This window comes from Eulemur rufifrons, chromosome 13 (genome assembly GCF_041146395.1).
Source record: "Eulemur rufifrons isolate Redbay chromosome 13, OSU_ERuf_1, whole genome shotgun sequence".
In the NCBI taxonomy this organism is placed as follows: domain Eukaryota; kingdom Metazoa; phylum Chordata; class Mammalia; order Primates; family Lemuridae; genus Eulemur; species Eulemur rufifrons.
Genome location: NC_090995.1, coordinates 10,433,646 through 10,505,734, shown reverse-complemented (window position 1 = coordinate 10,505,734; position 72,089 = coordinate 10,433,646). Strand labels below are relative to the sequence as shown.

The 72,089-nt window shown below is 41.0% G+C and overlaps 2 protein-coding genes across 2 annotated transcripts; both read left to right on the top strand.

Annotated features, from left to right (window-relative positions):
- The first annotated feature begins 19,125 nt into the window (after positions 1–19,125).
- SPP1 (secreted phosphoprotein 1) lies at positions 19,126–26,818 on the top strand. Its single transcript, XM_069485519.1, has 7 exons — positions 19,126–19,198; positions 20,558–20,625; positions 20,738–20,776; positions 23,542–23,622; positions 23,887–23,928; positions 24,968–25,291; positions 26,000–26,818. Exons 2-7 carry the CDS (start codon positions 20,572–20,574, stop codon positions 26,381–26,383), a joined length of 924 nt encoding a protein of 307 aa, XP_069341620.1. The 5' UTR covers positions 19,126–19,198; positions 20,558–20,571; the 3' UTR covers positions 26,384–26,818.
- A 9,000-nt stretch (positions 26,819–35,818) lies between these two features.
- Positions 35,819–70,883, top strand: PKD2 (polycystin 2, transient receptor potential cation channel). Its single transcript, XM_069485362.1, has 15 exons — positions 35,819–36,404; positions 42,751–42,864; positions 46,473–46,606; positions 47,904–48,154; positions 49,805–50,029; positions 53,123–53,351; positions 55,269–55,436; positions 57,776–57,957; positions 59,447–59,567; positions 62,980–63,078; positions 65,520–65,641; positions 65,897–66,014; positions 67,226–67,389; positions 67,994–68,141; positions 68,676–70,883. The coding sequence occupies exons 1-15, from the start codon at positions 35,825–35,827 to the stop codon at positions 68,910–68,912; spliced, it is 2,892 nt and encodes a 963-aa protein (XP_069341463.1). The 5' UTR covers positions 35,819–35,824; the 3' UTR covers positions 68,913–70,883.
- Positions 70,884–72,089: the final 1,206 nt, after the last annotated feature.

Below are 72,089 nucleotides of genomic sequence, written 5' to 3'. Positions count from 1 at the left end.
TACTGACTTGTTTCCTCTTTTTATCACAGACTGGACAGAACTTTGTCCAAAATGAACACTGGTCCACAGACTGTAGTTTGGGAACCACTGATCTAGGTTTATCCCTTAATCTTCAGCTGAAGAAATTAAAACTCAACGTCACGTGGCCACGATCACAGAGCGAATTGCTTTTGGGGAGAGCCAGGCTTTAAAAACTCAAGTCTCTCCTACAGCTCTTAGCAGTGGATCACTTGGATCGTGAGTCATTGAAGAACTCAGCTAGCTGCAAGAATTATTTTTTAAAAATATGTTAAAAAAAAAACTCAAGTCTCCTGACATTGTGTAGTGTTTTCTATCCTACCCCTCCCAACAGCCTACCCCCAAATAAGCTAATGCTACCATTTTTATGTACCATTCATGATAATTTGGAAGATTGAATAAAACTATAATGTATTTTAAGTCTGAGACACTACCAAATATATAAAAAGATTATAAAAATTAAGACTTTATACTAGATTTATCATGATTATAAAATGAGAATTACAGTTCCATAATTTTATAAGTTCTCATATTTAAAAACAAAGTAACAATGTCAGGCAATGGAGTAATTTTATTCAAATTTCAGATGATGAAAAATCAATGCTTTAAAATTATTTTATTATGAAGTTAATTAAAAAGTATTATATAAAACTATGTGGACATAATCATCTCAAAAACAAAAATGTATATTAAAATATAACACTAATTAAAACATTTAAAGATAACATTCCAACATAACAGTGGTTATGTCTGATGGTAGTATTATGAATACTTTTTTCTCTTTGAATATCCCTATCATTTTCACTCTTTTCTAGTACTGTTCATATTTCTTTTTGTAATCACAAGAATCAACTACATTTTCATGACCAAAGAATAAAAATAAGTCCAATATCATGTTTGTATCAGTATGTTAATGCCAACATGTTATTTTTTGTGTGTTAACACAGATGTTCACTCAAATAAGTTGACATTTTCATCTTGGTTGATTGGTTTGATGAAAATCCAAATCACATACCAGTGAGTAAACCCACCCACATAACTCTGCTCTGAAAAAATAAAGTGTATAACTGTGTTTCACAAACTTGGAGAAGCAACAAATTTTGAGGTGAAAAGAGGTTGTTAGAAACATACCTTGACCAACATTTGTGTAAAATGCATGTGCCAGATATTATACTGACAAAAAAAGGAAACTGATGTCAAACATTTCAGTAAATTACAATCTGTACTCTAGAAACACTTCCACTGGGAGAAAAACATCAATCTGGGTGAATGTGTACTTTCTGTGTTTACAGTGCAATGTAGGCAGATTATTATAAAGGTGTATGCAACTGTGTGACTTTTAATGCTTAAATATGAAAAGTCAGTGTCTCGCTTATTTATAAGTTAATGAAACTTTAGAAATCAGATAGAAAAATCATACATTTTATTTCCACTCCCACAATTAAATGTGTTAATTAAAAAAAAAAAAGCTAAAACAACTGAAAAATTTTTAGGGAAAAAATGAAATTAATGGTGTCAAATTCTCTCTTGGCTTCATCTGATGTTAAAGAGTAAACAGATGCCTGACCCTGTTCATAGAATTTTGGATCACAAAAATATGTAGCCTCCAAGAGAATTAAATGGGTTTTTAAAAACGTATTATTCATTTTAACTTTATCTCAAAATCATAAAAAGACAGATACGGAGCATAAGAATAGAGAAGAAGAGTTCTATATTGCAACCGTTGAGATTACATATGGTTCCCAATTTTACTTCCAACTTTTTGACTTTTCTATGATTCCAAAGCAATAAGCCCTCGGTATGCTTCTCGACTTACAATGGAGTTATTTCTGGATAAACCCATATTTATGTGAGAGCACAGTCACAGATAATATTTATATGAGCACCAAATTCTGGGATAACCCACAAGGAGGTATGTCATCTCATCAGCACGGTCCCCCTGATCCTCAACCAAGCAGAATTTGCTAGATCCTCATTTGCTTCTACTGCATCATTATTTTATCTCCTAAGACGTTGCATTGTCATCAGTTCAAATTCTTACCATGCCACTTGCTCATTTTGCAACTATAGGAAAGGTACGTACATTTCTGTGCCTCCATGTTCTCATCCGTACAATGGGAATAATGATAAAGTTATCTCACAGTGTTGTTAGGAGGACTTAAGCAATCAATAAAAATTAACTCCTGATGATGTTTGTGTCTCTCTTCCCCACCATGATAACTTAGGAAAAAAGGAATTTAGGAGAACCAAGAAATACCCACGGAGCAGTTGACTTAGGTACCCCTATCTCAAACATTTCTTGTTAAAGAAAGATAAATCCAGAAATGTCAGGCCTGGTGACATTTTAACTAGGCCTTAATGGCATTCGCTAAGACACACATAAAGAACAGTCTAGGCACAATCAAGGATTTTTGTTCCCGAACCACTTTTCAAGCCGCCTGTGTTTATTTCCTTTGGCCCTCAGCCATCTTGTTTCCTTCTTGATTCACCTTTTGAACTATCTCTTGGTTTGTCAACGTTGCATTTCTTTTCCAGAACTTTCACCAGCTTGCTGCTTCCTGGAACAGTGTCTCAATAACGTACTCTCCTTTGGCTCAGAGCCAGGACTCCTGCCCCTCGATGCTTCCCACAGGCTGCTGTCCACCTCCTTCTGCGTGTGTGACCCTGACTGGCATGACTCACCTGTCTCCCTGCCTAAACCAGAAAGGGCTGGCCAAGGAGCTGGCCAAGATGTAAACCGATGTCAACCAGCCTGGGAAAGTAAAACGAAAACTTAATGAGTCATTTTATGGGATCCTGAGATTAGGGATAATTACACACACACACACACACACACACACACACACTTTAATTTTAGACAGAATAGAGGAGACAGAAACATATGGATAGATCTTACAGTATCCAAATCTTTGAAGATGTGACCAAGATTTTTGAGAATTCCAAACCCTTTGTAAGAGTTTGAAAAGCGGAATTATCCCATATCTGCAATTCTTGTAGAGGGGAAAGGGCAGGGGCGTAAGAATCTGGCAGACACGGGTCAAATTCAGGTTCTATCACGAAGTAGCATGTGATAACCTCAAAATGTGACTATATTTTGAGATGGGGCCTTTAAAGAGGTCCTTAAGGTTCAACGAGGTCACTTAAATGAGGGTGGTCCCCATCCAATCTGACTGCGTCCTTCTAAGAAGAGGATATTAGGACACACAGAGAAAAGGCCATGTGAGGACCCAGTGAGAAGGTGGCCATTTGCAAGCCAAGGAGCAAGGCCACAAGAGTAACAGACCTTGCCGACACCTTGATCTTGGACTTCTAGCGCCAGAACCGTGAGAAAATAAATTTCTGTTGTTTAACCCACTCAGTATGTGTCCCTTGTTACAGCAGCCCGAACAGACTAATACAGGAGGTCACAGGGGATGGGCGGGGCAGGGGTGGGCAAGGCAGTAACCAGAAGCAGAGAGACAGCATGCCTGAGGACAGCCAGCCGGGGAGGAATGGCGGGTGGATGGCCAGTGGAGACCATGGTTAGGACAACGATGACTATTCCTAAATTTTCAAGTTTTGGTTGGTAGTCCGTAAGCTGTAATTCCACTGCACAGCTCCAAATCTTCAGTATTAGTCTGCTACATACAAATGCCTGGTGGTTTTTTTATTTTGCTCAACGAAGGATTCAAGGCATTGCCCAGAGTGGAGCAAAGTGACTTAGGAAAAAAGATGGCAGTTGAGGAAACAAGGCGGAGGTAAAAACTCAAACTGCAGCAGATGCAGATGTCAGAGGAAGAGGAGACTATGGAGACTTGGGGATATCCCAGCAGCTGCTCCTGGGATCGCCAGTGTGACCGGACAGGACTGAATGAATGTCCTGTGCGATGCTTGGTTTCTGCCTTGAAGGGCCTAGAGGATTCTGGAATGCCTGGGAAGCGAATCTTAGGTAGATATGAAGAAAGGAAAATGTTTAATACATAGTTGTCATTTGGTGTGCTACTTTACACTGAATCTCACACTAAAGCAAGACAATTAGATGGACGGATTGTGACTGAGCTCAGATTCCTTCTGAAAAGTTCAGCGAGGTAGACGGTCAATGTTGTTCTGATTTACCATTGGCAGAAAATAGGAGCTTAGACGCTGTGTGTTGAATCTGCGCTCCTAAATTTAATAGGAGGTAACCCTGATTAGACTTAGTGTATCAATACTCATCTTTGTCTCGATAGATTGCCATGTGATCAGTAATAAATACCCCGACAAATAATCAATAACACATATCTTGGTACATTATCATGAAAGGTACTAGAAAGAATGAAAAGAGACTGAAAAGATTCTTTCTTCAACATTCTAAATACTGTAATACCTCTAAAGTACGTAGAACTGTCTTATTAACATGCAAAACAAACTACTATGGAACAGGGCTACTTATTTTGACATTTTACTTTAGTTTTTTCAGGCAGCTAAAGAAGGATTTGTTATAAGAAGAATATAATTTTCTGTCTAGTGACCAGATTTTGAAAAGTGAATTTTTTAATTATTGCATTTTTAGTATTTACAATGACAAACAACTGACTTTGGGGAGCTCAAATACTGATCTTTTATAATTGTAGTCTTGGCCAATTTCATTGAAATTTGCCAGCATCATTCTCGATTTCTAAGATTGAAACTTGGATTATGCAATTTTTATCAAGTCAGCAAAATGTACACATGTGCTGTGGTAAGGTTTCATCTTCCTGAGGCTATGCTTATGGGCAGAAGAAAAACAAAGATCTCCAATGAATAAGCTGTCATTATAGCTTGGTCATAGTGGACCTTCCTAGAATTCTTTTTTACTACTTACACAGGAAGCTAAAGAGACGAGAGCTTTCTTCACAAACCTAACTTCACATATTGGGAAAAAAACTCCATAAACCAGAGCCAAAAATAACTGTCCGATATCTTCTTCTTTAGCTCCAAGTTACTTACCAAATTATACCTTACAACAGAAAGCAAACTATTATATGTTGATTGTATTTTATACAGGCATATGCTTTCCATGGTTTTCCAAAACAGGCAAAAATAAAATTTTATAACAACCTAATCTGAATATAAGTATTTTAATATTTCCCATTATGAACACAATCTTCTATCTTAATACATTTATCGGCTGGGCGCGGAGGCTCACGCCTGTAATCCTAGCACTCTGGGAGGCCGAGGCGGGTGGATCGCTCAAGGTCAGGAGTTCGAGACCAGCCTGAGCAAGAGCGAGACCCCGTCTCTACTAAAAAAATAGAAAGAAATTATCTGGACAACTAAAAATACATACAAAAAATTAGCCGGGCATGGTGGTGCATGCCTATAGTCCCAGCTACTCGGGAGGCTGAGGCAGGAGGATCACTTGAGCCCAGGAGTTTGAAGTTGCTGGGAACTGGGCTGACGCCACGGCACTCTAGCCCGGGCCACAGAGTGAGATTCTGTCTCAAAAAAAAAAAAAAAAAAAAAATTCAAATAAAAAAAAATTGATGTCTCAACAATGATAATGACAGAATGGATGTCCCCTCAATAATGCAGCTGGCAGCCTTTAGTGCTGTGTTGATATTTGTTAATATAAAGAATGGAGCCACCATGCATTGCAAGGAAGTACCAGAAAGAGAGAGAGACAGACAGAGAAACAAAGAAACCAAGTTTCCATCAATTGTTTTCTATCTAAACTATTTTTAAAATTGCTTTTGCGCTTCTCATGGAAAAGGCGATGCAGTTCAATTAGGACATGTGCTTATTTCCCTAAACAGTTCATAATTTTCCATTTGCAAAAAAAAATTGTCATTTGACTTCAGTAAGCTAAAAACTCTCAGAAAACGAAGGGAACATAAGCTGAATGTTAACCACAGTTTCAGGCCTAATATTTCCCAACATCTTGTCAATCTAAACGCAGTGACTTTATTTTGCTGCAGATCCCCGACACCCAGCTATTCTGCTTTCTTTGCTGTTGTAACACACAGTCACATTTCTCTTCATCCTGCATGGGCAGGATGTGCCTGATGAAGGGAATTTCATTTTTAAATGTTTTTCTATTGCTGACTATTTGTCAAATGTCCCAAATGTAACTGTTTTTTTTTTTCATCTCCTTTGCTTGTAAGATAGAACATGTCATAAACCAATATGATTTCCTACATTTAATGTGGTACATAACCTTATGCATTTATCTAAAATGTGTTTCCTGGCTGGGCGCCGTGGCTCACGCCTGTAATCCTAGCAGTCTGGGAGGCCGAGGCGGGAGGATTGTTTGAGCTCAGGAGTTTGAGACCAGCCTGAGCAAGAGCAAAACCCTGTCTCTACTAAAAATAGAAAGAAATTATATGGACAGCTAAAAATATATATAGAAAAAATTAGCCAGGCATGGTGGCGCATGCCTGTAGTCCCAGCTACTTGGGAGGCTGAGACAGGAGGATCGCTTGAGCTCAGGAGTTTGAGGTTGCTGTGAGCTAGGCTGACACCACAGCACTCTAGCCCGGGCAACAAAGTGAGACTCTGTCTCAAAAATAAAATAAAATGTGTTTCCCATTACTTTAATTTAATTTAATTTTTTTTTTTTTTGAGACACAATCTCGCTCTGTTGCCCAGGTTAGAGTGCCATGGCGTCAGCCTCGCTCACAGCAACCTCAAACTCCTGGGCTCAAGCGATCCTCCTGCCTCAGCCTCCCGAGTAGAGACTACAGGCATGCGCCACCATGCCCGGCTAATTTTTTCTATTTTTAGTAGAGATGGGGGGGTCTCCCTCTTGCTGAGGCTGGTCTTGAACTCCTGAACTCAAGTAGTCCTCCCGCCTCGGCCTAACAGAGTGTTGGGATTACAGGCGTGAGCCACCTCACCCGGCCCTCTGCTTTGAATTTAACACAAGCTCTAGAATCACGGGTATCATTTCTGAGAGAGAACATTTAACCATTATTGAGGCCTTACTAAGTTCCAGGTACTGGGAACTAAATAAGTTCTGCATGTACGAGCTCATTTAATCTTCGCAACAACATTCTGAAGGAGGCGCTATTTCTGTCCCTATTTTGCAGAGAGGCCCAGAGAGATTAAACAGCTTGTCCAAGGTGCCTCAGTGTGGAAGTGACCAACGCAGCATTAGACCACAAAGCCCTTGCTCCTTATAGTCATGCTGGATTGTACAGCAGCAAATAAATCTGCGATTTATGCAAATCTGAATTCAACGTTTGACAAAACAGGTCAGATAACAACGTCCTCAGCTCACAAAGTGTAAGTACATGTCTTGGAGTATGGCATTTTACACCTACATAACCCAAGGCCATGCAATTGCTTCCTCACCTCCATCAGATTCGTGCCATGGCTGCCCGTTTGTCAAGCTCACTGCTGTCACTGTGAAGTACTTTCCTCTCCTTTATTGACAAAGAATTCACTGAGAGACCGTGATTACTAATATTTTCAACATATATTGCAAACATCATTTGCTATTTGTACTAGTGGCTTTTGATTTCATGCAAATCTCTGAGCTACGTTAATGAACCTCAGGGTTATGAGCAATATTTCTGAGAAAACACATTTTTTTAATCCTCTTTTAATCAATGCTATTGACTTTCTCAAAGAGTAGAGGTATAGTAGCTGATTCTACAACATCTTTTCTGTTTTCTTTCCCTTATTAACTCCTTTTTTTTTTTTTCTATTCCATTTGGCCTTTCTATATTCTCTTTTTTCTTATATGTTCATTTTGTGAATTAATTGATCTACATCTCTTCACATTGTGTAGGTAAAATAAAATTTAAAAAAAGAATTGTTAATCTAGAAATAATAGCACCTCTTCTGCATTAAAAAAAATAATAAATAGTGTTCACTGAGAAAATGAAGAAAAACGTGGTTTGAGGCAAAGCACAGAGTCATGCTCTACTGGCCAAACATTCTTAGGATTCTTAGACCCTTCTCAGTCTCTGATCCCTGAAACAGAGAAAGTGCTAGTGAACAAGGAACGCTTGTTGATTTGTTTATTTAGAATTCCCTGAAGAAGATCTCAAGGAGAGAGAAAGATGCATCCTTGAGTTCTTGATCCTAAAAATTCCCGTACACCTTATATCCATCAAGTCTGACCAGAAAACTAGAAACCATTCCAAGTACATGCAACAGAAACAATTTAACACAGGGAATTGATACTATGGAAGATGAAAGATCTGAGCAGCTAAATAGTCTAGGTGAGACAAGAACAGCAGGTGGCCACTGCCACCCCCAAACCAGGGAAAGAAAGGGAATGGTGGAGCCCAGAGCTCGTGGTCACCAAGTGAAAGCTGAAGCCATGAGGGAGACACAGGCCTGGTCAGAGATGCTGATGGATGCAGCACAGGGAAGGCTTCGGGCTTCTCTCTTCTTCCTGCTCACCTACCTTCTGAAACCAGCCAAAGGCAAGAAGACACAGAGGCTTGGGAGATGCAGCCTGCCAGGCCATTCCCTCTGATCCAGAGCCGAGCAACGAGGATGGGAGGACTGGGTCTGAGAGCAGTCAAGCCCTGATGGGTTGCTATGGTTGGAACATTTGTCCCTTCCAAAACTCATTTGAAACTTAGCCCCCAATGTGGCAGTATTGAGAGGTGGGGTTTTTAAGCAACAATTGGGTCATGAAGGTTCTGCTCTCATGAATGGATTCATCCATTCATCCATTCATGGATTATTGGGTAATGGGTTAATGGCTTAATGGCTTATCATGGGAATGGGACTGGTGGCTTTATAAGAAGAAGAGAGACTTGAGTTAGCACCCTCAGCCCCCTCACCATGTGATGCCCTGTGCCACTCTCTGCAGTGAGTCCCCACCAGCAAGAAGCCCTCACCAGAAACAGCCCCTCGATCTTGGACTTCTCAGCTTCCAGAACTGGAGGAAATAAATTCTTCTTCTTTAGAGATGACCTAGTTTCAAGTATTCTGTTATAAGCAACAGAAAACAGACTAAGACATCAGTACATTCCCATTCTCTATTCCACTTTTCTGTGGCTACATATAGTCATCTTTTCCCCATCAGAGAGCTATTACTCAATCAAAAATTAGGAATTTTAGAACTCATGCAGTAACTGGTCAGTCATCCAATGATATTACAACATGGGAATAAATTTTGAGGAATGGTGTGTTTAAAAAACTGCAAAAGAAAATAAATCGACGTGCAAAGGACCTTGACACAAATGCTCCGTGCTCTGGGACATTTATTGAAATTTAGTTGCAGACTGTTTCCTTATTGAGTTTTGCATTTCTTCTTTCCTGGAATATAATCATAAAGCCAAATTTGACAAATTTATACTGGTAAATCACATTCTGCCAAATTATATTATTTGTTTATATTTCCACAGAGATATTTCAATGACTATTTCATAAGAATAGAAAAGATGAGGACTCAAAGAAAATAATGCAATGTTCCAACTCTTACAAAGCATTTTTAATAATGTCTCGATTTCAAAAATATTCTTCAGCATTCATTATGTCTTTTTGTTTTTTTGGAAAAAAAAAACCCAAGATGTGTTAAAACTACGCAAAAAACACTACAGTTTGTAACCTAACAGACATTCACAAAAACTTAAATCTGTTTTTACCAAATTTAGCCCTTTTTACCTTTATTCATCCCCTCAAAAACTCCTATAACAAGTGCAATGGAAAAATATGGTGCTTTTTGAGGGTGAGGTTGGAGCCTTGCTTGATTTTGTATCTCCAGAACCTGGCACACTTCCTCACACCAAGTAGGCATTCATGTTTGTTGGATGGATTAGTTCTAGGACCAGAAAGATATGAGAAGAATGAGGCTCTTGGAGTATCAGAAAAGGTAAAGAAATAGGGACGAGTTCTTTCAAAAGTTCATTTTATTGTGTAATCTTTCTGCTCAAGGACCTACATTTCTTTTTTCATCACCCACAGGATAGAGTTGTGAGATAGCATAAGGACACCTAGTTAAAAGTGGGTTTCAAATAAACAATGTTGTCGTATAAGTATGTCCCAAATATCGTATATAGAAAAATGTTTGCATCTTTGGGACAAACTTACATTAAAACATTGCTCATTGTGTGTCTGACATTCAAATTTAACTGGGTAAATTATATTTGTATTTGCTAAATCTAGCAACTCTACTGTGTTAGTCTATGTATGCTGCCACAACAAAATCCCCGAGACTGAGTAATTTATAACGAAGAGGCATTTATTTATCACAGTTCTGGAAGCTGGGAAGTCCAAGATCAAGGCATTGGAAGGTTTGGTTGGCCTATGAGGACTGCTCTCTGCTTCGAAGAGAGTGCCTTGCTGCTGTCCCTCCTCCAGCGGGGAGGGAGGCTGTGTCCTAACATGGCAGAAGGCAGAAGGGTAAGAAAGGGGGAAGTTCCTTCTGACAAGTCCTTTTATAAGGGCACCTAGTTTCATTGACATGACTCAATCACCTCCTAAAGGCTATGGCTCCCAATGCTGTTAGATTAGGTTTTAAATTTTAACATGGATTTTGGAGGGGAACAAACAAGATCTCACCATGTTGCCCAGGCTGCTCTCGAACTCCTGGCTTCAAGTGATCCTCCTGCCTCAGCCTCCCAAAGTGCTGGGATTCCAGGCATGAGCCAGCACACCCAGCTAGGCTGTGTAGAGCAGGAAGGAAAACAGGAGTGACTCCATGACAGACTGGACCTCCTAGGATAGGCCTAAGTTTCGGTTTCCCCACGCAGGCCCTCCCCCTCCCCAAAATGCCGCTAGAAACAACTGAAAGCCCTGGCTTGGAAACCGGCCAATCAGGAGCCGAACCCCCGGCTTGGAAACCGGCCAATCAGGAGCCAAGGCCCGGCTTGGAAACTGGCCAATCAGGAGCCAAGGCCCCGGCTTGGAAACCGGCCAATCAGGAGCCAAGGCCCAGGCTTGGAAACTGGCCAATCAGGAGCCAACACTATCAGCCACTTTTAAAAGAGCAAATGAACTAAAAGGGGGGTGGGGGGATGGTGTGCCCCTTACATGTAACCTACTGATGAATATAAAAGCTTAGTTCCCACCCTGGGGCGGGGTCCTGGCTCGTGGAGAGGCCACTGCATTGGCGCTCTGGGCCTTGGACCCTAGCTTGAGCTAGAAAATAAACTCCTTTGTCTGTTACAGCCTTGGTGACTCTGCCTATCTGTTCCTGGGGCTGGGGGAAACCGGTTCTAACAGCTGGATCCACTTTCTAAACGCAGGAAAAGGCCACTTTACTGACTCCCACCTTCACTTCCTCCCCAACCCAGACAAGTGGGCACGCTAGCTCTGTTCCTATGCCACACGTACCTCCTCTGCTTCACCAAGAACTCTGGCTAACCCCTGGCCAAGCCATGATCCACAGACCATAAGACCACCAAGGGTTCGGGAACATCAATGAACTATACAGGAAAGGATCAAAACTCCAGGTCCTAACCATAAAGTTTCTAATGTAAACCTTACTGTTTCCCCTAATTATGGTCATCCCTATATTAGGATGGTACAGTGTTTTAAAACTCTTCAGGTTTCCTAGAATTTACCACCCACGCAGTATTTGATATGGTGAGAAGCTGCTAAAACTAGAATTAATTTGTAAACACATCCCTACCAGTGAATAAGCAGAAGTCATCCAAAACCTGCAGAAAATATAACTTGAAGTTCTCAAACATAATTACAGTGATTGATTGTAACTTCATCTCTACCTGCCCCTGTCTGCTCCTTGGGGAACAATTCAAAAAGGAAAAGGTGTCCAAAATCCAGGTAGCCTAATTAAGTAAAATGATACTATGTGTACAATTCAGAAGTTGCAAGATGAATTTATTAGTTAGTGGAAGGTAGCTATAACCTCTCTTATCTCAGAGGCAAACTAACAACAATATTTAGTGGAGTTTGTGGTATAGGCAAGTTGAAATTCAGATTCCCTGGTTTCCAACACTGGACACTAACCACTAAAACCTGTCACAAAGCTGATTCTCTTCTGGTAAAAGGAAAAAACAAAAACAGAGAATCCAGAGAAATCTGCTACCCTAATCATGTACAATATCTACTGATACTGCATACCATCTGCTTGTGAAATTAAATGAGTCACATACTTATTGTATAAAATAATCAACTCCAACTCCAATTTTATTAATAACATGATAGAAACCTTACCTGAACTTATTCTGAGTTTTAGAAATGAGGAAGCAAAAATTAACAGAAAATATATACGTACAAAGTTATGGCACCATAATTTAAATTCAATTTCACGAGTCTAGTGATCTGGAATGCAGATGCCAACATTCAAAAACTATAGATCGGGCAATATTATGTGTACAGTACTACATTAATTAAGGTAATATCTGCTATTGTAACAGAGTGCAGGTACTTAAGGCAATGGAAGCATATTTCTCATTCACATAATATTCAACGCCAGGGTTCCTGGTCCTCAAACAGCTCAAGCTATGTCTTCGCTGGGGCTCTGACCTCCAAAACTACTTCAGAATTCTCCCCACCTGGCCAAAAAGGGAGAGGAAGAAGACTATGAAGGAGGCATACTTAGTTCCCAAGCACCTCAGCCTGAAAGTGAAGCACATCACTTTGGTTTACATTCCCTTGGCATGAACTAGTCTCATGGCCACACCCAAGTGCCAGGGAGGCTGGGAAATGTAGTTTAAGCTGGGCAGCTGCTTCCCAGCAATTACGCTGAAGAAGATGAATCTTTGGTATGCAGCCAGCAATACCTGCCACAACTATTATGGTAGGTACTATCAGGAATTAAAATGTAACAAGACATAAGGCTAACTGAAATGATGAAATGTATCTTTCTCTAGATATATGGTACCTGTTAAAATAGGAGAAGCAAATCACTCGAAGTTGAAAGAAGACAACTAATATTTAAGGTCTTTATACGTATTAAGTATGAAGCTAATGCTATGAGCCCACAATCAGTAGGTGTGTGCTTTGCATTGGTGATTCACAGCATTCTGAGATTAGCTGGGTTGTACTGACATCCTTTCATACTGTGTAGCTCGTGACGACAGCATGGCATTATCCAGGTGGCATAGGTGGACAAATAAAGCTTTACATTTTTTTATATTTCAACTTGCTAGAGGCAAGATTACGCACACTTTTTTTTTCCCCAATAGATTTAGAGGTATAATTGGTTTTGGTTACATGGATGAATTGGATAGTGGTGATGTTTAGGCTTTTAGTGTACCCATCACCCAAATAGGGTACATTGTACCCAATAGGTAATTTTTCTTCCCCCTCCTCTCTCCCATCCTTCCCCCTTTGAGTCTTTGCTGTTCATTGTACCACTCTGTATACCTGTGCAAACCCACATCTTAGCTCCCAAGCTATTATTCTCACTTATAAGTAAGAATATGTGGGGTTTGATGTTCTGTTCCTGAGTTATTTTACTTGGCATAATGGACTCCAGTTCCATCCAAGTTGCTGCAAAAGACATTATTTCATTCTTTTTTATGGCTGAGCAGTATTTCATGGTATGTGTACACCACATTTTCTTCATCCACTCATCTGTTGATGGGCACTTAGGTTGATTCCGTATCTTTGCAATTGTGACTGTCCAATTTTCTCAGCACCATTTATTGAATAGGGCTTCCTTTCCCAAGTATATGTTGCTGTCTATTTTGTTGAAGATCAGTTGGTTGTAGGTATTTGGCTTTATTTCTAGGTTCTCTATTCTGTTCCATTGATCTATGTGTCTACTTTTGTACCAGCACCATGCTATTTTGGGTACTGCAGCCTTGGAGTATTATTCACTCCCTTTGCAATGTTTCTGTACCCAATCCCATAATAATGTATAGTTTTTATTGTATGCTTTTTTTTTTTAATTCAGTCAAGTTTGGTCAAAGTTGGGTGCTTAAAATTTCAACTCACATCTTAGAAGTTAGTCTCTAAAAACCAGTTGCCCCACTAAGTGCATCTCAACATCCTCTTGAAAGCTTTTCCTAACCCTGGCAGGTGGAACTAACCACTTCCTCCTCCGGGGCCCTACTAATCCTGTAAATACACACTTGAACATTTTTGCAAGGAGTAAATGAAATCAGGTAAACAGACATGAATGCCACAGTAAATGGCTTCTATTAGAATTATCTGAGAAAATTGAGGTCATAATACTGAACTCATGTAGTTGTTAGGAATATTGGACATAATATATATTTTTAAATCTAGTACATCATAGGTGTCCCATACAAATATGTACAATTACCAGTCTTCTTCTTATTATTATTAATATCTCTCCTTCTAACAAGCAACAGCAGAAGTTTGGGGCTTGCTCTTTGTTACTGCAAAAAAGGTAAAGGCTGAGGGCATAATAGTTACAAGGAAATATTTCTTAGGGAAAAAACAAGCAGTAGAAATTGTGTTAAGTATGAAATGGGTGAGAAAAGGACAGAATTTGGTCACAGACTTTGATCCTGGATAACTCTTGAACAATTTCATCAGCTACAAAAGAAATGAATAGGTCGTCTAGACCAGCGGCATTCACAAATGCTTGGAAGTGAAGAGGTTGTAAATGCGGGAAAGAAAAATCTAAAAACATCTCCAGATTATGGAGTAGCCTGATACGCCTGATCTATTTGGCAATAAAACTGCCCCCTAAAACCACAAGAGGCATTTTCCAGGAAATAAACAAACCAATCTCTTCAGTCAGTTTCTCCTCCATCTCCCACTCCTGGTGTAACTGAATCCGAAAGAAATTCATGTGACCCATCCTGAGAAAATGCCTCTAGAAAACCCAGCTTGTGGGTGGTAAGAATAAAAAAAATTCTCAGAACATGAAAGATTAACTTAGTAGAGTCTTACTGGAGGGACTAATTTCCCTTCTTTTTTAAAAAAAAAAAGTTTTATTTTTACTAGTATTATATTAATGCTCATCTAATTTTTTTTATCTATGATTGAAAATATAGCGAAACATACAGGATATTTTGCTTAAAAACATCTTAACTCTTCAACTGTCACCTGGCTACTGGTCTATTAGAGATTCTTTGTGTCAAAACCTTCCCTTTCTGGTTTGTAATTTGAACTTCTCTTACACTCTCGATGCCATCTCTATTTCTACAAATTGTTCACTCTTCCTGTTGTAAGGTCCATATTTTATTTCTCATCGGCTTAAAAAAGAAACATAAAATCGCAGAATTTTAGAGCTGAAATTGATCTTACAAATAATCCAGATTAACTCTATCAAGTAACCTGAGATCCAGACAGGTGAAAGAAATTGCCAGAACTCCATAGAAAAGGGGTTGAGAAGAGAGGGAAGAAAACCCAGGCTCTTCAAATTCATTTTTTAATATATACATAAATTGTTTTAAGAACCCAGCAGTAGCTCCAGCTCCCCGGATTTGATATTAATGCAAATGTTAGTGATAGCTCTTCTAGGACAAAGCATTATTAAAATGCTACTCCTCCATTCTCTTGTTCCCCCAAACATTTACTGAGTGCCTGGTACGAAACTGAGGATACAGACATGAATAAACCCCAGTCCCTCCCTGCATAGAATTTACTTTTTAGTGTGAGGAGATAAACATATAAGGCAATAAAGACTCACAGGTGGCCGGGCGTGGTGGCTCACGCCTGTAATCCTAGCACTCTGAGAGGCTGAGGCGGGCAGATCATTTGAGCTCAGGAGTTTGAGACCAGCCTGAGCAAGAGTGATACCCCATCTCTACTAAAAATAGAAAGAAATTATCTGGACAACTAAAAATATATATGGAAAAAACTAGCTGGGCATGGTGGCGCATGCTTGTAGTCCCAGCTACTCGGGAGGCTGAGGCAGGAGGATCGCTTGAGCCAAGGAGTTTGAGGTTGCTGTGAGCTAAGCTGATGCCACGGCACTCTAGCCAGGGCGACAGAGCGAGACTCTGTCTCAAAAAATAAATAAATAAATAAATAAATAAATAAAAGATGAGCCTGGAACATCATATTGACAGTAAAATAAAGAAATGATTGAAGAAGAAATAAAGAAATAATTTCATGTCTGAAGTTGAAAATAGCACCTTTATCTTCCACCTTGCTTTCTACCCTCTGATAAATAATTCCCTTTTTCCCTAGACTACAATTGATGAATATTGTGCTGGGCTTCTGATTAGCTTTAATTCCCAACTTCTTTATGACAGATTAGTGATGTTGCCAAGATATCAGACTCATATCTGAACCTTGCCTCAAGGGAAAAAAATGTATTTGTAGAGCTGAAAAAGTTGAAATAGTTGGTTACACTTTACTAAGTAGAATATAATTAGAAATGTCCAAATAAACTAGAAGTCAGTATAACAAAGTTGTCCACAAAAATAGGGTCATTCAGACACAAATTTTCCTATTGTATGAGAACTTTCATGTAATTCAGAAAAAAAGCATAATGTTCTTTACATGTTTCCATATGTCCTCTTATGGTGTCTGGAGTTTAAGATCATAAATCGCTCTTTGCATTCCAGTTTAACAACTAAACGTTTTCCTTTCCATTTACAAGATTTACAGAGAATTCAGACATTTGATCATTTGATTCCAACAACCAACCATTAGCCTAATCAAGAATGGAAACTGCGGAGATACTACAGATTGAGCTTCTGTGATTTAACTCATTGAACATGTTAATTCTGGCAGTTGGAATATCCTCAGAAAAAATAAACAGCAGCAGCAGATTTGAGTACAAAAAGCAAGAAACATGAGCCTCCTCCAAAGCTAGCATGACGTACTATCCGTTTCATACTACTTTCCAGAATTGCCTCCCCTTACAAATCGCTTTATCTTCTCAACTCTGAAGCATCCCAGACACATTCTTTACCCATGCGTTCACAAGACTTCACTCCGAGTGAGAGCTTGGAGTTAGTAACCTTTCGAGTGAGTGTAGGAAGTGGGGAAGGAGACAATAGGGTCAACCTGGGATTGCTGAGGGCGACAACAGAGCAGAACACGGATGCTTTGGTTCTCTCGGTCTCTGTCCCTGACCGGGTAGCGGCTCATTGTTGGGAAATATTTCCTCACCTGGCATTCCAATAAAAGGAGAGTTCCACAGCTGTGTTACATTTCTGTCCTCAAAAACATGGTGTTCTATCCTGCTGGAATATGAAAATTCACAAAATCAGATCAGATTGTACTCTGAAATCCTTTTCAGAAACACTGCCATCATGTGGCTCTTTGGAGCTATGGCCAGAAGGGTCCTGTGAAGGGGTCACATGGTTCGTCTCAAGATGGCCGGACTCCAGCACAGTCTATTCCTATAACTCTCTAACTTCGTATTGAATCATTCTTGTGGGCACGGAGTAAACCATAGTAAATCCTGTGGAAATCTTGTTGTTTTTAGAATTTCTGGACTTCCCTCCACTAAATTGGACAACATGACAGTTTCTGTGAGTAATGTGTTTAAAGAGAAAAAAAAAAATTGTTCTTAAAAGCAGAAATAAGAAGTCCGTTTTGCAGTTTTATAACCTGTGTGCTTTATATTTTATAGAGAGAGGTGCCACCTTCATTATTAAATTGTATGCTTATAATCTACAAATCAATAATATCAATTCATTTGGAATGCATTTTAAAAGAGACATATTTTCCCCCTACCAAATGTACATAAGACCTATGGATTAGTTTTACTACTAACACTTCAGGAAGTTACTTAATATTTATGTTAAAAGCAATACTTGGCAATAGAAGCTGACACCTTAGAATTAATAATAAATAGGACCATTTATCTTTAATTTCAACTCATGAGTCTTAGAATGAAGGTATAAGGTAAACGAATAATACAATCCCCATTTCACAAGTGGGAAAGGTACATGAAGAAGATAAGTGATCTCAAGACAATATTAAATATTTAAAATGAACCCAGAACTCTGGTCTCCCTGAATTCTGCTCCAATATTTGGACTTCATCTGTAATTTTCTTTCATTCAAGCACCTTTTAAATAACTAGTAAAGTGTTTCTTGACGTATAGATTTTAAAAATGCTTTTCTTATTAAGTAGCCAACGTTATATATCCCAGGGGAAAAAACTAGAAAAAGACGATTCAGAGATCTAATCTGTTCCTTTAGAAAAGGGCAAATTACTCTATTGATGCACACAGTTTCAAGATCTTACATATACTCTCCTCCTAATAACCTAGTCCATTTAAAGACACTACAAATCATGACTACCTGCTCCCCCTAAAAATTTCAGTAATAGTTAACACACACACACAGTCTTTAAGATGTGCACGGCATTCGCATCTAGTATGTGCCAAGCATTGTTAGTTTTACAGATACTAATTCACTTAAATCTCTCAAAAATCCCACGAGCTAGGCAATAGTGTCTGCATTTTGCAGATGAGGAAACAAGCCTGGGTAGGCTCAGTGATTTACCCCAGGTCACACCGGTCATTAGTGACAGAGTGGCATTCAAAGCCAAAGTCTGGCTCCTCAGCAGTCAGCCTGCTCTCATTCAGAAACAGCTTTACTTCTGCATCATCTAGAGTAAATTACCATTCTTCTATTTTATAGAGAAAGTTATCAGGTTCGTCACCTCCAAACCATTCAAACAGTGCAACAAAAGTCCAAGTCTTTGAATGGTCACTGTAAATCCAACTTAATGGGCATGAATAGGAATTTCAACATCACTGATGCCGTTTGTCTAAATGACAAGCTGCTGCACACTTGAAATCCCAAAAGTGAGCTTCAGTAATAAAGGATAGAGGGAGGTTCTTGGGATTCTTTGTACGCCTGAACAATAATGGTCTAGCGGTATAATCACAGAGGTAAACGGGGCTGCCGATACTACTTGTATCTGTTACTTAAACCAAAAGAAACAAAAATCCATTCTATTTAATGTTATTTAGGGCTGATTGACGTTAGTATTTTTTCCTCTAAATCAGAAACAATAAAAATCTTTGTAAGAACTATGGACTTTCCCCCTTTTTTCAGGGGACCCCTAAGCGTTCTTCCTGGATTTTGAATGTCAATCCCGTAAATGAGGTTAGTTAATGATATTGCACATGAGTAATGTTTTAACTGTAGATGTGTGTCTGCTTTTTTGCCTTTTTTTTTTTTTTTTTTTCCCTAACCACAAAACCAGAAGGGGAAGTGTGGGAGCAGGTGGGCTGGGCAGTGGCAGAAAACCTCATGACCGGTCTCTCCGCCTCCCTGGGCTGGTGAAGAATGTCTGCAGCAGCGTTTAAATTCCGAGAGGGCTCGGCTGTCAGCAGCAGGGAGAGCAGGCAGGGAGCAAGGCACCTCCTGGGACTGGGCTCTTCCCCCGCCAGCTGCAGCCGTCTCAGCCAGACACCACCAAGGTAAGCCTGCAATTCGCTACTGTGCTGTTGTTCGGGCATTGGGTTGAATTTTCTGGGGAAATCAAAGTTCTAAGGCAAATCAAAGTTTTAACTGTAACCCTCTTAAACAAATTGTTCTAGCCTTTTGAATAAGCAGATCAGATACATTGCAGCTCTCCCGGAACGAAGGTGTCCAGGTATCTCAAAACCCAGTCGAATATAAAACTGCAAAATTCTTCCATTGGGTCCTCAAAAGAACAGAAACTACTGTTTCCTATCAGAAAAAAGTGAAATTCTATGCCCTCTCTGAAATGATTATACCTGCATCATTTTAAATGGATAGATGACTGTGGAGGCATTTTATATTTGGTGCTAAAGTAATACAATGATAATCCTAGTTTTAAAAAGATTTATCTCATTTTTCAAGGAAAGAAATCCTTTCTGAATATGTTACTCCTAAATTTAGCTGTTAAAATTTTCACCAGCATACCTGTATGACACTGTGTAGACTCATTATCACAAATAGAAAAGCTGTTGACTATTCTTAGTGTTTTCTTTTTCATTTCAAATTTTTACAATACTTTACTTAAATAAGTAACTCCAGAGATAGCTTCATTTCACCTAAGTAGCACCTACTTAACAATTTAAGTTAAAAATCATGTTGGAAATATAAAGCAAATTTTTTTCATTTTTCTCTTTGTGTCTTTTTTTTCCTCTGAAAAGTAAGTATTCCCATAATAGCTTATTAGTTTAATTACATTTTTTTCTTTTTTTGAGACAGAGTCTCCATCTGTCACCTGGGCTCTGATGTCAGCCCAGCTCACAGCAACCTCAAATTCCTGGGCTCAAGGGATTCTCCTGCCTCAGCCTCCCCGAGTACCTGGACAACAGGCATGCGCCACCATGCCTGGCTGATTTTTCTGTTTTTAGTAGAGACAGGGGTCTTGCTCTTGCTCAGGCTGGCCTCGAACTCCTGAGCTCAAGAGATCCTCCTGCCTCGGCCTCCCAGAGTGCTAGGATTACAGGCCTGATCCACCTCGCCTGGCCTAATTAAATGACCGTTGATCTGATTTTAGGTTAAAATAGCTGGAGATATCAGGCAGTAATGGTATAATCTCTGGAGCTCTAAATTTAAGAATTGAGTAAATATAGACATATAAAATTCCCTCTCCTTTGCCTGATAGTAAGAGATGGAGACAAGAGGTGGCAATACAAATATGAACTTGAAAGACCAAAAAATTAAAAAGAAAAGTCATCTTCTCTACGAAGTAGAAAAGATTCAATAGAAAATATATTTTATTTGTGATGATTTTGTAACATGGTGGTATAACAGTCTGAACCTCTGAAGATACCGAATTTCCCTTACAAAATATTTTGCAGGAAAAATCACGACCATGAGAATTGCGGTGATTTGCTTTTGCCTCTTAGGCATTGCCTACGCCCTACCCGTGAGTATGCCTGAATCTCAAAGAAAATTCCCGAAAGTAGCTGAACTGTGTGCTTCCATGCGCCAGGAATACATCTACATTGTAAGCTTTCTTCGCCTTTTCTCTTTCAAAGGTTAAACCGGGTGATTCAGGCAGCTCTGAGGAAAAACAGGTAAGTGTCTTTTAGGTTTATCATACAGTTAAATTATTCATGTATCTTTTGCAAGAGGCACTACAAACATATTTGTTGCGATTTTACTTATCTTCATAGTCAAGCCTATTAATTTACAAGTATTTATTGACTGCCTGCTGGGAATCTAGGCCAATACCAAGCACAGTATAGTTTTTTAAAAAATGTATGCTCTTAAAATGAAGCTAGATTTTTTTTGACATAATAAAATAATGCTCTAGGGTGGCTAGACCATTGTCACCTGTAAAACGAGTTCTATGAAGTCGTGTGAGTTTTTCCTTTCTACAAGTCCACATACTGTTCTCTAAGCAGAGAATTTCATCTTTTGCTTTACTGATGGGAAGGCTAAGTTTAAAATTCACCTCAGATATTAGTCAAGACTGTTTGTACAACTGTCATAGTCACCATATTGCCTGAGATATTTGCTAAAAAGCCCATTGTGAAAAGCCAGTTTGTATCTATTGTGTTTGTCAGCTGACATTAGATCACATTTTTCTAGCCAAACATAAGACCAAACCAAACTCTTCATTATATTTATTTGACCAGCACTATAGATGTACCTATCCCTCCGCAAGAGATGAAACTGTGCCAGCCAACCAACAAATGGGCATTGTCTCTGGGAGCTGGCACAAAAAGTCACACAGTGTCCAATTTCAAATGAATGGAATAAAAGCCAATATAGAGTCGCCTGGGGTGACTGCAATTAGGTTGCTTAATGAAGACATTAGAAGTATTCTGTGTGTGTTTGTGTATGTGAGTGGCCGTGTGTAGGTATGTCTGTTTTCCAAATGATTTAAGAACACAGGTGTTGAATCACAATAAGAATCCAGAAAAACAAATATCGCCAGTGAAGACAGAGGTCACACTACTGGAGGCAAGAATTAATGCCTTTTTAATAGGATAAAACATGAAAAGGATGCATTTTTAAAAGGCACATGAAGCCAGAACAGTTTAAGTTATTACATGATAATGAAGAGCTAAATAAAGAGCTCAAACTTCCAGAATCCCAAAAACTTAGAGCTAGTAAAAACTATAGGAAAGTCTGTAAGATTCTACCCCAGAAAATAAACACTGGTTATCTGGGAGTCTTAGGAGGATAATTGGGTGGAGTTTAGTCTGTTCCTTTTGCTTATCTATATTTTCTTCATATTACTTTTGTAAAAGTAAAAATTTAACTTATAAATGCATTCTCCTTGAGCCAGTATTACATGTGCCATGAGAAAAAATATATACTTAATACATAAATATAAATGTACATATATATGTAGGAAAACTTTGAACTCATCTAGTTCAGTAGTTTTTGCATCTTTTTTTTTTTTTTTTTTTTTAGGTAAGGAACTCCTTCTTTTAGCAAAAACTTTCAGAGAAGGCCAATTGTTTTTTTTTTTTTTTTTGAGACAGAGTCTCGCTCTGTTGCCCGGGCTAGGGTGCCGTGGCATCAGCCTAGCTCACAGCAACCTCAGACTCCTGGGCTCAAGCGATCCTCCTGCCTCAGCCTCCCGAGTAGCTGGGACTACAGGCATGCGTCACCATGCCCGGCTAATTTTTTCTATATATATTTTTAGCTGTCCATATAATTTCTTTCTATTTTTAGTAGAGACAGGGTCTCACTCTTGCTCTGGCTGGTCTCGAACTCCGAGCTCAAGCGATCCTCCCACCTTGGCCTCCCAGAGTGCTAGGATTACAGGAGAAGGCCAATATTAAGCTTCTTTGGTTAGAGAAGAACCCCACCACGAGAGAAACCCTAAGTGCTGCTGACCAGTCCCCTCTTTATTTTTATTCATCCTTCCCACCCCTGTGGCTGCAGAAGGGACTCCCTGGAACCCCTAGAGTTCTCATTCTCAATGACAGGGACATGACGTGACTGGCCCTGGATGATACAGCTGATCAGAAGACACTTATTCAGAGCAATTTCCAGTCCTCTGCGCTAGCATACTGTCATCATTTTCCAGATAAATAACTTGGCTAAAGAAAAGGCCATTCCATTTACACCCTTGGCATCTTATAGCAATAGAACCTTCGTGCAATGGCGTTAAGATTCTATTTCTGCACTGTCTGGTAAGATAGCCGCTAGATGCATGTGGCTATTGAGCACTTAAAATATAGCCAGTGCAACTGAGGAATCGAATTTTTTATTTTACTTCATTTTAGTTAACTTAAATTTTAAAAGCCCCACGCGGTGAGGAGATACTATATTAGACAGCATAGCCTTAGACAATCTTTCCTTGTTCCATGGCGAGGAAACAAGGAAGATCGACAGTAATTCAGGGCACCTCTGCTTTGCATGTGCTTTATGCAAGAGAAAAATTCAGCCAACAAGCATAGAACAAGAAAGCACAGTGTGAGACCAGGGTTGAGAGACAGTCTGCCTGGGTTTGGACCTTGGCTCTGCCACTTCTGCCACTTAACTGCATCGTGGCTCAGTTTCCTGATCAGTAGATGGGGATAATAATTATATCTATCTCCTAGGAGGTTGAGGATCAAATAAATGTATATTTGTAAAGTACTGTGAAAGAGTGCCTGGCCCACAGTAGGTGTTATGTAAGAGCTCATTAAATGAATCTGCAAGAAAAAATAAAGTATAAAAAGGTATCTAAGGCTCTGGTTGACTATATGCCTGCAGATTATGCTTCTCCATGAAGATTGGTGAAGAATAGTTGGGTTTTTTTTTTTTTTTTCCAGCTGATCACTTGGAAATCCCTGTGTTTCTTTTTTTAATAATGATAAATATGCAACTTTTCTTGTAGATTTACAACAAACACCCAGATGCTGTGGCCACGTGGCTCAAGCCTGACCCATCTCAGAAGCAGAACCTCCTAGCACCACAGGTATTTTTAAACTTCTTGAAATCAAACAGCAACAACAAAAGATGGCTACGAGTAGGCCATTTGGGCTGGTTAAATGGATCCCGCCTTTCTGCTGGTAAATGTGTCCTTAGACACCAACTGATCTGCCATCTTGGCTTCTTTCCACTTTAAGCCACCCACCAAGAGGTTGAAAAATAAAACCTGCTTTGCATTGATAAGGCTAACTTTTGAATCAAAAAGCTCAGCATGTGTTATGTACACTAATACATGCCCTCCCTTCTTCAGAACGCCGTGTCCTCTGAAGAATCTGACAACTTTGAACAAGAGGTAAGTTCTCACTTTCAACTGGAGGCCCACCATGCTTTGGAGAGATATAAGAAGCCATTGCCTGGGTTCTCTTCTGATGAGATTCCGTTAGCAAATTTTCCAGTGAATTGCCAGGCTAAAACTGGCCCAGAAAGAAAACATGTATTACTAAATATCAGAAATTGCAGGTTTCTTCAGGTAAGTTTAGTATTGCAGAAAATGTTTATTGATGCCTACAACTTGAAACATTAAGCCACTTTCAATTTATTTATGGTATTTTATAGCTATCTAATATCTGATAAGCATCTAGTTAATACCTATCAGAGTCAAGATATTGTCCTTAGGAACATTTCTGTTCCTAACGTAATAATTTACTTAATAACTTTATGAGAATTATTAATATATTTCCTGAGTGAAGAAATAATTTTATTTTCTTTAAGATTCAAGTTGAATAAGCTAAGAATCTCTGTTAAGGAAAGTTACATAAATGACCCAGTGTATTTGCTGATTTTACGTTCAGTAGCCATTAACTGCTTAATTAACTGGACAGTTTGGAGCTGCAGTTTTTTATATGTAGGTATAACAGAGCCACCTTGCAATTATCCATGCTAATAGAGAGGTAGTTATAGGTTTTGGTATACACATTAAAATATAGATGCTCTGATGCCCTGATCATTCTCATTTCAAACAGAAAAATCAGTCTCACGATTATATATCTGTATATATTGCTTCATTGAATTTAGTAAATTAAATAACGTCTAACAGGTATAAGGAAAAACAATGTTACCAATATGAAAGTTATGCTGACATATCTGGCTTGAAAATATCTATGCAAATAATTTTTTACTGGAAAGCAAGAAAAGTGCCTCAGAATATTGCTTTGTTTACCCCTGTGTTAAAAGAGAAATTGGAATTCAGCTCCTAAACGCCATGGTGTGTATGGTGAATGCCAAGGTTCTGAAACTAAATAAAAGAAAGATGGTAAAAGACTCATGTACTGTAAAGGGTCAGGGAAAATAAAAACCCATAAGCTAACTTTCCTGGCCATCTTGATTTTCAGACCCTTCCAAGTAAATCCAACGAGAGCCATGACCACAAGGACTACGTAGATGATGATGATGAAGACGACGAAGATGATGAAGACCAAGCGGACAGCCATGACTCCAAGGATGCTGATCATCCTGACGACGATTCTCATCATTCTGACGAGTCTCACCATTCTGATGAATCCGATGAGGTGGTCACTGATTTCCCCACTGACACTCCCGTAACCTCAGTTTTCACTCCTCCTGTCCCCACCGAAGACACATACGATGGCCGAGGTGACAGCGTGGCTTATGGACTGAGGTCAAAATCCAAGAAGATCCGCAGCCGTGACGTCCAGGTAAATCCTTAAACAGACACATTTGATGGTTCTAACTAGAGCTCAATTCTCAAAAACCAGAGTCTGTGTACTGGTTCGTTGATGCATTCACTCCGCAAGCATTTACTAGTAATCTACTTTGTGACCATTGAGTACTGAACCTTTTTCCACTTGGTGGTTTCTGTTTAAATCCAGATAATTTCAACCTAATTTTGTCTCTCAAAGCCAATTCAACTCTTCCAAATCCTCACTCTAAGGCATTTATTCTATTCACTTTTTTCAGATCGAAAACAAACAAAAAGACTTTGGAAAATAGCAATTATTTTCAAAATATCATGGTGATGTTTTGAAGTTAAATACCTAAGAGGAATTGGAGAGTTGTAAATTACACCAACTCCATCATCAGAGAATCTAAATTTGACATAGCCCTGACGTTTACTATTCACTTAACTTTTTAACTTTCAATTCACTTTCCCTTTACGTAGAACAGACATAATGAGACCTACCTACAGGTTTCATTACGTACACAAGTGTGGACTTACTAAACTAAAAGAGGTGGCATATGTGAAAAGGGCTTGGTAAAGTACAAAGTAACATGCTAGTATTATTTCAGCCTAATTTAGACAATTTTCAGTCCAAGTTGTCCTAAAAAATAGAAAGCAGAAAAGAATTACAATGTTCCCATCCCTGGCTACTCATAATTCTTCTTCCCTTTGTGCTGTGATTCAGTTTCCGGACTCTACAGAGGAGGACCTCACCTCACAGATGGACAGCGGCAAGTCCGTCCCCCTTGCCCAGGGCCTGAATGTGCCTTTTGTTTGGGAAAGCCTTGGGAAGGACAGTCATGAAACAAGTCAAATGGATGACCCAAGTGTGGAAACCCACAGCCATGAGCAATCCAGATTACATAAGCAGAAGGCCGACGATGACAGCAATGAGCCTTCCGACGTGATTGATAGTCAGGGACGTTCCCACAGCCATGAATTCCAAAGCCATGAATTTCATAGCCAGGAAGACAGGCAAGTCCCAGACCCTAAGAGTAAGGAAGAAGATCAACACCTGAAATTTCGTGTTTCTCATGAATTAGATAGTGCGTCTTCTGAAGTCAATTAAAAGGAGAGAAAAATACAATTTCTTACTTTGCTTTGAGTAAAAAGGAAAAAAAGAGCATTATTACAGGAAGGCAGAACATGAAATGCTTCTTTCTCAGTTTTGTGGGTGAATGTATACGCATATGAACCTGGAAATAAATGTGCTTGATCATTAGTTTAGTTTGTGGCTTCGTAGTAACATCCTTGTAAACTAAAAGCTTCAGGGTTTTGTCTATGTTCTTTCCATAGAAGAAATGCAAACTATCACTGCGTTTTAATGTTTGTTATTCTTTTATGCATAGAAATTTATATAGAGGCAAACAAAATACTTTTACACAAGAGATTATAACATTGTATCTCACTAAAGTCTTTTGTTTTTTAAATTAGTGTATATTTTGTTGTGATTATCTTGGTCGGTGTGAATAAATCTTATATGGTGAATGTACTAAGATTGTGGTGGTGTCGACTGCTTTTCTTTCCTCCCTTTTCCCCACCCCTAAGTGGGACCAGAATCAATTGCTTTTCTTATTTGGTTTTCCACAGTTGTCCAGTAAGTAATAAAACGTAATCTTGTTTTACTGCCCACGTATTACTTTTTAAGTTTTATTTTGTATAAGTGAGATCACGCAGTAATTCTCCGTCTGTGCTTGGCTTATTTCACTTAACATAATTAATGTCCTCTAGGTTCATGTTGTCACAAATGGCAGAAAAAAATACATACAAACTCTGCATCTGATAAGGGATTAAAATCCACAATATATAAAAAACTCAAACAACTCAACAACGGAAAAATAAAATTAAATATATAAAATGGGCAAAAATCTGAATAGACATATCTCAAAAGAAGATATACAAATAGCCAACAGGCTTACGGAAAAAATGCTCAACATCATTAATCCTCAGGGAAATGCAAATCAAAACCACAATGAGATACTATCTCATCCCATTTAAAATGGCTTTTATCAAAAGACAAAAAAAAAATAACAGATGCTGGCCGGGAGACAGAGACAGGGGAATGTTCACACACTGCTGGTAAGAATGTAAATTAGTACAGACGCTATGGAGAACAACAGAATGGAGGTTTCTCAAAAAACTAAAACTTGAACTACCATATGCTTTAGCAATCCCGCTCCTAAGTATATATCCAAAAAAAAAAAAAAAAAAGCAAATCATTATATCAAAGAGATATCTGCATTCTCATGTTTATTGCAGCACTATTCATATTCCAAGATACGGAATCAACCTAAGTGTCCAATAAGGGATGAACAAATAAAGAAAATGTGGTACAGATATACAATGGAACATTACTCAACCATAAAAAAGAATGAAATCCCGTCATTCGCAGCAACATGGCTGGAACTGAAGGTCATTATGATAAGTGAAACAAGCCAGACGCAGAAAGACAGATATCGAATGTTCTCACTCATAGGTAGGAGCTAAAAAAAATGGGTCTCAAGAAGATAGAGAGTAAATTGGTGCTAACCAGAGGCTGGGAAGAGGAGAGACAAGAGGGGATAAAGAAAGGCTGATAAATGGGCACAAAAATACAGTTAGAAGGAATCAGATATAGCATTTGATAGCACAGTAGGTGTCTATAGTTAACAATAATTTATTGTACATTTCAAAACAGCTAGAAGAGAAGAATTCATTACTAACATAAAGAGAAATGTTGGAGGTAATAGATATCTCAACTGTCCTAATTTTATCATCACACACTGTATGCATGTCCAAAAATATCATGTGTACCCCCAATACACGTACAACTATTACAAATCAATAAAAAATAATAAATGTAAAAGGAAGCTATAAAAAATATTAGACAAATATGTGAGTGCATTACTTTACAATCTGGGTATGGGGAAAGCTTTTCTAGCTAAGAGAACACAATCCCATACCACAGTCTTTGTGGACACGATCACACAATACACCAGCCCCCGGGCTCCCAGAATACTTGCTTTCGATTGGCACTTCTTCGCAATCAGCTGCAGGTGATAGCTTGATTCATTGTGTGGCTCCTACACCATTGGCAAGCAGCTCAGCACTGGCTCAAATCCAAGGGCATGACCAAGTTAATCCTGCAATCGCATCTTTGAATGGTGGGACCACTCAACGACCATTCCCTGTACCGCTTCTCTATCACTCAGGGTTCATTCACAAGACAGGAAACAGACCAGTAATTTGAACAGGGAAAATTGAATATAAAGAATTATTAATTAAAAACAGGGAGTTAAGGAGAGAAGATAAAAAGAGAACTTTAGCAATACCGTAGAGAGGAGAGTACCCAAAGAAGGAACAATTTGCAAAGGGGGGACCCTCTCCCCAAAGCTGAGATTCAGATTACATAAGAAAGGGTGTGTCTGCAGCCCAGGGAATGGCAGAGAAGTTTGCTGTGTTATTCTGGACAGTGGGCTGAATAACAGTGGGCTGGTCCACAGCTAGTGGGCTGCAGTTGGCAAACTGCCCACAGGGGTATCAGCAGACACAGGCTGGTGAGCAGGAAGCCTGGGGCAGGACTTCTGAGCAGGAAACTAGCTGGAGAGTGAGTGCCTCGGGGTGTTCTGTGTGCAGCCAGGGACAGCACGAGAAGCCCACTTCCCGCAGTGCCCCTCCAATGCCCTCTACTGACAAGGCTTGCCTTTTGCCAGCTAGCACAGGAAGCGCGTTTATGGGGTCCAACTCCAGTAGTATCACAAATGGATTGGAACAGGGAGGCACAAAACCGACAGCTGCCACAGGTTCCTGGGAATAAAGGCTGACTCCTGTTCTTGGACTAGAAGATGACAAAAATGAGCCTGGGCCATCTTTTCCTGATAGAACGAAAGCAAGCACTCCAAGACAAAATGGGTTGATAGCCAAGGGACGAAAGAGCAGACTCGAAGGGAGCTTCCATTGGCCCAAACTGGGGTAATTCGAGCAATAAAAAGAATAAGGATGGTAATGAATTACAACAAATTGATTTTTTTTAAATTCCATTAGGATATAGTGACACTGAAAGAGACAGAGCATTGAAGAAAGAAAACTCTTCTTTACAGATGAATGCCAGCTAATAACATATGTAGAAAGAATGATAAAATTAGAAAATCATTTTGCAACCCACAATGTAATCGTTGATTCAGGAAACTATCGCTAATGAATGTTAAAATCATTACACAAAAGTTGATTGGGAACAGGTAGTCATCTGGTCTCAGAATATTACCCCACAAATTACTTAATAATTCCAAAAGGAAGAAAGTGCTTTTAACTAGAGATATTTGGCAGTCACCGTCTTTATCCAGTAATCAAACTTAGTTTCACTAATGAAACCACCAGATATGTTCCTCCTAATGTGATAAAGAAAAGAGAGAGATAAAAAAATAAATTTCAGTAATAATACAAAGAGTATTCAATAGAGAAAAGACAGTCTTTTCAACTAACGGTGCTATAACAATGTGATACTCATATGCAAAAATCAAACAAACAAAAAACTATCCATATCTCAAACCATACACAAAAATTATTTCAAAATGGATCATATGCCTAAATGTAAAACCTAAAATTATAAAACTTCTAGAAGAAAATACAGGAGAAAAATATTCATAGCCGTGGATGAAGCAAAGATTTCTTAGATATGACATCGAAGACAGAATTCATAGAAGAAAAAATTCATAAATTGAACTGTATCGAAATTTCAAACTTCCAAAAATACTATTAAGAGAGTGAAAAGACACTTTTAGAAGGCTCTTTGGAATATTATTTGTAGCAAAGATTTCCAAGTTGTAATTTCATGATGTTTACAAAGAAAAGTAGGCTTCAGCATCCTCCAAGTCCCTAACCCTCGCAGAAGGGGAGCCCAAGCCAGCCACTCATAATATTCCTCATTCAGCCTACTTAGCTCAGTCAGGGGGCCCAGCCCTGTGTTCACATAGCATCTTATGCACATGACTAACATTACCCTTTCCAGTCTGTATGAGTCACTTCTATTAAAATTTATTAGTGCGATTTGAGTTGCAAATGACAGAAACCTTAACCTAAATCAATCAATCAAAAAAGAAAATTTTTGGCTCCTGAAGTCCAGGGATAGATCTAACTTTGCTGACTCAGGGGCTCAAATGATGTCATCAGAACCTGGTCTTTCTCCATCTCTTTGCTCTGCTCTCTTAAAATACAGATTCCTAGGACCTACCTAAGACATCATGAATTGGAATCGATAGACATTGGACTCCAGAATCTATATGTAAAATAAAACAAAACAAAACAAAAACATTCCCAGAAGAATGTCATAAAGATCTTATTGGTTAAATGTTTTACCTATGTATGGCAAGCTAATGACAAGCTTCTCTCGGGCAAGGACAACTTCTTTTGCACCCTAATCAGGATAGACATAAAACAGGTATTCTGTAAAATCTGGGAATGCCGTAAGTCTTATTCATGTCGGCATCAAAAGCCATTTGAAGGCCGGGCGCGGTGGCTCACGTCTGTAATCCTAGCACTCTGGGAGGCCGAGGCGGGTGGATCGCTCGAGGTCAGGAGTTCGAGACCAGCCTGAGCAAGAGCGAGACCTCGTCTCTACTAAAAATAGAAAGAAATTATATGGACAACTAAAATATATATATATACACAAAAAATTAGCCGGGCATGGTGGCGCATGCCTGTAGTCCCAGCTACTCGGGAGGCTGAGGCAGTAGGATCGCTTAAGCCCAGGAGTTTGAGGTTGCTGTGAGCTAGGCTGATGCCACGGCACTCACTCTAGCCCGGGCAACAGAGTGAGACTCTGTCTCAAAAAAAAAAAAAAAAAAAAAGCCATTTGAAAAAAAAAAAAAATTCTGATAAGCTTTTGGAAAAATCTGGGCTAGTGAAAGTACAATTAAATTCAAAGTGTTTTAACAACTATACCCAAAAGATGTTAGTGAATGAATTAGAACTGGTGAAGAGAAAAGCCTCCCAGAGTATTCCGAAGAGCTCTGCTCTTGGCCCTACCTTGTTCAAAATTCTTTTGAACTTGGATAAAGATATAGATGATAAATATCATATCTACCTCTGACAAAACTAGGAGATGGCACGTGATAAAAATGTATTTCAGAATGTTCTTGAATAGCACAGCCACCCAAACATTAGTCTAATTTTAGCATTCTTCCAGTCTTCACATTATATGTATTTTTTTGCTTATATATTGTTGGCTCCATTCTCCCCCTGAGCGTCAACATTTGTCTGCCAGCTTCTGGACTGACAGCCTCACAACTCTAAATCTAGTGGGAAGAAAAGCTTTTCTTTGCCAACAACTGGGGGGGAAAGTTCTGGCCTGGTTTTTATTGAACAGAACTGGATACCATACTGGGTAAACGCCACTCACAGGCGCCAAAGGGACATGGTGCTCTGATCCGCCAAGCCTGAGTTCCACGCTCACCACTCGGGAGCTCGTGGCGGTGTCAGCCACACCTGAGACACACACACACTCAGAAGGAAAACTTGGCTATTGTTTTCATTAGAAACGGGACTGGCTGCTGAGCTGCTAGACAACGAAGTGCCCAAATAAGCCAGGGTCCCTGCTCTCCAGGAGCTTACGTTCCACTCAGGAAGACGACCACATTAACAGATGCTTTCAGTATAAGGTGGTAAAAGGTGGCAGGGTAGAGGGGCAAGTAAATTCAGGCTGGGGCCAGGATCATGCCCAAGGAAGGTTCTAGAAAGAGTTGGAGTCGGAGCCTAGAAAGATTCGTAAGTTTTTGCAGGTGCAGAAGAAGGACTGGGAGAGATACAAGGATGTTTCCAGGCAGTGTGATTATAACATTGATCCCCTTGAAGGGAGAAATCATGTCTTATCTTTGTCTCCCTGGAATCCAACATGGTGCCTGGAGTCTCGTGAACACTCAATAATGTTTTATAAATTTAGGCCGGGCGCGGTGGCTCACGCCTGTAATCCTAGCACTCTGGGAGGCCGAGGCGGGTGGATTGCTCAAGGTCAGGAGTTCGAGATCAGCCTGAGCGAGACCCCGTCTCTACTAAAAATAGAAAGACATTATATATGGACACCTAAAAATCTATATAGAAAAAATTAGCCGGGCATAGTGGCGCATGCCTGTAGTCCCAGCTACTCGGGAGGCTGAGGCAGTAGGATCGCTTAAGCCCAGGAGTTTGAGGTTGCTGTGAGCTAAGCTGACGCCACGGCACTCACTCTAGCCTGGGCAACAAAGTGAGACTCTGTCTCAACAAAAAAAAAAAAATAAATAAATAAATAAATTTATTAATATTCCCTCAGTCTTCAAGAAAAATCCCGTGGGAAATTCGCAAGGCGGGTATGTAACCTCATTAGTCAGAGAAGGAAATTGAGAGAGATCATCAAGATCACAGTGCCAGCCAATGATGGTGCCAAGACATCTGCCACAGAGACAGGGAAGACAGGGACATAGGCAGGCCAATCCAAACCGAAATCCAGACACGAAGAAGAAGACCACAAATCCTAGCCTTGTGCTATGAGAGCAGCAAAACGAGAAATAAAATAAAGTAAAAGTTTTACTACAGCTAGCAGGCCTTCTTATAAAGCCCAAAACACCGAATTTTCTTCTAATGATTTCAGATGTCAAGTGGTAAACATTTATCTTACAATGTCCTTGAGTAAACAAGGACTGGAGGGAAAAACTGAGGAGGAAACATGTTTGGGTGAATTGCTAAGCAATACCGCACATGCCAGAGACTCTTTTTGGATTTCCTTTTGAGGTGGAGACTGAGAGATCCACAGACACTTCAGCTCATGTCTGTTTCATGAGTTCACACTGGAAAATAAAAGCCAAACAAGAAACAAACAGGCAATTCTAATAATACAAGAGTCAGAGGTGCAGAGACTACTAAGTATTAAATTAGATGGAACCATTTTTAAGCCTTTTTAAACAGCTTTATGAGTGTCCACTGAAACTAAGAGGTGAGGTTTGTATAGTGTGTCCTGGGAAGAACCTACCACACAGATAAAATAAAACCAAACAGCATGCAGACCATCTTAACTATGCCACGCAATATTTCAGACCACATAGATTACGGAAATTTGTACTATGACAATGACATTGGGGCAATCAGAGGAAGAAAAATACAACATTGTGCATCTCATTGACTTAACAACAAAAAACTTCTCATGAGAAATAGGGTTTTAAGATGGGTATTAAAGGAAGGAATTCTGTGGGTAGGGAGAGAAATTTGCAGCCTCAGGGCCTGCTTGAGCAAATGCTAGGCACTCTGAAGGGGAAAAACATGCTAAGGTAAAAGCACAAAAGGGAACATTAATAAGCCAGAAAGAACGGAAAGATATTTTAGCAGGAAACACATTGGATGGCTGGTGTTGGATGTATGAAGATTAAGATGGAAATTAACAGTGAAACTCCTGAAACGTAAGATTTAGGGTGCAATGGAGCAAATGCTATTCAAGTTGTATTACACAAAAATTGCTGCGAATCTTTTAAAATGACATTTCTTGCAATGATTTGGAAATAAAATTTTGGGCAAGCACACATCTAACTCTGAACTATGTACATGTAGACACATTTCCAATCAATCTGAATTCTTTTAAGGGTGAGGGTATAGTCTCAAAAAGAAGGTTTCAGATTTTGCTTTAAAAAGTAATTGACACTATTTTTAAAACCCTACTAATATCATTATTATTAACTATAGAACAACGTCTGCACTCCTTGCCATGCATCTGAGGCCTTCCACCTGTCATTATTCCCATTTTCCCAGGCACAAGGAGATGCAGTGACTTGCCCAAGATCACACAGCTGGGAAGTGGAGGGCAAGACCTGAATCCAGGCCATCTGCCTCCAGGGTCCCTGCGACGAATTCGCGCAGTGCAGGCACAAGCCAAAGAGTAAGTCTGACTCCAGGACCACCGAAGTTTCTCCTGGGTCTGAGATTCCAGATGGTGACATCACTGGTGATCATGAAGCACAGAAATATGGGAGAAATGTTGAGGAAGCCCCTCCCATTTGGAACACATTGGTACTTCCCAACTTTACGATGCCCCGGAATCCTCTGAGAAGATTCAGAATTTCAGGACTGAAATCTTGGAGATTTTGAACCAATAAGATTGCAGTAGGGACCCATAATATTTTTAGCAAGTACCCCAAGTGATGCGGGCAGTCTTCTGATCACATTTTAAAAATATTGCAATAGACCTATTCTCCAGAAGACCTTCGGCTCATATTTTGCATTCTCTTTTCAGGCCTGGCTGTCCTCTGTCGGATGTATCTGCTAAGAATCCTTTGACTATGGGGCGCTGGGGTGCTGCTCAGGGCATCTCTAGAGCATCCTCGGATGACAGGCATCACAACCCCTACCCAGGATGGCACCTTTCCATCCGGGATCTTTGTCTGTCTTCTCTTGAGGACGAGCGAGCGCTGGACCACTCTCTGCTTTCCACGCCCAGCTCCTAACTCAGTCAGGAAATGTCTCTAGAGTGAACTGATGTATCCAGTAGGAGCCAGACTTGTGCTCCAGACCCACCAGCCCTGCCTCTGAGAAGCTCCCAGCTAAGCGAAGGACACAAATATCTAAATTAAAAAACTGCAGGATCAGGGGATAGGTGGGCAAAACTGCCTAAATATTGGCAGCGTAAGAGCATGGGGAACCAGTCAACAGTGCCGCACAGAGGGAGGTAGGACAGGGACGCCCACGTTAGAAAAGCAGATTAGGACCCGTTATGGGCTGAACTGTGTCCTCCCCAAAATTTAAGGCTGGTGTAAAAACTTCAAGGCAAGTTAAGGGGGAGACAACGGCAGAGCATCAAGTTAGATGTGTTCAGAGGGGTGGGAGGAAAGTTCTAGATCTAAGGCGACTCTGTTCCGCAGAGGCCAGTGCGAGCCATGGGGGGGAACTGAGAGCGCGGTGGAAGCACCGGAGTCCCAGGGCCGAATCCTTGGGGTCCCCAGAGTGTGTGGAGCGATGAGCGCATCAAAGATGAAAGAAAACAGCCCCAAAGCAGCAGAATGGGGGGCGGGGGGGCGCCCCGTGCAGAGCAAGTCAGCACCAGCGGTTTGTCGGTAGCGTCCAAATGCCAGAAAGGTCCCTTTGTCCCCGCTGGATTTCTTCAATTCCCGCCCCATCCCACAAAAGGGTTCTCGTTCTCTCTCTCTCTCTCCTCTGTCCACCTCGGTAAACTGAGGCAGGAGTGGCTGGCGATTAACCGGCAGCCGATTAACGGGGGCCCGCGCATCACCTCGAGGTCGGGCAGGCGGTGACTCCGTGCCCCGCCGGCTCCCGCCCCGGGCGGAACGCGGGCCCCGGCTCCACTGGGAACGGCCCGGGCGCAGCCGGGCGAGCGCGCCGGCCGCTGGGCGAGGGAGGCGGGCCGAGGGGGCGGGCGAGGGACGCGGGACCGCCGGGCGGCCGGGGGCGGGGGCAGGCGGCGGCGGCGGCGGGCCGCGGGAGAAGAGAACATGGCTCCCGGGGCGGGCGGCGCCGAGCGCGGGGAGGCCCGGCCGCGCGCCGGCCGCCAGTGACCGCGATGGTGCACTCGAGCCGCGTGCAGCCGCAGCAGCCCGGGGACGCGCCGCGGCCGCCGGCGCCCCGAGTGCCGGGCCCGGGCCGGCTGATGGCGGGCGGCGCGGCCTTGGGCGGCCTCCGCGAGCAGCGGGGCCTGGAGATCGAGATGGAGCGCATCCGGCAGGCGGCCGCGCGGGACCCCCCGGCCGGAGCCTCGGCCTCGCCTTCCCCCCCGCTCTCGTCCTGCTCCCGGCAGGCGTGGAGCCGCGACAACCCGGGCTTCGAGGCCGAGGAGGAGGAGGAGGAAGAGGAGGTGGAAGGCGAAGAAGGGGGCATGGTGGTGGAGATGGACGTGGAGTGGCGCCCGGGCAGCCGGAGGTCGGCCGCCTCCTCCGCCGTGAGCTCCGCGGGCGCCCGGGGCCGGGGGCTGGGGGGCTACCCCGGCGCGGGCCACCCGAGCGGGAGGCGGCGCCGGCGCGAGGACCAGGGCCCGCCGTGCCACAGCCCGGCCGGCGGCGGGGACCCGCTGCATCGCCACCTCCCCCTGGACGGGCAGCCGCCCCGAGTGGCCTGGGCCGAGAGGCTGGTCCGCGGGCTGCGAGGTAAGAGCGCGGGCCGCAGCCATCGCCCCGCTGCGGGCAGCTCCCCGGGGCGCCACCTCGCGTCCCGCTCCGCGTCCCGCCTCCCTTGGAAGCGCGTCCCCGCTCTGCTAACCCTGCTCTGTTCCCGGCACCCGGCGCGGAGTTCCACTGCGCCCTTGTTGGTGCAAATGTGTTGGGTGCCTCCCTTTGGGACATGACAGCATGTTCTTTTTTACTTCTGAAAATGAGTGAAAAAGATGGCAGGGTACATCTGGGGTGTTTTTCCTTGTAGGAGAGAAAATGAATATGTCAGTGTAACTGATGGTGTTTGCAACTTCATATTTGCTAATGTCACAAAATCAAACGAAAATTTCATACTGTCACCCATGGTCTTCCTCTGGCCTTGACTCTCCATTGCCCCCTCATCCTGGTCTGAAAAGGATAACAGGACCGTACAGTGTTATCCAAAGCGTGGGAGGGGTGCAGTTCGGGTGTCATTAATGACATGTTTTGGTGATGTCGTCTGTGCTTGTTTGGGGGAGGGAAGCTGTCGAGAACACCATGAACAGAATAAAATGATGTCTAGTTAGTTATTTGGCCTTTTCTAATTCTAGACATTTTTCTAAAACAGTTACAAAGAAAAGTTTACTGTCAAAAGCTTGGAAGTATGTTTTTAAATAGCTAAATCAATGCTCTTTGAGATTCCAACAAGATGATGAAGTCACCGGATACCCGCTGATAAATGTGTCGTAGTTCAGCGGGAGAGGAATTTTCAAATTTGTCAGTGCCCAGTAAGAGGACGCGAATTTTCCAATAGCAGATGGATGGGATCGTGTTTTTACAAAATTTCGTCAGTGGCATCCTTGCAAAAGTGTTGCATTTGTTCTTACCCTCCAAATGATTTTAATCTCCACTTTTAAGAGTTTCCATTCTGAGTTCTTTTTAATTTTCCCTGCCCTTCCCTTTCCGTCAGTTTTGAAAATCTTGCACAAAAATTATCCAGGTATTGTTCTAGCAATGTGATGAAGACCAGGTTAGGCCTACACTCCGATGCCAGTTCCAACACTCATTGGCTGTAAGACCTTGAGCAAGTTACTTAATCTCTCAGATCTCCAATTTTTGCATCTATTAAACTAGAAAAGAGAGAATCATAACATTTAGGTTTTTTCCTTTAATTTCAAAATATTAAGGGGGCACAAATGTTTTTGTTACGTAGATACCTTGTATAATGCTTAAGCTTTTGGTGTGTCTGTCACCAGAATAGTGTTCATTATACCCAACAAGTAAGTTTTTATTACATATCTCCTCACCTCCTTTCTTGGTTTCCAATGCCCTTTATATCTCTTTGGGCCCATAAATACCAATTTTTTAGCTCCCACTTATTAGTGAGAACATATGGTACTTGGTTTTCCATTCCTGAGATACTTAACTTAGGGTAATGGTCTCCAATTCCATCCAAGTTGCTGCAAAAGACATTATTTCATTCCTTTTTATGGCTGAGTAGTGCTCCAAGGTATGTATATACCACATTTTCTTTATCCGTATGTGAATTGATGGGTACTTAGGTTGGTTCCACATTTTTTGCCTTTGTGAATTGTGCTATGATAAAGATTTGCGTGCAGGTGTCTTTTTGATAAAATGACTTCTTTTCCTTTTGGGTGGATACCCAGCAGTGGGGATTGCTAAATGGAATGGTAGGTCTGCATTTATTTCTTTGAGGAATCTCCATACTGCTTTCCACAGAGGTTGTACTAATCTGCAATCTAATTTTATACTAACACGATGTATAAGTGTTCCTTTCTCTCTGCATCCACGCCAGCATCTGTTGTTTTTTCTACTTTTTGATGCCATTCTGATAGGGGTAAGGTGGTATCTCACTGTAGTTTTAATTTGCATTTCCCTGAGGATTAGTGATGTTGAGCATTTTTTCACATTTGTTGGCCATTTGTCTATCTTCTTTTGAAAAACTTCTGTTTGTGTCTTTTGCCCACTTTTTGTTGGGGTTGTTTTCTTCTTGCTGATTTATCTGAGTTCTTTGTAGATTCCGGATATTGGTCCTTTGTCAGATGTAGAATTTGTGAATATTTTCTCCCATTCTGTAGGTTGTCTATTCACTCTGCTTATTATTTCCTTTGCTGTGCAGAAGTTAATTTAATTAAGTCCCATTCATTTATTTTTGTTGTTGCTGTTTTTGCCTTTAGTGTCTTTGTCATAAATTCTTTGCCTATGCCAATGTCTAGAAGGGTTTTTCCTATGTTTTCTTCTAGAATTTTTATGGTTTCATGCCTTACATTGAAATCTTTTCTCCATCTTGAATTAATTTTTGTATATGGTGAGAGCTAGAAGTCCTGTTTCATTCTTCTGCATGTGGCTGTCCAATTTTCCCAGCACCATTTATTGAATAGGGCTTCCTTTCGCCAGTGTATGTTGTTGTCTGCCTTGTCGAAAATCAGTTGGTCGGAGGTGTGTGATTTTTTTTTTCTGGGTTCTCTATTCTGTTCCATTGGTCTATGACTCTACTTTTATACTAGTACTATGTTGTTCTGGTAGTTTAATTTGAAGTCACATAGTGTGATGCCTCCAGATTTGAATACTTAGTTCACTACTTGTTGAGAGAAATAAATGAGATAAGACATGTAAAATGTATAGCAAGTCTTTGCCATGTTGTTAGTCCTTCATGAAGATTATAAAAGTATACATTTTGGCTCTCTTTTACATAAGTACTTATACGAATTGATTTGATTCAGGGCATGGTAGGGGGCAAAATACCCTTTTTGGATAACGTGTGTGAGTAGATTAATAAAACACTAATACTTTTTAAGGTTCACTAATACTTTTTAGTATTATACTATTTAAAATATGCTTTTAAAAAATGTACACTGAAGTGAAAGAGAAGTTCCATAGAAGTTAATAAATAATGGTAAGTCACGTGATCCGTTTAACTCAGTTTAAGCATTTGGTAACACACCTAACCTTGTTTGAATAAACTCCATGATGGAATATAATGAAATGAAATGTGTTTTTATATGAGTATATGGACAAATTTATTTCTTTTAAAGAAAGATTTCAGGAAATTTAATTAGCTCATAGTTTTAAAACCTCTAGTCAAACCATATCAATGGTCTGATTAGTAGGAGAGGATACTCAGGAAATTTTCAACTGTAGAAAAATTTTTAATACATTTTATTTTATTATTTTTAAGACAGGTCTCTCTCTGTCACCCAGGTTGGAGTGCAGAGGTATGATCATGGCTTACTGCAGTCTCAAACTCTTCAGAGAATTAAGCAATTCTTCCATCTTAGCCTCCCAAGTAGCCAAAACTACAGTCACACGCCACTACGCCCAGCTTATTTTTTTATAGAGACAGGATCTCACTATGTTGCCCAGGCTGGTCTTAGACTCCTGGCCTCAATTAATCCTCCTGCCTTGACCTCCCAAAGTGCTGGGATTACAGGTACGAGCCACAGCGCCCAGCCTATGTCTCTTAAGAAGAAATATAGTTGACATTCTTGTCGCTTATTAAGTAAGCAACATTTAATAAACATTTAATAAATATTTAGCACCTACTGTGAAGACAGCATTGTGCTAGCTGCTACAAAAAGAAATAAGTTTGAATAGCACATTACCATTTTCCTATGTATATAAACCCAGAAAAGTGAAATAAATAACCATGAATGAGTGACAATTTTTTTTCCCCTTTTGGGATACCAGTGACAGAAATCTTACATGCACTATGTAAGCAGCATCCTAGGATCAGAACAGAAAGTAACTTTTGCAATTTCTAAAGGTAGGAGAGATTACTGAAGTCTGAAGTGGTCTAGAGTTTCCCTGGGAGTTTCTCACATTTCTAACTTTATGCAACTCAAACTTCCTGGGCACAGGTCCTCATTTATAAAATGGAGGAGTTGAACCTAATCTTAAAGACCTCATCCCAGAAGTGGCCCATGTCACTTCCACTCACACTTCATTGGCAAAGTTCTTAATCACGTAACCAAGGATCCCTGCAAGGGAGACTGGAAAATGGAATGTATTCATGTGCCCAGGAGCCCATGGCGGAGGGGAAGCTTTGCCCCTTGGGCAAATGTCTGGAGACATTTTCGGTTGTCCAATTTGTGTTCTGGCATTAGCTGAGCACCCTCTTAAAGAAAGCTGGACAGTTGTCCCTTGGCCCCCACATTCCACATTCTCCCTAACAGCTGGAGACACTGTTGTGCTGAACATGGGTGCCTGGAATGCTGGGAGGGGTCTCCCGCCACAGCTGGGACAGGTGTGGAAAAAGACACAGTTGATTTTGCAGAATGCCACTATTTTGGACATGAGCTCCATGCTTAACGGTTCTTACCCTATCAGCTCTGCCAAACATGGGAGGTAGTTGGCTCCAGGACAGCCATTTTTCCTATTTATGGTTACAGCCATTTCTTACCCACCAGAATGTAGAGGTCCCTGTATCCCAAGATCAACCTTACATACATACCCAGTGGGAAAATGGGATGAAATTTTTAAAGCAATAAATATTTGAGGAAGTAGAGTCATTTAGGAAAAGTAAACACATGGAAGTACATTATATAAAAATATAAATAAGGGGACTTTTTTTTTTATTTGAAATGTTTTATGCAAGAACCAGAATTAAACTGCCATAGGCCATTGCAAGTGTAGTTTGAATAAAATGTGATAGGAGTTTGTTTTTCCTATTTATAGGCCGAGCAGTACCATTTAGAAATATTAAGAACCATGACTGTTCCTTAGTGCACGGTTGTTTATAAATCATGGGAAAGAATGAAATCATTGACCAAGTGAGCCAGGGCAACAGTCTTCCCTGGTAGTAAATAGACCAGCAAGCTCTAGTGTCATGTATATTTCAGGCCTGGCCCCCAAAAGAAATCTACCCAAAGAGATGGTGTGGTTGAGTCCGGGGCTATTGAGCCTAATCTCTGGCTGCCTCTGTGTGATCCTGGGTCGTAATTTTCCATGTCATCTAAATTTGTAATAATTCTTTAATATGATAGAGTTTCTGCAAACAAACGTTCTGCTTGGTACATTTCTTTCGAGTGAGTAATTCACTGACAACTAGCAGATCTTGGCAGAGGCAAACCTGGTCATAAGTTTCGCTGCGCTCTCAGCGTGGTAAAACCTATTATGATGTGAACACAGTGTCTTTGAATTCCAATGCTGATTTTCCTAAAGGAAATCTGGGAGAAAAAAAGAAAAGGAAAGGAAATACCCCAATTTAGGAGAACTAATATGGTATCATGAGACTTGAAAAACACATACACGCTAGTGATGAACTCATTTCTTCGAGGTGAAAGATCGTGTCCTATTTTTCCTTCTCTATGTGGCTCGATGGTGGCTGTGTGAGTTTCCGTTATCGAGGGAGTTAAGGTCTGTAGAATAAAAGTGTGAGGCCACTTGCAGGGGCCGGGTTGGTTTCCATGAACAGCCGATCTAATCTAACTGAAAGGATTGAGAAGTTTGTCTTTTTTGGAAAACCATAAAGTTCTTCCAAGTAACCAGCAGTGTGACTTTACCACACTGTTCATTAACGGGGGTTTGGACGGCCACCATGTCTGTGTGCTGGCGGAGTCCAGAACTGCGGTCTCTGTCCCAGGCAAGCTCACGGAGGGTGACGTCATCCAGCCCAACTCTTTTTCCATCTGGGAAAATGTAGAACACAGTTGCTGATTCTACTCTTTTTGCAAAGAGAGAGAAAGAAGTTGGAGGAGTTGTTGCTTTTAATGATTAAATGTTCATTTTTAAAAACCTGTTGATCTGAGCAGGCTTAGGGAAACCGTTTCTTAAAGGACAGTGTCTGCTCATACAGCGCAGAGCATTTATGCCAGTGTGTTGGAAGCATGATAGATGTGTCCACATTGAAATGATGCTCCAGCCAGGACCTCTTGTCATCAGGGGTGACCTCGAAGGGATCATTTGCAACATAGTCACATCATGTACTTCACTGGGTTTAGTAGCAGGGTAATCACACCAGGTTGCATCCTCCGCAAGGAGGAAGAACTGATGAGTTATGCACAATTATTTAACCCCTCTGTTAAGCTACCCTCATTTCCTGTTCTCTTTCTCAATTTTTACTAAGCTATTTGCTAATGGGCATGGGAATTTAGAAAACAATGGGATCATTGCCTTCTGTCCTGTACTCTTGAGGAGACAGTAGAGCTTGATATATTCTTAAATAAAAGGTAGTCCTGCTAAAGCAGTTTCTCAGTTGCATCCAGAATGTGCTTTAAAAAAAAAAGACAGAAAGCAAAAAAGAAAATCTTCCTTACAGTTGACACTATTTAGTTTATATATTTTTTCCTTTTGCCATTCATGAGATTTCTTAAATATAATGACTTTTCTTTTCATTATTTTAAAGGTCTCTGGGGAACAAGACTCATGGAAGAAAGCAACACTGACAGAGAGAAATACCTTAAAAGTGTTTTACGGGAACTGGTCACATACCTCCTTTTTCTCATAGTCTTGTGCATCTGTGAGTAGAATATTTTCTTCCACGAATGGAAAGGTTTTGAAAATGTTTGACTTGTCAAAATCATAATTAAAAGGAAGCGTATATGCACCAAAAGGGTCCATGTGGAAGTTGCTTTTCTCACCGTGGGTTTCGATTCCAAATGGTTTTTATTTGGGTTTTTGTTTATTGACTGTCCCCCCTCTAGCAGAATGGAAACTTGGTAAGAGAAGGGTCCCAAAGCTGTGCCTGGCGACAGGAGGCTTTCAAAAAGGTACAAGAAAGAACATAAGCAAGTGCTGATGACTATAGCCTGCATTTAACACGAAGAAAGGGAAAGGTGAAGAGTTTCATTGCAGTTTAGAGTTTGGTCAAGCTCTTTTCTGTCCTCTGGTAAACATTAATTAAAAATTGGCATTATGTGACTGGCCAATTCATTGTCACTTGTGACCGTTTGCACTATGAGGTGCATGTGGCAACCTGCTCGACACCAAGAAGCCAAGTCAAAGGATTTTTGCATTAGATTTCTTAACAATGAATACAGTGTCACTATTATAACAGTGTCATTATTATTATCACACTGTCTTGATGTCAATTAACCTAAAGTCTACATAAGAATTGTTTCCAGCAAAATGACTTTCCAAGTTTAACTTTCAGGAAATACAAATGTTTCCACCGAATATTACTTTTATTGATGCGTATATTTAAAAGTCCTCTTCTGGCGGGCACATTGGCTCTCGCCTGTAGTCCCAGCACTCTGGGAGGCCAAGGCAGGAGGACTGCTTGAGGCCAGGAGTTCGAGACAAGCCTGGGCAACATAGTGAAACCCTGTCTCTGCAAAAAATAGAAAAATTCGCTGGGCATGGTGGCGCATGCTTATAGTCCCAGCTACTTGGGAGGCTGAGCCAGGAGGAGCCCAGGCTACTTGAGGTTGCAGTGAGCTATAATGACACCTCTGTACTCTAGTCCAGGCGACAGAGTGAGACCCTATCTCAAAAAAAAAAAAAAATTAAATTAAATTAAAAAGTCCTCTTCCTTTGGATTTAGATATGTTGTGTCAATGCCTTTGTTCTAATTCATTATTTCTTCCAAATCTTCAATAATTGCAGCCTTTTACTCTGCAGCAAACTTACTATAGACCCATCTCTTTCCTCATCCTCTCTTCTTTCAGTTTGTCCCTGCATCCTCTTGTAGGGGTAGGGGAGGGAAACCTTCGCCAGAAACTAGTCTTAGGAATTGTTTGCCTCAAAAGTCCAGAAAGTCACAGCAATAGATTGATCCTCCGAATCGAAGGGCGTTGCGTGATGAATTTCCATCACGTCCCCTAGGGAGCCTTTATGAGAACTGATAAGACAGCAGACTTATGAGTCCCGGTCCTCTAACCAAATTCCTCTGATAAAGGAGTTTATTCCTACAGTGTACACTTAGAAATGTTTAAAAATCAACACCAGCTTCGGAAAGAATCCCCTTTGTGTATGGAGAGAATGAAAATTTCATCAATATTTTAACAATGCCATTCTTATTACATTAACACTGCCTGCCTTGAATTTAATTAACTAAGTCCTAAAAGCTTCCTTAAAAATAATTTTTTAAATTTACTAGATTTCTGAAAATAAGATTCGTAAGTTGTAAAAGATAAAGGAAACATGTAAGTTTCTATAGTTGTAATTGTAATAAATTAAATATTGATTTATGTGATACCCCCACACTGGTTTTTAATGGTACTGGTAAGCTCCCAGTGAGTTTGAACAGGGAGATTGTCACCAAATGTTGGTGGCGTTGCCCATTTCCATTCTCTTGTTCACTAGTCCGTCTCATTTACTAATGCACAGAATTTTTCCTAGTGTGACCACTAAGTCAATTCAAGCCTCATGGTTCTTTGATTTTTGTATAGTGCTTTGCATTTAACCGTGGTTCCATTTATGTTTTTTCAGCTTCACGATGGTGTGAAAGTGATACACATTCAAGTAGAATCCTTACTTTGAATTTTGAATTTCGATCTTTTTCTGAGCTAGCAACATATGATACGATAGTCTTACATGAGTCGTTCACTGCTTATTATAAAATAGGCTTTGTGTTAGATGATTTTGCCCAACTGTAGGCTAACAAGCGGATGTGTTCTGAGCACGTTCAGGGTAGGCTAGGCTAAGCTATGATATTTAGTAGGTTAGGCGCATTAAATGCATTTTGATTTACAATATTTTCAACTTATGATGGGTTTATCATGACCTAGCCCCGTTGTAAGTTGAGACACATCTGTGTAGCACTTTGAGTTTATAGAATCCATTCAAATATATGTCCTTATCTTATCTTCAGTTGAGCATTACAAAAGCCCTAGATATTATTATTCTTATTTTCTAGATAACAGAATCAAGTTCAGAAGAGTTAAGCAGTTGTCCTAGATCCCTAGATCCCACGATCCCAAGACACCAAGACCCACAATCATGAACAGAGGCAGATACTCAGGATGGAGCAAAGCTGAAACTCAAACTCAGATAGTTCTCACTCCAAACCCAGGGGTCTTTTAGCTGCACCCTGCAGGGACTCATGCTGTAGCTGACTCTTGCAATGTGTACAGCTATCACTCAGATGTCCAGTGGACCAGCCCAGGGCCTGGTGCAGGGGAGGGACTGAGTTAATGCTTGCTGATTAGTCTGTTGCAATAATTACCCCTTCAAAGCTAGGAGGCGTTGTTTCTCTGCCTGTCCAGCAGGGGGTGCTACATAACCAAGGCAATCTGTCACTTTCCCTTTAGTGACGGCATTAAAGCCAACACAGAAATCTTGAGGATTTCAAAAGCAGTAATTAATAATATTAGATCATGAGCACTATAGGAAAATAAAGGAGATACATTTTCAAATCAGTTGCTAAAATACTTATATTTACATTCTTATATATAGTTAATACCATCTTTGTAAAACAAAGCATTTATATAATTTATCAAAATTCCTAATGGCAACAACAAACCCACAGGTAAAAAAAAAAAAAACCTCCAGAATGGTCTATATCAATCGATGAATGCAAAGTACGTTCTAATTTCAAGTTAACTGAAAATAATCAACGTACTCGTTTCATTGGTTTTGGGGAGTCATCCCTACTTACTCTTTTTGTATCCTATCACTCTTTCCCCTCGATCGAGTCTGCATTCACAGAAGGCTTTGCAGGGTGTATTGTCCTCATGTCTGTGCTTTGTGGGGACTGTGTGAGCTACACTTTCTTAAGGACAGAGATCACATCTTACTCACCTGCGTGACCAATACCTTGTTCTGTAAATGGATTAGAACTCTAAACCCTTAACTCTGGTCCAATACAGTTTTGAGAGGTGGTAGGAGCCACTGCATTCCAGCCTAGGTAACAGAACAAGACCCCGTCTCTTTAAAAAAAAAAAAAAAAAAATTTTAAAAAGTAAGCTGATTTTGTTTCACATAAGCCAATGTTAATGTTATGTACTTTTTGTGTAAGCTAGAGAGAGAGGCAGATGTCCTGGGAGAACGATGGGGGAAGGAAGGCAAGGGTGAGGGAAGACCTTATGTGGATATTTGTCCAGAATGCCCATCCACCAGGACAGCTGGCTGGGTGACAGTGTGTGCAGGTCCCCTTGTGGAGTTCATTTGGATCTTTCTGTGTTCCAGTGACCTATGGCATGATGAGCTCCAACGTGTACTACTACACCCGGATGATGTCACAGCTCTTCCTAGACACCCCAGTGTCCAAAACTGAGAAAACTACCTTTAAAACTCTGTCTTCAATGGAAGACTTCTGGAAGGTATTTGCAAATGACTTTGAAACTACCTCCTTATCACTGAAAGTTGTTCATGTGGCTTCGTAAGCCTCGGGTTTGCTAATGAGGACAGCGAGATTCAGGATGCTTAAATGCATATGGTCACGTGGCTAGAGAATGAGAAAAATCGACCTTTTTTCTAGCCTGGCAACCACTTCTTCATCCTAGTTTGTAATTCATTCATTCATTCATGATTCAGTATTTGTTGAGAACCTCCGAGAAGGTCAGGTCCATGAGGGAAGTTTGGTTGTTCTGTCTTGCTTCGTTTTTTGTGTTTTGTCCCTTTGCTAATGATGACACGTGTCCCCAGCTCCTAGAACAGTGCCTGATACAAAGTAGGCACATTCTCGCAAAGGTCTGCTTTCGTGAAATTCAACCCAACATTTCCAAATTGTCACAAAGTCCAACACAGTAGCAGGGCATACGCCATGGGTGATTATCATAGGAAAAATATGAAACTGATCTGAAAGATAAGGTGCTTGGAATCTAAGAAAATTGGAAGGGAAATTGGAAAGGAAATGATTATTTCTCCCTGGGGAGATGCTTTCTAAAACATATTATTAAATCCTGGAGTCAGAGCTGTTGATTTTTGGGATAGAGAAAACTGGGTCATGGAAACCTACTAGTGTGTAAAAGTACCTGGCATCCAAAACCACACCCCTGTATGACGCTTTCACCACCTTGGCTGGCCAAATCAGTCCATCTCTGTTGATCATCTGATAAGGACAGCACGCTGAGAAACAGCTAGAGACTTCTCACATGTACACGTTCCATGATAACAGATGCCAAGCTCTAGGGGGCAGAGAGGGGTTGGAGAGTTCATCCTACAGCAAAATAGTCCAGGCAAATAAAAGATCCACTAGATGGCAGGCTGGTGATCCACACTGTAGCCTTTTCTCTAAACATGTTTAGAGCCATGATTATGTGGGATGCTCTTTTAATAAGGGAAAGTTGAGTTGATCGTGGTCTTGGATTTATGCAACCACCACCCCACCTTTAGTGCTAGAACCAAAATGAGTTGCTATTTATTAAGAAAGTAAGCATGCCAGAAATGGGTTTTCCAAACGCAGGAAACTTGGCTCAGAGGGTCTTGCCCAAAGCCTCACAACTAGCAAGTGATGGCGCAAAATCCAAACCCAGATCTCTCCCACAACAAAACCCACTCTCATCGCTCTACCCTCGCCGTAGAGTTGCCGAACGCTTGGTCCCACGAACGTTCCAGGCAGGAGCAGGACGAGCTGCTGAGCCCAGACCTTCTGAAAGATCTTTCCTTCGCTTTCAGTTCACGGAAGGTGCCTTACTAGACGGACTGTACTGGAAGACGCAGCCCCACAACCAGACGGAAGCTGACAACCGAAGTTTCATTTTCTACGAGAACCTGCTGCTGGGGGTACCGCGTATGCGGCAACTCAAAGTCAGAAACGGGTCCTGTTCCATCCCCCAGGACCTGCGAGATGAAATCAAAGAGTGCTACGATGTCTACTCCGCCAGCAGTGAAGACAGGGCTCCGTTCGGGCCGCGAAATGGAACCGCGTAAGTGTCGGTGGCCCAGGGCCACCCGGTCACGTTCATGCATTCGTTCTTTTTTGCATTAGCTCTTACAAATAGATTTTTGTTCGGAAGGCGGTTACCTAAAGTGTAAGGCTTGTGAGGGGGTTTTCTGTCTGGTTTAAGGCCCATTTTTCTCAAACGTTTATGATTTTCAGTATTTATTTGTATACGTGCATATTTGCAGGGGGGTTGCACACTTTGGTAGCCATACTTCAAACATCTTGTGTATTAAGGGACGACACTTATTATTTTAGAAGTACTGTAGTTATTACGAAGAATTGGGGAAAGCCTCACAGCGGTCTCAGGTGGGCCTCTGGGGAGAGACAGTGGTCAGAGTTGTCTTCTAAGCTTTGCTAATTCTGCCAGGTCATCTCGATTTTTTTTCTTGGGAACAGAATCACCCAGAATCCAGATTTGTTAATATACAACAGCGCAAACACCTTTCTGACAACCAGATTCCTTATCTACCATCCAGCGCACACTCTGTTTAGTGCTAGGGCCCATAAGAAACAAATTTAGTAAAAATCCAGACACTTAAAGCAAAAGGACTGAGTAATCTCGAAGGACTTTTTTCCAGGTGATGATAGTGATTTTGCTTTTTTTTTTTTTTTTTAGAAACAGGGTCTTGCTATGTTGCCCAGGCAAGCCTCAAACAATCCTCCTGCCTCAGCCTCCCAGAGGAGCTGAGAGACTACAGATGCATGCCACCGACACCTGGCTTTACTTTGCTTTCTAACGCTCCTTTTTCTAGTTCCTGCAAAGCACAAGCACACCCTTCATCTGTGCGATGCCTTTTCCAAAGTTTTACTCATTAATCTCACATGATTAAAAAGAGAAATGTATACAGCCACTGTTCTGTGCCAGACACTACTGAAGAAGTGATTTCATGCATTGTCTCATCTCCTCTTCACAAAACAACTATAAATAGGTATCCTCTCCATTTTATAGATGCAAAAACTGACACTCACTTACCCAAAGCATCACCGCTAGTAAATGCAACTGAGCCGGGATTTAACCAGCCTGGATCCCAAACTCGTGTTTCTTCTACTACACAAGTTGCCTCTTCCACGTTAACTATGCTGTCAGGGTGGCTTCCTGACGCCCTCAGCTCCCATCAGGATTCACGCTTCCCGGGGACAGGGACTCTGTTTTGTTCACTGCCGTGTGTCCTCAAAGCCTTGAACAATGCCTGGTGTGTAAAGATGCTCAATAAACGTGTGTTGGATGCGAATGTGAAGAAGTGATAGAACCGTGACTCTACCCTCAAAAGCTTTGGGACGAAGCCAGGCACGGTGGTGTGCACCCATAGTCCCTGCTACTCAGGAGGCTGAGGTGGGAGAATCTCAAGTTCAAGCCCAGCCTGGACAACATAGCAAGACACTGTCTCTGAAAAAAAAATAGTTTGGGGACGAAGTTGACCTGAGTTGACCTCACTAAGCCTCGGGGCCCTCGTTCCTAAAATGGGGCTAGTAGGTGTGTGAGAATTAAACAAAAAAAAACCTTACGAAGTTCCATGTCAGGGACATTCCCCAGCTCAATAGGACTTATGACATTCTTTATGTCACCGGGGTAACTGTCAGTAGTGTACCGCTGATTTTGCCCCATTGTTGTTTGTTTTTGTTTTTTAATTAGCTGGATCTACACGAGTGAAAAAGACTTGAATGGGAGCAGCCACTGGGGGGTAATCTCGACCTATAGCGGCGCCGGCTACTACCTGGATTTGTCGAGGACGAGAGAGGAAACAGCTGCCCAGGTTGCCGGCCTCAGGAGAAACGTCTGGTTGGACCGAGGCACCCGGGCGACTTTTATTGACTTTTCGGTGTACAACGCCAACATCAACCTGTTCTGCGTGGCCAGGTGCGTGTCGAGGGCGCGCGACCCTCCTGTTTGTGTGTCGCTGTGTGTACGTCCCGTTCTGGAGCCAGGACAGAGGACCTTGGCCTGCAGTTGGCTAAATGAGGGTGCCAGGGGTCCGGACTGACAGCAAGGGGGTGAATCCTGAAGCCTTCCTGGGATAAGGATATTTGGGGAAGGGAGTCGGGATCCGAGATAGAATATTACAAGTAGGAAAGAACCTTACGTCTTGTCCAAGTTCATCCCAATGCTAGAACCTTTCCAGAAAAACCACTGTGTTTTCCCAGCATCTGTCCTCACCCACTGCAAGGATGATCGGTGCTTCATGCTTCTCACCAAGCACCCCGGCCATCAGCTCTCGACTCATTGCTCCGAGTGTCCCACTTTCAGACGACGTCCGTGCTGGCAAGACACAAGCACGGCGGTCTGCCAGGTACCCAGGTGCCTGCTCATGCCCAGGGCCACCAGAGGCACAGAAAGTCCCTTCCACAGATCCTGTGATGTTGCTGTCGTGCCCACTCTGGGAGAGAGTAAGGAAAATGACAAAAATACCAATGGCCTATCTGGGCCTCTTGTTCATATATTCATTCAGCAAACATTTATTGGACACTTAATATGTCTCAGGCACTGTTGTAGGATCTTGGGACACATCAGTGGACCAGACAAAAATCCCTGCCCTTGCAGAGCTGGCATCCAACCTGGAGGAGATAGATAAGAGACAATAAGTAACAAAAGAAATAAATAAATTATATAGTATGTTAGAAGGTAATAAGTGCTATTTTAAAATTTTTAAAAAAGAAAGAAAAAGAGCAGGGCAAGGAAGATCCAGAGTTTACCCACTGTAATCTTCCCGGTGAGCATGTTGGCAACACCCAGGCATGGATTCCCTGCAGTGTTTACACACAAAATAAGAAGGGTATATTCTCATAATAGTCTTACTTTGTCATCATGCTTGAGATTAAACCCAATTCTGCTTTACACGGCCAGTTGCATGTTGCCAGACCTTGTGTTTAACAACTTTTGCAGAAAAGAATATCACATTAAATCAATTACACGTTGAGTATCTCTTATTCAAAATACTTGGGACCAGAAGCGTTTGAGATTTTCGGATTTTTTTCAGATTTTGGAATCCTTGCATATATATAATGAGATATCCCAGGGATGGAAATTCATTCATGTTTCTATCCACCATATACACAGAGCTCGAAGGTCATTTGATTTTTCCCTTGAGAACATAGAATAAACCGCATTTGGCACCTGCATTTTGACTGTGACCCACGACATGAGGTCAGATGTGGAATTTTCCACTTGTGACGCCCCATCGGTGCTCAGAAAGTTTTGGGTTTTGGAGCATTTCAGATCTCAGATTTGCAGGGTCTCAACCTCTAGTAGTGATTGCTAGAAACAAATGAAAATTGATTGCAGTTGTTGAGTTTTGCCTGATGATTCGAGTGGGGATAGAAAGAGAAGGATAAACACAGGCAGGCCCCTCCGACTGACACACATGTATCTATTTATAGAAAGTCTTAGCATTTCTTTCACTTCCACCCCGTACTGCAAGGACATTGTCAATGCAGTTACTTCATTTCCCTACGCTGTGCTCTGAGCTCCTGGCAGTGGTTGACACACAGAGGGCCAGAACGCACCAAAGAGGGGTGACCGCACAGAGGGGCCACTTCCTTCCTTTTTGAGTTCCCACCGAGGCTGTCACGCGGGAGGCTGTTGGCTTCCGTGTTGCTCCGCTGAGTTTTTGGTTCTCCGCACTCTTCTCCAGCACATCAGATAGGAGAGAAAGAACAGGAGAATTGACGATGAAGAGAGAGGAAGAATTTTCCCATTTCTTTGACCCGTTCTCATTTGCCGTCGCCCCTGCCTGTACGGATGCTCAGCCCCAAGGCGTGGCTGCCACCTTGTCATGGGAGAGACAGTCATGGCTAGGAGGTGACGAAAAGGGCTTTTTAAAGGGCTTAAAATTAAGGAGCTAGAGATTCCATTTCTAGTTAGATGGGAAGACTGTGCCATTAAGGGAGTCACTCAACTTTGTCAGCGTAGCACCTACAGAATGGGGATTGGGCAAGAAAAGAATCCTCAGTTTAATTCTGGTAGAGCACTAAAGACCAGTGTGGTCAGCATGAATGTAAAACAGTGTACATTACGGTCTCAGGCAATCAGACATGTATTGAGTACCTGCCTAGTATCTCTAACGCTCTGATAAGGGGAGCAAAAAGTATTCAGGAGGGCAGACTGTTCAGTGCTGCTTAGGTGTTACCCAATGAATGAATGAGAGACTCAGTTTCTATCTTTATATATGTACAAAGTGTTTATCCTACTTCTCAACTAGATCGTACATGTTTTGAGTGCATGGCTTATGTTTCTTTATGTTCTTAATGTTGCCCAAGAGAAAGACTTGCATTTAGTAGAAGTCCTAGAAAGACTTGTTTGTTGATTAGCTTTTACATTTAAAAAAATTATACAACATTTTGGCCAGGCGCGGTGGCTCACGCCTGTAATCCTAGCACTCTGGGAGGCCGAGGCAGGAGGATTGCTTGAGCTCAGGAGTTCGAGACCAGCCTGAGTAAGAGCGAGACCCCGTCTCTACTAAACATAGAAAGAAATTAGCCAAACAACTAAAAATAGAAAAAATTAGCCAGGCATGGTGGCCCGTGCCTGTAGTCCCAGCCACCCGGGAGGCTGAGTCAGAAGGATCGCTTGAGCCCAGGAGTTTGAGGTTGCTGTGAGCTAGGCTGATGCCACAGCACTCTAGCCCGGGCAAGAGAGTGAGACTCTGTCTCAAAAAAAAAAAAAAAAAAATCATACAACATTTCAAGCAGTATAAATACCAGAAAAGTAGAAGGAAGACAGAAGGAAGTGATCCTTTTGGGCAGAAAGACCTTGGAACGTCTTAGTCCTTTTGTAGCACAAAATTGTACAAGGGTTGAGTTATTAGCTGTGATAAAAATGTTTTGCCACTAGTTAAGGGTGACTCACAGTGGTGGTTTTGTTACGTTATAGTGCAGGGACAGAACAGATGGACATCTTTCCTAGCGACATCCATGTGTCGTTGTTACTGTTTTAATTGCTCTTATTGCAACGCAGGTTATTGGTTGAATTCCCGGCGACAGGCGGCGTGATTCCATCTTGGCAATTTCAGCCGGTAAAGCTGATCCGCTACGTCACAACTTTCGATTTCTTCCTGGCAGCCTGTGAGATTATCTTCTGTTTCTTTATCCTCTACTACGCGGTGGAGGAGATATTGGAAATTCGCATCCACAAACTACACTATTTCAGGAGTTTCTGGAATTGTCTGGATGTTGTGATCATTGTGGTAGGTTGGAGAACGACACCAAATTCCCTGCTGTGTTCTAAAGCATGTTAAGTCGAGCCTATAGCCTCAGCATCGTGGATCTTGATAGTCCCAAGAAAGTATCTAAAAGTTCTCTGCAATTATATCAACTTCTGTGTTATCAATTATTTTCTCCTTTTGCGTGAGTGACCTTTCTGAACATGGAGACGCATTTCTGGGCAGCTCTCATTTAACCAGAATAACTCAGTCATTCGGATTTGGCTTTGCCCTGCCTTGTGAATTGTGGAGGAGAAAGCACTGTTTTGTTGTGTTTGTTTTTTTTTTTTACTAGTTTTATCTTTCTTCAACTGCTAGTAAAAATTAATTTCTATTTTTCTGCACATGTGAAAAGTGATGGGAAGAAAAAAAAAAAAAAAAAACACCCTGAAAATATTTTGGGGTGGCAGAGAAAACCTCCCGCAGTGTAAAATTTTCTTCCAGTAGTCCACAGAGTACGAAATTTAAGTTGTAGCCATCAAAGTGTTCTGGCTGAGCTACGAGAAATCAGAAGGCAGAGTGATAGGGTCAAGACTGTGGCATCTTGGCCGGGCGGGGTGGCTCACGCCTGTAATCCTAGCACTCTGGGAGGCCGAGGTGGGCGGATCATTTGAGCTCAGGAGTTCGAGACCAGCCTGAGCAAGAGCGAGACCCCATCTCTACTAAAAATAGAAAGAAATGATATGGAGAGCTAAAAATATATATTAAAAAAATTAGCCGGGCATGGTGGTGCATGCTTGTAGTCCCAGCTACTCGGGAGGCTGAGGCAGGAGGATCCCTTGAGCTCAGGAGTTTGAGGTTGCTGTGAGCTAGGCTGACGCCACGGCACTCACTCTAGCCTGGGCAACAGAGTGAGACTCTGTCTCAAAAAAAAAAAACCTTTTAAAAAAAAAAAAAAAAGACTGTGGCATCTTGTAGATGCTGGACCTGCCCTTAACTTGGGGATAACGACTAAGGTGTTTCCCGTTCATCGTAATCAATTAATTAAATAAGCATCCTCTCATTCACTTCCTTCCAGAGGCCTCTGTGTAAATGTGATTTTTTACGAGCTGTTCTCCGTTTAGCAATAACAGATAACCTTTTTCTAAGTCCTGGTATACATTAAGCGTAGAACACGCTTAATTGTTTGATGCTTAGAAGTTGGGATTGGCATAGCTGTGCCGTGTATTATTCTGTGTCCTTCCTTCCCACTGTCCTGCGACAGAAATGACCCTCTGAAATCCCCATAAAGGCTGCATTGCCCTATTAGTGTTCCGTTTTCTATTAGCCTTCCTCGAGGGAATTAGTCTTTCCCTCAACCCACTCTTAAAAATTTGTTTTCCTTTTTTGAAGCATTTCCATTGTCGTTAGCAAACCATTTGCCACTAGAATTAGCTGAAAAAATATAGCAAATATGTTATTCTTGTGGGAGTGAGATAACCCTGAAGACATCGGGTGAGTATAACAGGGAGCCCTAGAATGAATACACTGGTGAAGAAAAACTAGTTATTTTTTTTTTTTTTTTTGAGACAGAGTCTCACTCTGTTGCCCAGGCTAGAGTGAGTGCCGTGGCGTCAGCCTAGCTCACAGCAACCTCAAACTCCTGAGCTCAAGCGATCCTCCTGTCTCAGCCTCCCGAGTAGCTGGGACTACAGGCATGCACCACCATGCCCGGCTGATTTTTTTCTATATATATTTTTAGCTGTCCATATAATTTCTTTCTATTTTTAGTAGAGATGGGGTCTCGCTCTTGCTCAGGCTGATCTCGAACTCCTGAGCTCAAACGATCCGCCCACCTCGGCCTCCCAGAGTGCTAGGATTACAGGCGTGAGCCACCGCGCCCGGCCTGAAAAACTAGTTATTTTAAGGTGAGTTGTAGATTTCTAAAACACTGTAACAAAACATAAATCTTTTGTTTTCCAGCTCTCAGCATTAGCGATAGGAATTAACATACACAGAACATCAGATGCGGAGGTGCTACTGCAGTTTCTGGAAGATCAAAATACTTTCCCCAACTTTGAGCATCTGGCCTTCTGGCAAATACAGTTCAACGACATAGCCGCTGTCACGGTCTTTTTTGTCTGGATTAAGGTAATTTATAAATTTCACATTCCAGATTTTTAGTACTATTTCTTTCTTTCTTTTTGTTAGCACGAGTCCCACAAAATGGCGAAGGACTTGAGTTTGGAATTCAACCCATTGGCCAAAGCTGCTCCATGTTTTACATGTAATGCAAACCAGTCAGACGCGTGGCGTCACTCCTGTGCCTGTGACTAACGCTGCTTTTCCTGCCATCTGAATTCTTGCACGATCTGTCCCTGTAGGTTTTGTTTAACCGATGCAGTAAGAGGACGGCCCCAGGCTGCCCTGACACCAGCTGGTCTGAATTTCACCTTCTGTGGGGTGATCAGGTGGAGGACGAGAAAGCGGAGAAGGGATCAGGTGGTGGGAGGGAGAGATGCTGCACTTGGAAATGATCGCTAGAAGGGACTGCAGCTGTTCCAGGTGGAGGCCGTAAGGGAAGCTTTATCTAGAATGAGGTTGGAACAGACACCTCTTCCGAGCAGTTCCTTGCTCACTCATTTCCTTCTTGTCCCAAGGCATGACGTGCATTTGCGTGTACATGAAAGGTGAGGGCATTGCATATACAATAAGCCTCAATTCTGGAGATGCAGGAATTTCAGGAAATTCCGGGCCAGCTGCCCCCCCCCCATCTCCAGCCCAGGCGCTAGGATTGTGCGGTCCAGACAGTAGCCACTGGCCACGTGTGTGGCAATTTAAATTTAAAATTAAGATAACTACAATTAAAAATTCATTTCCTCAATCCTACCGGCCACATTTTGTGTGTTCAGTGTCTGTATGTGGCTAGTGTCTTAGTGGAAATATAGAACACTTCCATCATCGCAGAAAGTTCTCTGAAACCGCGCTGTCCTAGGAGGTACTCGCCCATGGTTATATATTCCTGAATTGGTGTTCTAACCTTCGCTGTCCTAGGAGGTACTCGCCCATGGTTATATATTCCTGAATTGGTGTTCGAACCTTCCTGGAAGGTTCATCAAAGGACGGAGAGACCTCATCCTGTATTTCTCATGCTGCTTATTCAGTGACATGTTTGTTCAAGAGAAACCATCACTAAAGCACCAAATCTTTATGATAAAACAGTGATAATAATCTAGATCTCACATGAATTTGGTTTGTATTAAGTAATGTGATTACAACCCTCAAAAAAAATTTCACCGTGGCCAGAAACAATGCACAAGAGAACTTTAAGTAAAATTCTAGAGATTTTCGTCCACTGTGTTTCTCAGGCTGTTGTGTTTTATTTAATGCTTCTCTTGGACATATCTTGCACCCAGCACTTTACCATTAAGTTCTTCCAGGCAGGGACCATGACACAGCTTCTCATACCCCTCCATGTTTAGCCGATGCAGTAAGAGGTCATCTCCCTAGGGCTGCGTGGCTTGTCATACCCTCTGGGCCACAAGCTGCACAACCCTCAGTGCCTTCTCTACAGAAATGCTCAATACGGTTTTGCAGTCAGGCAGAGCTGGGTTCAACCTCTGGCTCCGAGCCCCGACTGTCTCCTGGGGACAGAAGGCCAATATTGCCGTCACTGCAGAGATTTGAGACAGCCCTCCGTGAAGCCCCCCCCACATAGCGGATGCACAATAAATGACAGTGAATAATACGCAGTGAGAATTGCCTTGGTTTTTTTTTAATTCATTTTTATTTGGAGAGTTTGTATCTCTCTTAATCCTTTCTTGGGGAAAAATATCACTAGTCGTTTTAATTATAATTGAACCTGTTTTCACTGCATTTTAATCGTCGCGTAAAATGTAAGCGATGTCACTCTACTCACTGCTGTGTTCCCAACTCTAGGAACAGTGCCTGGCAGTTGCTGAGTGCTCACCAAATACTTTCTGAATGGCAGAATGGAAGTTGCTGGATTTGACCAAAAAAAAAAAAAGTCATTTCTCTCTTTTTTTTTTATTGTGGTAAATATGCATAACATAAAATTTAACCACTCTAACCATTTTTAAGTGTACAACTCAGCGGCATTAAGTACATTCACAGTTTGTGCAACTATCTGTAATATGGGTTTCTAGAACTTTTTCTCATCTAACCTGAAACTCTGTGTCCATTAACCACTAACTTGCCACCCACCCACCCCCAGCTCCTGGTCACCTGTATTCTACTTCCTGTCTAGGTGAAATTGACTACCCACAGGTCCTCATAGAAGTGGAATCCTGCAGTGTTTGTCCTTTGGGTCAGGCTTGTTTCACTTAGCATGTTTTCAATGTTCGTCCGTGTTGCGGTGTGTGTCAGAATTTCATTTTTTTTTTTTAGGACTGAATGACATTTTATATCGTATGTATATATCCCATTTCGTTTCTCCGTTTCTCTGTTGACATCTTCCTTCTCTTTTACAGCTCTTCAAATTTATCAGTTTCAACAGGACCATGAGCCAGCTCTCCACGACCATGTCGCGGTGTGCCAAAGACCTCTTTGGCTTTGCTATCATGTTCTTCATTATTTTCCTAGCTTACGCCCAGTTGGCATACCTTGTCTTTGGCACTCAGATTGACGACTTCAGTACTTTCCAAGAGTGTATGTAAGTATGTATGGAAGGAAGGAGAAAAATTTAATCAGAGATGTCACTGCCTTCTCAAGGATAAAGAAATCTTCACAGTCACCATTTGACTACCAAGTGTTTAAAAGTAGTTATTTTAAATAAGAATTAATTACCTTTTCAGAAACATTGAGCCACCAATACAAAAAAGACAAGACATTGTAAAATGCTGTTGCTTAACATAGCAGCCCTAGAGTAGTAAGATATAGTAGAACAGTAAACCAACACTATCCAAAGGCCAAAGTCTTCTTAGCACCAAATGCAGATGGTAGCTTTGAAAAGGCCATTTGCCTATATATATATATATTTTTTTTTTGAGACAGAGTCTTGCTCTGTTGCCCAGGCTAGAGTGAGTGCCGTGGCGTCAGCCTAGCTCACAGCAACCTCAAACTCCTGGGCTCAAGCAATCCTCCTGCCTCAGCCTCCCTAGTTGCTGGGACTACAGGCATGTGCCACCATGCCCGGCTAATTTTTTCTATGTATATTTTTAGTTGTCCAGATAATTTCTTTCTATTTTTAGTAGAGACGGGGTCTCACTCTTGCTCAGGCTGGTCTCGAACTCCTGACCTCCAGCGATCCACCCGCCTCGGCCTCCCAGAGTGCTAGGATTACAGGCGTGAGCCACCGCGCCCGGCCTTGCCTATATTTTTATTCCTGTTGAATATTGCTGCCATATATTTTGAACTTCAGGTAATTTTCTAAGAGAAAAAAAGGTATTTCTTATATTCTAGGATAAACTCAGACCACTATAGGAATTTTTGGTCTTTTTCCAAAGTTTCCAAATATGATACTAAAAACAAAAAAAAAGTAGCCAGTATCAGATTTGTTTGCCATTTGGAAAGGAATTAGTTAGGAAAGGAGAAGAAGATCATGATCATGGAAGTTCACAGGGCTTTATGCACAAGGATCCCTAAATAATGTCGCTGTTTGATAAAAGTCAGAAATGGAAATGATTTTACTGTGTAAGACCCAACACTCCCAAGCCCTGGCCACTCTGACCGCAGTTTGAGTACATGTGACGATATTGAATCTTGGAACACAAACCATTTTGGCTATCCTTCTGAAATCTTTTCTTTTTTTTTGAAAGAGATTTTTAACTTCAAACCCAGGGTAACCGTTGTGAAGATTTAGAGTTAGCATGTTTTACCCAGATTATGTATTGAATTCCTACAGCCAATTGCTTTATAAGTCACCGAATAACAACTATATTTTCTTTGTAACCAAATAGAAGTAACATACGTAGCATGAAAGCATATTATTATCATTCCAGAAGGCTTCAATTGCCGATCTAAGTAGCAAGAGTTTTCCAAAGGGCTCGACAGTTTTCTATTATTTGACAGCTACTTACACTGCTAAAAAGGTCCAAAAATGTAAAATCATCTTTAAGAAATGTTACCTGAACTGCTAGACATTCTTTGTTTTTATATTGTGTATTTTGTTTTGTTTCGCTTGTTTTGTTTTGTTTTTATAGCTTCACTCAATTCCGTATCATTTTGGGCGATATCAACTTTGCAGAGATTGAGGAAGCTAATCGAGTTTTGGGACCAATTTATTTCACTACCTTTGTGTTCTTTATGTTCTTCATTCTTTTGGTATGTACATTTTTGTTTATAGTGAGGTGTTTTAAACATCACATTCATAAATCACCATCTTCTTTTTTCTCGGTAGCCTGTCATTTTAAAAAAAAGACCCAGGAAATAGCAAAAAATGTAGATATTAGAAAACATTTAGGGGAAGGGAGGAAGGAAAAAAAAGTAAAAGAAAAAAAGAAAACATTTTATTTTTCTTATTGATTCACAGTCTTAAGACTTACTCAATATCTTTTCTGTGGTCTTTCATTTATCCATGTATATGTCTATTCACTGCAAAACAATTAGATCAAGTGCAAATTTATAAAGTTACCTAAAATAGTGCTTTGCCTAAAAGCTAGAATATGCTTACATGCTTTTTTAACACGTGTCAGCACTTTTAAAGTCCCTGCTAGCATGACTTTTCAATTCTCTCTTTCTTCTTCTTTTTAAACAATAAGAACTGACAAAGCAAGTTAGGTCCAGAATGTCAAGTAATAGTTGAATATTATTGCATGTCAAGATTAAGATAGACTGTTTTAACTTAATTATATTTCACACATCTAGAGACTGCCTACAAAGAATATTCAAATATTAAATTTAAAACTAAATCTACAACAGAGCAAGACTCTTGTCTCCAAAAAAAAAAAACTAAATCGAACAATAAATAGAAATTTCTTTAAAGATTATTTTCAAGAAAATAAAACTTAATTTAAAAATAAAATTATTTTCAAAAATAATTTTTTATTCTCTTGATCTGGTACAAATTAACATTTTTAATGTTTTTGCTTTAAGTTAATTAAGATTTTTTTTTTAAGTATTTTGTTTCTCGTCTTGACTTTTGTATATTCATTTGTTCACTGAGAAGGCATTAAATTAAGTTAGCTTAACTTAGGCAATGAGTATTCTTTATCTAAACACTAACAATCATCTTAAGAACACTCATCTGAAGAAAATAACATTGTTTCCATTTCTGAAAATTTTATAAAGATCCTCTGTGAAAGGTTGAACGATCACATTTTCAGTAATTCAGTGTAATAGCTCCAAAGTCGGTGCAGGTGTTACTGGCTAAGTACAAAAAAGGTATTTACTGATTATTAGATGTACGTCAATAGGACTAAAAGGGTCAGGAATACCATGCAAGTCCTTTTGTGTCTTGCTGTATGCACGTGTGGTAGTTTTTAAACTTAAGCCTCTTAAGCTTCTTCTTCCTAGCATATATTAAAGAAAAAAACAGAGGGAAGAATAAGCTTTTGTTCCCCTCTGGCATTGGTAGTAGTTTGGATTCCAGAGCACCTGAATCTCTACAAAGAAAACAAAAACCAGGAATTGAGTTCTGCAACTAACCCTTCAGTTGACCCCAGGACACCTAGATTTCTCAGTACACAGATCTGCCCAATGAGGGACAGAACTGTGGCCACTGGAAATACTCCAGCGTGGACTCGTTTGAATGTTGCCATTTTGTAGGCACCATCGCCTTCCAAATTATCCAGTCATTTTATCAGATCAGTCCCCAGAACGTGAAAAGAAACCGTTAGTTTTTGCCTTTACACTAAAATAATTTTGTGTACTACTGCACAAAAAGGAATCACTCTCCCTGCATCCCCAGAGATAGACAGGAAGAAGGTGACTTCCTATGCAAACCTGTCTTTTAAGGAAATGGCAAGGTGAGTGTAGGGTGGGCCACCCTCTGAAGCCGACTGCCTGGTGTCAATCATTTGATTGATTGATTTGATTGTCAATCATTTGATGCCCCTGTTTATTTAACAAGAAGCCACAGTGGTGTGAAGTGACTCAGCTGAGCCAGGAAACCTTCACTCTCCCCCCACCCGTCAATGACAGGGAAAGACCGCCTCGTGCCGGCATCCACCTGGCACTTAAGTGAACCTTGTGAGATGGCATGGAGCTCAGGGAGGGTGACCTTGTTCTCCCCCCACCTTTAAGAGTCTTTCTTAGCCACTTCCTATTTTTCATAATCTGCTCCGAGGACCCACCCTTTGTTCCATTTCAACTGAGACAATTGCAGGCATTAGCTAACAGCCATTTGGAAGCAAAAATAGAACATTAAATGCCTGGGTTGGGAGGAAAGAGGTGGAAGATATTACTCTGACTGCAATTATCCACCCTTGACGTTGAGCAGTTAGCCAAAAACTTACATGCATTCCGTATTCTATTCTCATTTCTGCTACAGCATCTTTAACAATGTCCTTCCTGAACTGATAGAGATTCAGTAGCCCGTTAAAATAAGAGAGCCCTCATTTGTTTGTTCATCCATCATTCAATAAATGTTTCCTGAACCACTATATGCCTATATATTTAATATTATAAACAGTGTATAATATGCAGTTTAGTATTTCACGTATATTGTACACTGTAAAGCAGTGTGTTAGATACTGAGGATACCATGTTAAGGAAAACAGAGACCAGCCTCGTCCTCATGAAGATGCCATGGATTTGTGGGGAAAACAGACGTAATCAAATATACAACTCGATAGTTACAAACCACAGTTACATTCTAAAAAGGAAAAACAAGAGAATGTAAAAAAAGGGATCTGATCTACTGGGTGCAGTGCTTGGAAAAAGTGTGTTGGAAGCACAAGCCATTACTACTGGGGGAGGGAAAAGTCAGGAAAATGAACTCACCGTTACTGAGTAGTAACTCGGTAGCTGTGAATTAGGCTAATTACCTGCGTTAGGACCTGTCCTAAGCAATTTACAGAAATTATCTCATGAACCCTCACTACAAATCTGTAAGGAAGGTACTATTATGTTTCCCATTTTATCAGTCCAAAACAAATAAGTAAATCTTAAACATTAGAAAAGTTAAACAACATAGACCCAGGTTTGCATGACTCCACAGTCTACGTCTCTTTCAAAAAGCTTTTCTTTGCTATCTTCCTACTAGGATTCCTGTATTCCTGTTTGCAGAGGTTTTTTAAACTCTTTAAAATATGTTTTGTAAATCTCAAGTATGATGATATAACAAAATTTGGACTAAGCATAGAATTCTGCTTGTTGGTGTTGACTATTGAATTTGAAGAGCCTTTTCAGGTTCTACACCTGCAGTCATTTATGTAAAATGTTTTAATGGAGAGAACATAGATAAGCAAAAATAATAGAATAATCCCACCATTTGTAAGTAAATACATTAATATTTTGTTGTATTTCATTCTTGTCTCTTTTTGCAAAATATATCCCAACATATGGTTTAGTTAAGTAAGAATATACATTATATTTTCCTTTGGCGTGACTTAATGGTGAAAATAATTTTCCCAAAGAATATGGTAGCAAAACTATTAATTTATAACTTCAGAAAGCACGCAGATTGGGGGGAAAATGGTGTACCAAAAGGCTTGCTTTGATTTTTGGATTCATGTTTACAGAAAATAACGAGATTCCTTCCTTTAATTTTTAACTTTGTTTGATTTACAAACAGAACATGTTTTTGGCCATCATTAATGACACTTACTCTGAAGTGAAATCTGATTTGGCCCAGCAGAAAGCCGAAATGGAGCTCTCAGATCTTATCAGAAAGGTAGGAAGAGCCCGAATTCTCAGAATTGTCTTATTTCCTACATAAAATGAGTATTGTTTTAGCCAGGTTTCCAAATCAACATTGATCCATTGAAATTGTTTAAAATAAAGAGTAGATTGCTATTATTTCAGGAATGATTTAAGCGTTCCCTATCTTGGAGGCTTGATGGCCACACTGCCAGCTTGCACTCAAATTTTGGAATCCTTTTATGCCCTGGAATTAAATTCTCAATAATCTTTTGACTCTTTAAGAGCTAAGCTGATGGTTTTATCACCTTTATTTGTTTTGGCATCTCCGCTAGAAATCCTGAGTTCAGAATAAACCAGAAGGGAAGATTATATAAAGGTATTTCCAGCTTTTCTATCTCAGTGACCATTATCAAAAAAGAAAAGGAAAAGTTTTAGAAGAAAACACTAGTTCACCCATTCCCCTTGACCTTCCAGGGCAGTTTTTAAATAGTCAAAGGAAAAGTCCATCCAGGGATTCAGGCCATAAGCATGGAGGCCTGAGAACTTTTACTTCTGCGCCTTCTCAGGAAATATTTGTTAAATAGAAGGGCAGGACAGGAAAGTTAGGTACCTTTGTTCTTCTCAATGTGACTTCTTTATTTGGTTTACAGTGTAAAAGTTACACAACGACAAATAACTGCATTTAAAGTACAGAGCTTGTTTCCTAACGTCATTTTGCTAAAATATAGCAGCTGCTTAACTGTGATGTGCATGTGTGTGGGTTTTTTATTGGTTCAAGCCTTAGGACTATGTTGTCTGTGAGTCTTGTTGTAATAGAAAGCTTCAACAAAGTTTCCTCTTAAAACAAAGTCCCCTGGAAGGGACCTAAGATTCATGTTATCCTGAATTCTGCATCATAGCAGTTGGTTACATTTTAGCAAATCTCCCGAGTGCGTACAAACACTTGCACGAGTCTGATGAGTACACATGTCAGTTACCCCAATTTTGTTAAATAACACCAAGCCCCTGACAACACGTTGCACAAAGTGAAATTCAACACAAGCATGATGGATTTATAGAAGCAGTAGCTGACCATGGAGTTTGGACCCTGCAGCCAGAAAAACTTAGTTGAAAGCAGATTTATCAACATAAATGAGGAACGTGGTTGTGATTAGAAGGTTGAAGATGTCTCAGAGGAAATGATGCCAGCAACAGCCTTCACATGAAAGGAACTCTTAGTAGAGATATTTCACAATAATGAAAGTGCAAAAGAAAAAAAATGCTGGAAGTTAATCCATATTAAGAAAGGAGCATGACAATGCACAGAAAAGACGTTCACTCCACATCATGAGGTGTGTGATGAAATAATGCACCATGAGAAGACGGCGAGCTCTGTTCAAACCACTCGGGAGGTGTTGCTTACAAAGAAATAGAACGCTTTATTTTTCAATGTGTCTAATGGTTTAAATTTCAGTGTACTAAAGAAATAATTCATTTTATTTTTTTATTTCCTTATAAATGTATGTGAAAAACCAAGGTAGTTTTTAGTGTTTTGACAAAAAGTTTCAAAGGTGACAAAACAATTCTTCCTATTCATTATTCAGATCAATTTCAACGTGTACACTCTTAGCAGTGTCGTACTGCCACGCAAAGCAAGAGCTGCCTGAAGTTTGTTGCTGAAAAATCCTCATCTGCGTTTCACCGGGATTTTTTTTACACACTTACCATGTATAAGGATGTTACTGACTGTGAGATAATGACATGACTTGAGTTTCTTGGTATCCTTAAGTATTATTGCATATTCCTGTATATTCTGAGGCAGACAGCTGTGGAATATGTAGTGATTTTCAATTCTGTCACCTAAACTTGAGTACATATATGAATAAAAGGCCTTTAGTTCTTCTTCTTTTTTTCTTTTTTTTTCTTTTTTCTTTCTTTTTTTTTTTCTTTGAGACAGAGTCTCACTCTGTTGTCCGGGCTAGAGTGCCGTGATGTCAGCCTAGCTCACAGCAGCCTCAAACTCCTGGGCTCAGGCGATCCTCCTGCCTCAGCCTCCCAAGTAGCTGGGACAAAAGGCAAGCGCCACCATGCCCGGCTAATTTTTTCTATATATATTTTTAGTTGTCCATATAATTTCTTTCTATTTTTAGTAGAGACGGGGTCTCGCTCTTGCTCGGGCTGGTCTCAAACTCCTGAGCTCAAACTATCCACCCGCCTTGGCCTCCCAAAGTGCTAGGATTACAGGCATGAGCCACCGCGCCCAGCCCCTTAGTTCTTCTTGATTTATTGAAAGACCCTGACATTTTCCATGTAACTATTCCACAAGAGTTCTATGGAAAACTGGATACATTCATCATTCATTCATTCAACACACTTGTCGAGGGTCCAGTTTACACCGGCACCGGGTTCATAGTAGTTACTACTGTAGATGGAAGGTAAAGCAAATGCAAAAGGAGAATAAACTAAACCAAGTCTCTTTTTTTTTCCTGCTAGGGCTACCATAAAGCTTTGGTCAAACTAAAACTGAAAAAAAATACCGTGGATGACATCTCAGAGAGTCTGAGGCAAGGGGGAGGCAAGTTAAACTTCGATGAACTTCGACAAGATCTCAAAGGGTAAGAATGACACTTCCTGTGGCCCTGGGAAATTCCTGCTCCTAAAGATAAGTTCTTGGCGATAAGGATATTTCTGGCCCAAGTACTCACAGGTACATTTGTTTTCAGAGGCAGGTGTCTTTCGGGAATGTGTCGTACGAAAAGGACTGGCTCCCATTCAGCGATTTCTCCTTTCCTCCTCCATTTGGATGTCTCTGTGTTTGGGTTGGACCATGTACAAGAATAATTTCATCTGTATCCTCTCAATGATTTCAGGAAAGGCCACACTGATGCAGAGATTGAGGCGATATTCACAAAGTATGACCAAGATGGAGACCAAGAACTGACGGAACACGAACACCAGCAGATGAGAGACGACTTGGAAAAAGAGAGGGTGGGTCTAGTTTAGGAGAACATGATTTGATTCAGCGCCCACAACGCATCAGACCCTATAAAAGGAGAGGAAGTAGAAGGCTACTGAGTGTCTTCCTATACCGCCCCATCTCAATCAGTTACGTATTAGTTCCCTGCTTATTCCGCAAAGGATATATAACACAATTATATATACAAATGGATTAAGTTGGCATGATGTAAAAAAGTCAAAATGAAAAGAGATCCAAAAACAAAAGTCATTAAAATAATAGATTATGGATGAAGCTAAAAAATGCATTCCATAGAAACTACCTGTGCTTATAAAGATTGGGCTACAAATTTGCCCTTAAGCTTTCCTATAATCAACTTGAAAAGAGAAGACCGATTAGTTGCACAGTTTACAATGTCCATAAGAATGAGGAGGAAAAAATATATATTTATCAAGAGTTACAAAATTATTCTGGTTAGCTATTTAAGTTATTAACATTTATAATAAAATAACATTAACAGGAGGAGAGGTCTAGAACAATCGTTTCTAAATGCTGCTCCACAGACAGTGCCAGAAGGTGACAGACATCGCCAGTCATAGTGAAACGTAAACACAGAATGAGCAAAATTTTCACAAGGCTATATTTAGTCAAAATTCTTATTCTGAGATTATGTCTTCCTACTTTGGAGCTATTGAATGTTTTATCTTTTATAAAAAAAAAAAAGGTGATACAGGTTGATGGTTCTTAACTCAAAAATTAAAATCCAAAATACTCCAAAATCTGAAACTTTTTGAGCACCAACATGACACTCGTAGGTCATGCTCAAAAGAAATGCTCATCGGAGCAGTTTGGATTTTGGATTTTCAGACTAGAGATGTTGAACTGGTAACTATAATGCAAATATTTAAAAAAAAAAAATCTAAAACACCTCTGGTCCCAAGCATCTCAAATAAAGGATACTCAGAATATACTTCTTCATTTACTTTTTTCTTTGCTTTATTGTTTTTAATGTTCTTTTTTGGTCAAACAAAAAGTTAGTGACTTCTTGCTGGTTGTTCAAATCTGTTTTGGAAATTTGCCAATCCACAAAATTGCAAAATGTGAGAACCCCGATCTGGTGTTAACCACAAAGAAATCCTAAGGAAATAGCACACATCCACTGCCTACTGACCCAAGTTCTCACTGAAGCTTCCGTGGGGTCTCGGAGTCCCTGCCCCTCCCTCAATGGCCCCGTGTTCTTCAGGAGGACCTGGACTTGGATCACAGCTCCTTACCACGTCCCATGAGCAGCCGGAGTTTCCCGAGAAGCCTGGATGACTCCGAGGAGGATGATGATGAAGACAGTGGACATAGCTCCAGAAGGCGGGGAAGCATCTCTAGTGGGGTTTCTTATGAAGAGTTTCAAGTGTAAGTAGAAATACATTGGCAGGATTGGGGTTGACAAGGGTCGCAATGAGACTAGGCATTTTCCCTCATTGAGAACTCAACTCCTTTCCATGACTAATCATCAGTTCTTTTTTATAACTTTTATCGGTTTTATTTTCTTTCTCTTATATAATATGTTCATTCTAAGAATAGTGGCAAATCAAAGTAAAAGAAAACATCAAAGTCTCCCATTATCCTGCCAACCCAAAGTATCTATTAATATCTCAGGATGCCTCAAACTCCTGGCCTCAAGTGATCCTCCCACCTCGGCCTCCCAAAATGCTAGGATTATAGGCATGAGCCGCCGTGCCCAGCCTCCTTTAGAAACTTTTCTAAAAATGAAATTTCCGAGTAAAGGAAAAAGCATGCATTTTTAAGACTTCTGCTACAGTGGGCTTGCAGGAAAGTGGGTGCAATTAACACTCCCACGCAGCGGCGCTGAGTTTATCCCTCAAGCTTGAAACCAGTTAGAAAGTCTTACAAATGATCCTATTGCAAAAAAAAAAACCAACTTCTAGCATTTGTATCTGAAAAGCCACCCGGGCTGAAAAGCCAGTGAGTGACCAGGGCTTTGCCCCTCCCGCAGCCTGGTGCGGCGGGTGGACCGCATGGAGCACTCGATCGGCAGCATCGTGTCCAAGATCGACGCGGTGATCGTGAAGCTGGAGATCATGGAGCGGGCCAAGCTGAAGCGGAGGGAGGTGCTGGGCCGGCTGCTGGAGGGAGTGGCCGAGGTAAAGGGCCTGGGGCGCGACGTGGGGAACGGGGCGCTCGCTCGCTGATTAAAATGCATGTCGGTGACACTGTTTGCTATTTGCAGCATTGAAGAAGAGTTTAAAAAAATTGCATTTACAGAAATTCACACTGCTCTTCCCATTTACTCTCATTTTCAGATTTTTTTTTTTTCTCTGCATGAGACACACTCTTTGATTCTATAAAATATCGAGGCAGTCGTATTTGTAGCCTTCCCCTGAGATGTTTGTCCTTCTCCGTAACTGCAGACCCCAGGATAGTCTGCGGGGGGCGCTGCTTTCTTAACGCTCCACACCCTAAGGGCCCTGCCCGCGCTGCAGAACGGAATTAAGTGACAAACGGCTCCGGGGACTTTGCGAATGGCTCTAACTTGGTGCACGTCTGCACCCTTAGCTAACTCCAGGCAGATTATCTGGCCCCCAGATTCCCTGATGCGCTTTCTAAGGAGAAGGGCATGCATCGGCCCTGCCCCCAGCCCCCCCCCCCCACACCCTGGTTTCCTTTTCCCTTTTTAGGATGAAAGACTGGGCCGGGACAGTGACATCCACAGGGAACAGATGGAACGGCTCGTGCGGGAAGAGCTGGAGCGCTGGGAATCTGAGGACGCAGCCGCCCAGCTAAGTCATGGGTTGGGGACGCCCGTGGGACCGAGTGGGCCGCCTCCCCCCAGGAGCTCCCGGCCGCCGTCCTCGCAGTCTGCAGACGGCATGGACGGGGGAGGAGGAGGTGGGAACGCTAATATGCATGTCTGATCCGCGTGTGTTAGTTAGCACGTGTCTTCCTGACAGGGGAGAGGGTGGCTGTCCTGAATCGCCGTCACAAGAACACTATTTATACGCCCCGACCACCATAGGACACTGATCTTTGTGACCGATTGTTAACCTTCTGCACTTTAATTTATTTCCTATAAACTTTACCCGTGGATCAAAGGACACTCTTTTTTCTCCTTTTCTCATCTAAGAAATCTAGGTGTAAATATTGAGTACAGAAAAAGAAATCTTTGTAAAGTATATTGAGTGGTCTGCCCAGATGCCACCATGACTGAGTATTTCTCAGCTGACAATGAAGTCGCCTTTTAGAGCTAGAAGAGGACCGCCACAGGGCTTCTGACTTTCCTTTCCAGTCTCAAAAATAAGTATTGTTATTTTTTTGCCCACTTGGTGAAGGGAAGGTCGGGCATTCCTTTCCACTCTGGCATAGCTCATGAGCGTAATATGTAGCTTTCTTTTAAGAAAGGAGACTTTTATTTCAACTACCTTCCTGGAGTCAACTTTTCTAAAGGGTAAAATGGAAAAGAACTCCAAATCAGAGAATCGGTATGTGGTCATTATGCTATCATTGGTCTGAGTGGTTAAGATGTTAAGTACTATGCTTTTTTTTTGTTACTTTATCTGTATCTAATGTCTGTGGGCCTAACTGTGTCACTTAATTTTTTCATTATTTTGGCTCCAATTTGAATTGAGCTCAGTAAAACCACCAAAGATCAAGTCTAGGATAAAAGGGCATCTCTAACCGTAAGGAGAGAATTGGCAGGAGCCCCAAATTGTTGCTGAATTTGAATTTTTCTAATAATGAGTTTAATGTGAAGATGTCTGATACATTCTCTTTCCCATGCGGCTCCGCTCCTTTGCAACTAAACTTAATATTACAACTAATCTAATAAGACCAACTTCCTAAATTTTTACTATGCACTGAAAGTTTGAACTCAGCAAACGTGGTCATTTTAAGCAAAATTGTAAGAAAGTTTTGAAATTCATAGCTTGTTTTACAGTGTTTTAAGAATATAGAACTCAAGTAATCTTGACCCTGCGTGTCAGAACTAGAATTTGTAATCCAAATGGAGCTCAATTTGATAAAAAGGAGGTTTTAGTATTGAAAGTTCATCCGTTATCAAAAAGGTATCAGCTAAAGTCTGAGTTGGCAGCGGTTGGTTTCATTAGCAGAGGGGTCGCGCCAGATTTATGGGGGAAAATCCATTTCTCAAGAAAAAAATAAAAATTTTATTTTACAAAAGTGTTACGTATGGTGACTTGAGAACTGATAGGATAAGCAGGAGAGAATGCAGTCCTGGTGAATAACCCTCACTCGGAGAACTAGTAGAAGAGAGTCCTGGTTTTTAATGCTGTATTTTAAATTCACAAGTCGTTCAGTTAGTTGGTGGAATATGTCAGCCGAATCTCCAAAGACAGCATGAGCACACAAACCTTTCTAGGTTGGCTTCTGTAAAAGTGAAACATTGGGTTTCTTGAACTGTTATTCCTCATGGTTTCTTCTCTATCTCTACTTTCTTTCGAATATGCTACACCAAGTTCTTTATTACTACGTGCCAAAGTTTGCATTCCAGGGATATTGAGTGTACATATTTACGTACGTGTACCATGTTGTTAACATGTAAACAAACTTCAATTTGAAGTGCAGCTATATGTGGTATCCATGTGCGGCGACCTTGTGCCATAGATGAACTATGGTCACTAGAAAGTCTTTTTACGATACTTATTATGATGCTGTTTTTCATTGCACTTGTAAAATTTGGCAGAATTCTTTCTCTTTACTCATAAATGACGTGTATTTTTCTTCTTTAGTCATGGAGAATTCCCCCCTCTTCCCATCCCTATCCTCTTCCGCCCTGAATTGGTATTCTTAAGAAGATGTTATGTATGCAAGTCTTTCTCCACAATCAAGGATTTTCTTAATGTGTAATGATGAGCTCTTTACTTCTTAATAAAGACTTGATATGACGGCAGATGTGAGAGTTGTCTGTTTCCTAAGTAGAAACAGTTGGGTAGTTTGCCTTTTATCATGACCCTGATAGTAAAGGCTTAGACTTTGAACAAGGCACCTTCTTGGCCGGGCGCGGTGGCTCACACCTGTAATCCTAGCACTCTGGGAGGCTGAGGAGGGTGGATTGCTCAAGGTCAGGAGTTCGAGACCAGCCTGAGCAAGAGCGAGACCCTGTCTCTACTAAAAATAGAAAGAAATTATATGGACAACTAAAAATATATATGGAAAAAATTAGCCGGGCATGGTGGCGCATGCCTGTAGTCCCAGCGACTCGGGAGGCTGAGGCAGGAGGATCACTTGAGCCCAGGAGTTTGAGGTTGCTGTGAGCTAGGCTGACGCCACGGCACTCTAGCCCCAGCAACAGAGTGAGACTGGGGTAGGGGGGGAACGGTAGTATCAGCCACTTGAGTTGTACTGCACCCAGAGAGATGGAAAAATTGAATATACAGCACCTTTCACTACGAACCTGCCAAGTGGAGTAAGCACTGGGAATATTTGGTCACCCAAGAAAAATGGAAGGATCATGGTAAGAGCTACTTTGAAAATATATAAGCTATGTTCTATTTATAAGTAATAGTAGAAAGCTATCAAGTAGCTTGGAAAACAAACATAGCATTTGAGAAATGCAGTATTCGTTAAGCATTAACTAGTGCTCCCAAACACTACAGATGCCCATGAACTTGAACTCTAAGCAGATGTATTGAATGGTCATAGAGTTTATGCTGTTAATACAAACTTTATTATTTATCTTGATCAGTCTCTTAGTTTATCAGACAAATCCGAACATACCATTGAACTGAACGTGCAGTTGCAGATGTAAAAAGCTATTTGTTTTTGTCTTTCTCTAAGTCCAGACTTTGAACTTAAGAAAAAAACAAACTAGAGACACATATGAAATGAAATGTTCTAATACTGTATTTGTTTTACTCCAGTCTGTTCTTTCAGTGAACAAAACACACTTGTTTCCCATTAGATCAAAGTACAAGATTTTAAAGGCTTGAAAAGCAATCCTCCAACCTTGATTTTAAGTTCAAAATAAAAATGTTTTCATCAAAGCCATTATATTAATAAGTTCCCTATTTTATCTTGGAATCTCTTGCTTTGTCAACTTATTATTTAATATTTAATTATTTAAGTCATTTTTCCTT

What these genes read in the sequence shown, in the direction of transcription:
- SPP1 (XM_069485519.1), top strand. Translation starts at nt 20,572, where the DNA reads ATGAGAATTGCGGTGATTTGCTTTTGCCTCTTAGGCATTGCCTACGCC. An exon ending in GCAGCTCTGAGGAAAAACAG is followed by an intron (nt 20,777 to 23,541) that starts GTAAGTGTCTTT and finishes CTTTTCTTGTAG; the next exon opens with ATTTACAACAAACACCCAGA. An exon ending in TCCGCAGCCGTGACGTCCAG is followed by an intron (nt 25,292 to 25,999) that starts GTAAATCCTTAA and finishes GCTGTGATTCAG; the next exon opens with TTTCCGGACTCTACAGAGGA.
- PKD2 (XM_069485362.1), top strand. Translation starts at nt 35,825, where the DNA reads ATGGTGCACTCGAGCCGCGTGCAGCCGCAGCAGCCCGGGGACGCGCCG. An exon ending in CAATGGAAGACTTCTGGAAG is followed by an intron (nt 46,607 to 47,903) that starts GTATTTGCAAAT and finishes CTTCGCTTTCAG; the next exon opens with TTCACGGAAGGTGCCTTACT. An exon ending in TCTTTTTTGTCTGGATTAAG is followed by an intron (nt 55,437 to 57,775) that starts GTAATTTATAAA and finishes TCTCTTTTACAG; the next exon opens with CTCTTCAAATTTATCAGTTT.